Source organism: Saccopteryx bilineata, chromosome 5 (genome assembly GCF_036850765.1).
Source record: "Saccopteryx bilineata isolate mSacBil1 chromosome 5, mSacBil1_pri_phased_curated, whole genome shotgun sequence".
Lineage (NCBI taxonomy): Eukaryota > Metazoa > Chordata > Mammalia > Chiroptera > Emballonuridae > Saccopteryx > Saccopteryx bilineata.
The window spans coordinates 137,239,356-137,311,444 of record NC_089494.1 but is presented as its reverse complement, the minus strand read 5'-3'; the positions used below and the strand labels follow the sequence as shown (position 1 = coordinate 137,311,444).

Here is a 72,089-nt window from a genome sequence, read left to right as displayed (position 1 = left end):
AAATGCAAAAACCATTCATAATTAAAAGTCAGAAACCTATAATAGAAAGAAACTTCCTAAACTTCTAGTCATAATTTTCAAAAAGAAACAAATGTTCTTCATTGAATAATGGATAAATGTACTACATTACATCCATATAATGGAATGTTAATCATAAAAAGGAACAAACTTTTTCAATTGCAACAATTTGTATATATCTCAAAGGCATTATTCTGAGTAAAAGAAACTGGTCTCAGAAGGTCATATAAGTATGATTTCATTCACCATATTCACCCATGCATAAGACGCACCTTTTATTTCCGGAAAAAATGGGGTCTAAACTGGGTGAGTCTCATACAGTGGTTGTAGTTTTTTTTTACTTGCACCTCCCACTTTTCCCTGCATGTTTTTGTGCTTATTGTTGAAGATAGTGATTCGTCATCAGACACAGATGAAGACAAGCTAATGGATGGGAGGTCTGACAGTAATGAGGAGTTGAATGAATTTTATGATGAATAAAACTTGAGTTCAATAACTTTATGTAATATATTGTTTTTTAAATTTTGGGCCTCAAAACTAAGGTGTGTCTTATACATGGGAGCATGTTATACACAGGGAAATATGGTATATGACATTCTCACAAAGACAAAACCAGAAAGAACAGAGCAATATGTGTCGATGATTGGGTTGGTGGACAATGTGAATATAAAGGGATAGCATGAGGGAGTTTGGAGGAGGAGACATAATTGTTTTGTATCTTGATTGTGTTGGTGGCTACACAGACTCATGTGTTAGAATTCAGAGAACTGTACACCAAAAATATTAATTTTATCATAAGATAATTTTTTTTAAGTTTAAGTTTACATTGGAGAAATAGCCACTGGTTCAAAAAAGTTACATATTGTTTTATAGTTGTCTTAGAGATGATGCATCTTATGGTGAAGATTATTCAATGGTCCTCAGAATCCAGTATCTTCTTTTCATTTTGGTAAAGAATTCCATAATTTAGCTGGGCCCATGGCTGCCAAGATGAGTGTTAGATTTTTTTAGACTCCCTGAAGGTCTGTGTATACATATGTTTAACCTCAGGTCAAAGTGCTAAGGTGTGAATTTCTGCATTATTTGGCTAATGGTAAGTTTTTTTTCCCTTGGACTTCATTTCTTCCTTTTCCAATTGGGTGGGAAACAAGAGATTCAACTACATTGGATCTAGAAATGGAAGCTACAGGTCGAGTTGGCAAATTAACCCTAGAGCTTGGGCCTGGATGACCACCTGGAACACAGCTGTCTACCTGCCCTGCATTGCCCATGTATCTTTGAACTATTAAGTGGTGGGGAAATAAACATCTTTTTATTTAAACTACTGTATCATGAGTTCTCTTTATTACAGCAGCTTAACCCCCACTTCTGCTTTTACATTCCTAACATGACCAATGGATTCTTCAAGGGGTAGGTGCTTGTTACGCTTCACTCTTTGACTCAGTTATGACAATTAATAAAATGCTGAGGTGGAAAGAAACTGAGACAACTTACTGCAAGATATTGTTCTTTTGAAGCCAGCCTTGAAGAATAAAAACATAATCTTGTGACAATATACCATTTTAAGAGCCTGAAAATCTGCCTGACCCGTGGTGGCACAATGGACAAAGCATTGACTTGGAATGCTGAGGTCGCCAATTCAAAACCCTGGCTTGCCTGGTTAAGGCACATATGAGAAAAAACAGGTTGATGTGTCCTGTACCTCATTCCCCCCCCTTCTCTCTCTTGTGTGCTCCTCTCTCTAAAATCAGTAAGTAAAATCTTTGTAAAAAAGACCTTGAAAATAAAGAACTGCAATGGTCATCACTTGAAGTTGGTGAGATTAATTTCCCCATCTCTGCCAGCTCTTTGATCTACCCTATATATTTTATTATTTTAATGTCCTTATCCTTTCAGCCTACCCATGTTGTTTGTTTATACTTTTGGTACCCCACTTTCTCTTTCTCTTTTTCTTTTTTAAGATTTTAAAAAATTTATTCATTTTAGAGAGAGAGAGAGAAGGGGGAAGGAGCAGGAAGCATCAACTCCCATTTGTGCCTTGGCCAGGCAAGCCCAGGGTTTTGAACCAGTGACTTCAGAGTTCCAGGTTGACACTTTATCCACTGCACCACCAGAGGTCAGACTCACCTTTTTTCTTTGGCTTTGCTTTGACTCTTCCCTTTTGATATAGTGTTTAGGTGGACTGTCCTTATGGTGATCAACTTCTTCACCTGATCTTGGGAATCTTTTAATTAGAAACGACAAATACTACTTGTGGTGACCAGTCCCATCCTAAAGCTATCCAGGAGTCTAGCAAGAGTTGCCTCATTAGAACAAAAGTTGCTTCTTTCATCCAAGAAATTCCAAAGGACTTAAGAAGATGCTCCTCTAACTCCCGTAACTCAGGAAATTATAAGGGTTTTAAGGGCTCTGTATCAGGACCTAGGGGCAGGCACCAAATATACCTTCCTTATTATGTCACACTCCCAAATCTTTTATTTTACCTGAGGAAACACATCAGAAAGACTAAGTGATTTACCAAAGGTTACAGAGTAAATGTGTAGCAAAGCCAGGAATATAACTCAAGTATCCTTACAGAACAGTAACTTTATCACTATGTGATTTTGACTTCTAGGTATATCCATGCTGGGCTTATCTCTGTTTTAGATTCTCATACTACACTGACTAATAATTTACAACTAACTTTACAATAAAAATCATACTAACCTCTAATACTATATTTTCTATTGATGCTGAAGGAAATGTTTAACTCATGTTCTTTTCTTCAACTAATTTCCAACCCTCTTCATTCAGATTCCTCCTCGGGAACAGAATGAGAAACAGCTAACCTGTTTACCAATCCCCCAGCCCCCTTTGTCCAGTCATCTGGTTGTTTCTTACCATTCCTCAACCCCTTTACCTAGTTAATGATATCCCCATCTCTCCTTTCCACCTTGGTATGGCCATTTAAACTAGCCAATCAGGAAAAAATAAGATTGTACGGTCAATACTCCAGGCAATGGAGCAAGATTCATCATCCTAAGGCCTGCGTTCGGGATAAAAACAGAATTTGCCCTCTGCCTGGGGCCTTGATGGATAGCTTTCAACAGCGGCAGCACTTCCTTCTGCAGAAGTTATTAAAGTTGCCTTGCTGAAGAATTTTGTTTCCACAAGTCTTGCTTAATTTAATTTCTAACAATGCTATCTCTTGTTGGCTTTTAGTAGTTCAAGTGGTTGGCTATTGGCACCATATTCTTCTTATCAGTCACTCCAAGTTTAACTATTCCCTTAATATGTCTTCAAGAAAATCTACTGCTTATCTTAAATTGTGGTACATTTAATCTACCCATCATCAAATATCATCAGGCTGTTCACACAGCACTTGGAACTTAAAGTATCAGCATCAACATGAAATATTTAAGAAGTTCTAGTCAGTCGTGAAAATGAGAAAAATGCAAATATTTGAATAACACAGAACTCATATCCACTTAATCAATGTTCTTCAAAGTTAATTTCTCTTCTTGGTGGTTAAGAGGTGGAACTAGAAAAGAACCAGATTGATGGGGGAACTCAAGAGTAAAAAATGTTAGCTTTAGTCATAGTAGCTTTTCATTATAATTAATAAGCTTATTGGTTAATGCAAGTAAACAGCTTTGTTCCAGGAGCTGGGATACATGAATGGGCTTACATGACTTCATAAGGGTTGCAAGCAACCCACCCTTTGTGACCCAGAAGTTTGCAAGGAAAGCATTTGTGCTCTGGGGATGGAATGCCTGCTGACCATCATGCAAATAAAGAATTACTAGTAGTACTAGAAACATATTTAGAATGCAACTTTTATATGATTAACTTTCCTCTGAGTTCCAAACCCCTTACCTACCATTTTCTTTCCCTTATAAAAAGGTTGGCATGAGATGAGATGTTAAGATGGTTTTTAGGGTACATAACCTATGGTCTTCTCCAATCACTGGCCCTCTGAGTAAAGTATCCATAACTATTAAGTCATTGCCTCTACTTATTTGGCTGAGTGGTGACAGGCATCACGAATATCGTTTTTTCTGGTTTCAAGATTAGTTAGAACTCATCTTCTTACCACTGGGTACTGATAGTTGGGGAAACAAACTTTTCAATGTCCAGCTAAAGTGTGTATGATTACAGTGATGTGGTGAAATAATGAAAATATATCAGGAAAGCTGGATTTAATTCTTATCCCCTGGCCTATGACCTAGGGGAAATCCCTTCAACCCTGTATGACTTCATTTCTTTAATTGTAAATGGGAATAATACTAGGTTCCCAGTTCAATGAAGAAGTGATGAGAATGGCTGCATCAATCAGGGCCTCAGAAAGAGACACAATCTAGCTCAGGTGTCTCAAGAGACTATAATTAAGGGATTATTCATCATGGTCAGGATAGGACAACCAAAAGGGGGGAACTCATAGATTAATTTAGTGGGAAGCCTTTTCTACTCTAGATTTGAAGGAGAAGAGGCAGAAAATAGTGTTAAAAAGCCCAGTGAGAACTGAAGCTATGCCTGACCAGATGGTGGCACAGTGGATAGATTGCCTGGGACACTGGGGACCCAGGTTCAAACCCAAGATCACTGGCTTGAGCATGGACTCGTCTGGCTTGAGCGTGGGCTCACTAGCTTGAGTGTGGGGTCACCAGCTTGAATGTGGGATCATAGATATGACCCTATGGTCACTGGTTTGAACCTAAAGGTCTCTGGCTTGAAGTTCAAGGTTACTGGCTTGAGCCCAAGGTCACTGGCTTGACTAAGGGGTCACTTGCTCTGCTGTAACCCCCTGGTTAAGGCACATATGAGAAAGCAATCAATGAACAAGTAAGGTGCTGCAATTATGCAATTATGAGTTGATGTTTCTCGTCTCTCTCTCTTCCTGTCTGTCTCTCTTGCAAAAAAACAAAAGCAAAAAAGAACTGTGCTATGGTAGGAACACATAGGAGAAACATCTCATATAGACTTGAGAAGTCAAATGCTCCTCGTTGACTATAAATTCTATTAGAAAAGCAACATTATTTGTATGTTGCAGGATTAAAGTTTTTACTATATCATGTAAAACAGCAACTGAACCTCACGGGATATTGTCATCTTGCTGACAGTTAATTGAGCCTACCATAGGCTGTTGAGTCAATCAGACCAGCTCTTTCTGGATGGTGGGGTTTAGTAATAACATCTATAAAGTCTAAGGGCATGCATGAACCCACTGCCACATTTCTTTTGCTGCGAAATAAATTCCTTGGCAGGAAGTGAAATTGTATGGATTGTAATGGGTCTGGTCAAATGAAGAATAACAGCACAATTGCTTTCTTCCCAGTCTGAGCTAAACTGTCCCCAGGGCCCTGACCACAGCACTGTTTGTGTCAAGCTACAAAGCTTTATCAGGTTCTTGACCCTGACCCTTTTTATCTTCAGGGTAAAATTCCCTCTCCAGGGCCCAAAAGGACACACTGTTTACCTTCTCTAGGGACTTCTCACCCATCTCTCCCAAGTTCCCAGGGCTTTATCAAAACAACAACAAAAATATGAAATGTTCTCTCCCTTGATTGTAAACCATAGCTTCTGTGCTTACCAACAGAAGCAAAGAGATATTTGGAAGGGAGGGTGTAGTTTTGACACTTCTACTGGGGGGTGGGTAAGAGGTGGAGAAGAATGCTGTAAAACTCCTACTACCAGTAGCACCTGAACTCCACCCACAAAGGCCTGTTACATTTGGACATAGCAGCCCTATACATGCTATGAGTTACAATGCTCATGCTGCTACCTGTTCAGAGCATGTGAATTCTGTAAGCTGCTTTTCTATTCTTCACCACTTCCAAGTGTTTCTTAATTAAAATCCCTTCCTCTGTACTGGACTTGCTCATAGATCATGTTAAATCTCAGGTCTTAGAAATTCCTTAATGAGATAATCATATCTTTGAATGTGGCCAAGAAGAAGAAGAAGAAGAAGAAGAAGAAGAAGAAGAAGAAGAAGAAGAAGAAGAAGAAGAAGAAGAGGAGGAGGAGGAGGAGGAGGAGGAGGAGGAGGAGGAGGAGGAGGAGGAGGAGGAAGGAGGAGGAGGAGGAGGAGGAGGAGGAGGAGGAGGAGGAGGGGAGGTTATGTCTGAAGTCTAGAATGGAGGACTGTTTTTTTCTAAGGTTTTAAGTATAAGACTATATACATGAAACGGAGCACCTCAGTCAAATCATTGGTTAAGAATGTCATCTTCCTGATTCTTCTGTTTCGGTGTCTTGTTATCTGCCCTGAATGTTAGAGCCACTGCTCTAAAACAGTTCTGAAAAATTTTGCTTCCAAGGCCTACCTTCACATAAAATTCAACATGGTTAAAATGACATGCTTCTTCCCATTTCTGTCATGAGTTGTCATGGCTCTGAGGTTTAAATCATTAGAGAAGTGCTTGATATTTTTCTCTCCTTTTTCTTCTTCTTGTCCTTCAGTGGGGCAATTATTCCTTGTGCCTCTTCATAGTCCCTCCATTTTTCAGCTCCCACTTCCATCACCACATGTAGGTCTTCCAACAGTTTCCTATGAGGTGTCTATGCCTTTACTCCTGCTCTCTCCCTAATTACTGTCCAGATCTAAGACATATAGATATATATAATGATATCCACTACATATCATCTGATACCATCATTTTTACTGAACTCATTCTGCCTGAAAAGTCTCTTGTATTTTCCTAAACTTTACCTTTTTTTTAAGTCCTGCTTCCTCATGAAGCCTTTTATGAGTGTCTTAAACTTCAGTGACCAATTACTCTTGTCTGAATTTCTGAAGCATGTGTTGGCTGTATCAGTGATTTTCAATCTTTTTTTTCCATGGCACAAACACACACTAATTACTAAGGTCAGTGCCCCTGACTAAATACAACCATTTTCATCTCATGGCACAAATAAATTAGTTACTAAGGAAGAAGAGGCCCCTTTTTCTTTAGTAATTAGTTTATGAGTGCGTGAGAAACAAAGGTTCAAAATCACTGGTCTGTATCACCCATTTAGCACAAAAAATACTACTTTGCCTTATCTGTATGTGAATGCTCACTTTCTAGCAGTACCTAGCAATGGTTGTGCATTAAGAGTAACTGAGGTTTTTTTTTTAAATCCTCCCTGATGTTCAATATAGAGATTCAAGAGACATCTCAATCTACAGAAACAACAAATAATTAATTAGATTAATGTTCCCAACTCCTGAGATTTAGTTGAGGTTTTTATATTGCTATTTTCTGAACTGGTCTAGGATAAGGCATTGTACTAGATGCTAGAAGCAGAAAAATGAACAGGATATTAACCAATTCTGTTTTCAAAAAACACACACATTCCTATTGAGGAACAAACAATAAATCATGCAATTATAACACTGTGGAGCACACACCATAATAGATATATAGGACACTATCAGAACACAACAGAGGAACATGTAATGCCAATCTGGGAGGCCAGAGAAGTCATCCCAGAGAAAGGGATCCAAAAGCTAGACCATGAAGGATGAGTAAGAGTTGCCTAAGCAAAAGTGTGTGACTTTGTGCATGGATTGGGAAGAGGGGTTGGAGGACAGAAGAGTGCTTCAGGCAGAAGAAACAACACACTGAAGGTCCTGGACACAAGCAAAACTTGGTTTATTAAAAATATGACAGTTTAATTTGGTCCGAAAATACAGTGCAAGGCATGGGATATCAAGAGATGAGGTTGAAGGGATAATCAGGGCTTAATGATAAAATAAGGACTTGTAAAGGCGGATATCAAGAGATGAGGTTGAAGGGATAATCAGGGCTTAATGATAAAATAAGGACTTGTAAAGGCAGCAAGCAGTATATGGAAGGTGGGATGACTCAATCAGGTTTGCAACTTATGAATACCACTCTTGCCACAGAGAGCTATGAAAGAAGAGAAAAATGGAGGCAGAAAGGCCAGCTGGGCAGCTGATATAATAGGTAATTCTACTAAAAAAGATGATAATGATTACCTCACCATAACAGTGGTAGTAGAGTTGGAAAAAAATAGATAAACTTCAGGGATGCTTACGGAGCAGAAATGTGAAGACTAAATGTTTGGGTATGAAAAGTGAGGGAGAGAAAGTTAAAGGGTAAAATGGGAGAGGATAAAGATCCGCAGTAGCAAACAAAGGAGGATAGATTGCAGAAGCACTCATGAGATAATGGACACTAGTAAATATGATAAGTTTTATTTTAATAACCTAATGGTCACCATTTCCAAAAATGCCACTACTGAAACATATAGCTTAAAAAAAGAAGAAACAGGCGCTGGCCAGTTGGCTCAGCGGTAGAGCGTCGGCCTAGCGTGCGGAGGACCCAGGTTCGATTCCCGGCCAGGGCACACAGGAGAAGCGCCCATTTGCTTCTCCACCCCTCCGCCGCGCTTTCCTCTCTGTCTCTCTCTTCCCCTCCCACAGCCAAGGCTCCATTGGAGCAAAGATGGCCCGGGCGCTGGGGATGGCTCTGTGGCCTCTGCCTCAGGCGCTAGAGTGGCTCTGGTCGCAACATGGCGACGCCCAGGATGGGCAGAGCATCGCCCCCTGGTGGGCAGAGCGTCGCCCCTGGTGGGCGTGCCGGGTGGATCCCAGTCGGGCGCATGCGGGAGTCTGTCTGACTGTCTCTCCCTGTTTCCAGCTTCAGAAAAATGCAAAAAAAAAAAAAAAAAAAAAAAGGAAGAAACAGAGGAAAGAAGTACGAAATACCACCAAACAAAAATAACTGACAGAAAAACAAAAGAGAAGAACCAAACAAGACACAGAATTATCAGAAAACAATATATAAAATGGCTATAGGAAACTCTCAAGTGCCAATAATTACACTAAATGTAAATAGATTGAACTGACCAATAAGGAGACATATAGTAGCATATAGCAGATTGGATCAAAAAGCAAAACCCAACCATATGCTGTCTTCAAGAGACACATCTAAGCTACAAGGACAAAAGTAGATCCAAAGTGAAAGATTGGAAAATGATTCTCCAAGCAAATAATATCCAAAGAAAAGCAGGTGTAGCCATACTCATATCTGGCAATGCTGACTACAAGACAACAAAGTTAACCAGAGACAAAGATGGTCATTTCATAATGAGAAAGGGCACATAATATCAAGAAGACATAAAACTTCTTAATATATGTGCACCAAACCATGAAGCACCAAAATATTTAAGACATCTACTAACAGATCTAAAAATAGAAACTGACAAAAATACAATCCTACTTGGAGATCTCAATATACTATTGATGGTTCTAGATTGCTCATCGAAACAGAAAATCAATAAAGAAATATCAGCCTTAAATGAAACACTAAAACAAATGGACATAAGACACATCTACAGGACATTTCATCCCAGAACCTCAGAGCATATATTTTTCTCCAGTGTACATTCTCAAGAATATATACCATATGTTGGGCAACAAAATTAACATTTACAAATTCAGAAAGATTGAAACTATACCAAGCATATCTTCTGATCATAAGGCTTTGAAATTAGAATTCAACTGCAAAAAAAAAAAAAAAAGTAAATCAACCCACAAAAATGTGGAAACTAACAACATACTTCTAAAAATGACTGGGTCACAGAAGAAATAAAAGCAGAGATAACAAGATATATACAGACAAACAAAAATGACAACATGACATAACAGAACCTCTGAGATGCAGCAAAAGCAGTAATAAGAGGGAAGTTCATATCATTATAGGCTTATATCAAAAAACAGGAGAGAGAGCCCAAGTAAACAACTTAACAACACATCTTAAGAAACTAGAAAAAGAACAAACACAACCCAAAGCCAGCAGAAGAAAGGGCATAATAAAAATCAGAGCAGAAATAAATGAAATAGAGAACAGAAAAACTATAGAAAAAATTAATACAACAAAGAGCTGGTTTTTTTAAAAGATCAACAGAATTGGCAAGCCCCTGGAAAGACTCACTAAGGAAAAAAGATAAAGGACTCATATAAACAAAATCCAAAATAAAAGAAGAGAAATTACCACAGGTATCATAGATATACAAAGAATCATTGTAGAATACTATGAAAAACTATGTATATGTCGCCAAATTCAACAATCTAGAAGAAATGGATGACTTCCTAGATCTATACAACCTTCCTAGACTGAGTCACAAAGAAGCAGAAAGCCTAAATAGACCCATAAGCAAGGAGGACATAGAAACAACTATCAAAAACCTCCCCAAAAATAAAAGTCCAGGGCCAGACAGCTACACTAGTGAATTCTACCAAACATTCAAAGAAGATTAGGTTCCTACCCTTCTCAAAGTCTTCAAAAAAATTAAAGAAGAAGCAATAGTTCCAAACACATTTTATGAGGCCAACATAACCCTCATACCATAACCTGGCAAGGACAATACTGAAAAAGAAAAGTACAGACCAATATCTCCAATGAAAAAATAATACATCACAATCAAATGGAATTCATCCCAGGAGCACAAGGATGGTTCAACATATGTAAAATGATTAACATAACACACAATATCAACAAAACCAAGAACAAAAATCATATAATCCTATCAATAGATGCAGAGAAGGCATTCAGTAAGATACAACATCCTTTTATGTTTAAAACACTCAATGAAATGGGTATAGAAGAAAAATACCTCAATATAATAAAGGCCATATATGACAAACCATCAGCTAACATCATACTAAATGGTGGAAAACTGAAACCTTTTCCTCTAAAATCAGGAACAAGACAAGGCTGCCCACTCTCCACTCCTATTCAACATAGTGCTGGAAGTTCTAAGCAGAGCAATCAGACAAGAGAAAGAAATAAAAGGCATTCATATTAGTAAAGAAGAAGTAAAGGTTTCACTTTTTGCAGATGACATGCATATAGAAAATCCCAAAGTCTCCACAGAAAGACTATTAGAAAAATAAACCAATACAGTAAGGTAGGGGTCGGGAACCTTTTTGGCTGAGAGGGCTATGAACGCCACACACTTTAAAATGAAATTCCGTGAGAGCCATACAACAACCTGTGTATGTTATACATGAGCCAATAAAAATTTGGTGTTGTCCCGGATGACAGCTGTGATTGGATCCAGCGACCCGCAACCATGAACATGAGTGGTAGGAAAGGAATGGATTGTAATACATGAGAATGTTTTATATTTTTAACATTATTACTTTTTTATTAAAGATTTGTCTGTGAGCCAGATACAGCCATCAAAAGAGCCACATCTGCCTGACCAGGTGGTGGCGCAGTGGATAGAGCGTCGGACTGGGATGCGGAAGGACCCAGGTTCGAGACCCCAAGGTCACCAGCTTGAGCATGGGCTCATCTGGTTTGAGCAAAGCTCACCAGCTTGGACCCAAGGTCACTGGCTTGAGTGGGGGGGGGGGTTACTCAGTCTGCTGAAGGCCTGTGGTCATGGCACATATGAGAAAGCAATCAATGAACAACTAGGGTGTCGCAACGAAAAACTGATGATTGATGCTTCTCATCTCTCTCCGTTCCTGTCTGTCTGTCCCTATCTATCCCTCTATCTGACTCTCTCTCTGTCCCTGTAAAAAAAAAAAAAAAAAAAAAAAAAAAGCCACATCTGACTCGCGAGCCATAGGTTCCCGACCCCTGCAGTAAGGTCACAGGATACAAAATTAATATACAGAAGTCTATTGCTTTCATATACACCAAAAATGAACCTTTGGAAAATGAACTAAAGAAATAATCAATTTTGATTTTCTCCCGGACTCGGGACCTCATGCGGGCCGGGGTTTTGAAGGAGAAGCCCCTCTGGTTTGACATCTATAACGCCTTTCCCCCGCTGCGGAAGCCAGTCTTCCGAAGGCCCCGCTTGCGTTATGGCAAAGCCAAACCTCCCATCCAGGACATCTTCTACCCCGAGGATCAGATTAGAGCGAAATTTTATTCAGCCTATGGGTCTGGTCAGAAAGCGTTTAATCTGTTCAATACGAACTTCAAGTCTACCTGTCAACAGTTCGTGGAGAAGTACATGGAGTTACAAAAACTCGGAGAGACAGACGAAGAGAAACTATTTGCAGAAACAGGAAAGGCTTTATTGGCAGAAGGCGTCATTTTAAGACGAGTCGGAGGAGCAAGGACTGAACAGGGTGGCAGTCATGCTTCCCGGAAATCTGAGCCCGTGGCCGGCAGTCCGCACACTGTCCTGGGAGAAAACCAGCCCCAGAAGGAAGTTCCACAGGACCAGCGCGTGGGGGCCCCTGAGGAGCTGTCGAAAGGTCTCTGACCTCCCTGAAGAACTTGTACACCCCGTGTACTGACGTCCCCACTGTATTCGCCGGATGGATGTTGAACTGTATTTAACAGTTGAGCTGTGCAAATGTTTCTGGGTCTCTAAGGCATTATGTTTGCCTTCTTTTAGGTCCAATTTTAAGGTTGTCATGAAGCTCAGTATCATGGTTTGAAAGAAGCAGTTATGTGAACTTTTATGTTAGGACAGTATTAAATAAAGAATTCCCTAGCAGCTTATAGAGTAAATTGACTTTACCATTGTAAATAGCACGGGGAAACCTTTATGAGTATTGTTTGAATGGGACTCGTTCTGAGCAGGCGCGCTTGGATCTCGGCGTTCACACGTGGGCTGGCTAGGCTTGACTTCTCTGGTATGTGTCTTTTCTCTGGATCCGTCAGCCTTTGACTTGCACATATAATATGGTCCTTGGTCTGTGGTTTCTGTATGCAGGTAACCTTTTTACCTCTTGCTCTAGAACTATTGATCTTCAACTTGAGAGGCCAAACTGACTTGCGGTAAGAGTGAGGACCTGTTGTTGAAAATAGCCAAAGGCCAGAACTATAACTTTAATCTCATGGATCGCCTGTGCTGGAGACACTTAGCACAGGCCTGTGCAGAGCAGCTCTGGGGATGAATGCGTAGTTACCTCCGGCTGAAGGCGGGATCCGGATGTCGTCTCTTGCATTGCAAAGCGGGGTGCAGCCAGTTCAGATGACACTCTTCCCAGCGTCCACCTGCCTCCCTGGTGTCAAGAGCGGCTTACACGTCCTAACCAACTGCCCTGCCTTCTTCATTTCCCCGTCTTTTATCAAATAAATCAAATATCCCTCTGAAAAAAAAAAAAAAGAAATAATCAATTTTACAGTTGAAACAACAACAAAAATACCTATGAATAAACATAACAAAGAATGTAAAGGACCTATATACTGAAAACTACAAAGCATTATTAAAGGAAATCAAAAAAGACACAATGAAATGGAAAAATATCACATGTTCTTGGATTGGAAGAATAAATATAGTTAAAATAGCCGTATTACCCAAAGCAATATACAATATACATTTTTTTAAAGAAATGGGACAAAAAACTGCCAGGTTTGTATGGAACTATAAAAACCCCTGAATTGCTAAAGTAATCCTGAGAAAGAAACAAACAAAACAGAGGCCAGAGGCATTATAATACCTGACTTCAAATTACACTACAGAGCCATGATAATCAAAACAGCGTGGTATTGGCAGAAAAATGGACACACAGACCAATGGAACAGAGTTGAGAGACCAGAAATAAAAACACATATATATGGAGCAAATCATCTTTGACAAAGGAGTCAGAAACAACACACAATGGAGAAAAGAAAGCCTCTTTAGTAAATGCCGCTAGAAAAATTGGAAATCCACATGTGAAAGAATGAAACTTTACTACAGTTTGTCCCCTTGCACAAAAATTATTTCAAAATGGATCAAAGACCTAACCATAAGATCTGAAACAATACATTACATACAAGGAAACATTGGTACTAAACTCATGGACCTTGGCCGTCGAGAACGTTTTATGAATTTGACCCCAAGGCAAGGAAAGTAAAGGCAAAAATAAATGAATGGGATTATATCAAACTAAGAAGCTTCTGTGTAGCAAAGGAAACTGACAACAAAACAGACAGCCAACTAAATGGGAGATGATATTTTCAAACAACCATTCAGATAAGGGGTTAATATCCAAAATACATAAAGAACTCACAAAACAGCCCTGGCCGGTTGGCTCAGCGGTAGAGCGTCGGCCTAGTGTGCGGAGGACCCGGGTTCGATTCCCGGCCAGGGCACACAGGAGAAGCGCCCATTTGCTTCTCCACCCCTCCGTCGCGCTTTCCTCTCTGTCTCTCTCGTCCCCTCCCGCAGCCAAGGTTCCATAGGAGCAAAGATGGCCCGGGCGCTGGGGATGGCTCTGTGGCCTCTCCCTCAGGCGCTAGAGTGGCTCTGGTCGCAACATGGCGACGCCCAGGATGGGCAGAGCATCGCCCCCTGGTGGGCAGAGCTTCGCCCCTGGTGGGCGTGCCGGGTGGATCCCGGTCGGGCGCATGCGGGAGTCTTTTCTCCCTGTTTCCAGCTTCAGAAAAATGAAAAGAAAAAAAAAAAAAAAAAAAAAAAAAAAGAACTCACAAAACAAACTATCTAATAAATAAATGGGAATAGGACATGAACAGACACTTCTCCCAAGAAGAAATACAAATGGCCAACAGATATATGAACAGATACTCATCTTCACTAGCTATCAGAGAAATGCAAATCAAAACTACAATGAGATACCACCTCACCCCTGTTAGATTAGCTATTATCAACAAGACAGGTAATAACAAGTGTTGGAGAGGCTGTGGAGAAAAAGGAACCCCCATTCATTGTTGGTGCGAATGTAAATTAGTACACTACTATGGTGGAAAGTATGATGGTTCCTAAAAAAATTAAGACTAGAACATATGACCCAGCAATCCTCTACTGGATATGTATATCCCCAAAACTCGAAAACATTGGTACGTAAAGACACATGCAGCCCCATGTTCATCGCAGCATCATTCACAGGGACCAAACATGGAAATAACCAACATGCCCTATGATAGACGATTGGATAAAGAAGATGTGGTATGTATATACAATGGAATACTATTTAGCCATACGAAATGATGACATAGGATCATATACAACAACATGGATGGACCTTGATAACATTACAGTGAGTGAAATAAGTAAATCAGAAAAAGCTAAAAACTGTATGATTTCACACATCGGTGGGATTCCAAATTGAGACTCACAGATATAGATAGGAGTGCAGTGGTTACCATGGGGAGTGGGGGTTTGCGGGAGGTTATAAAGAGAGACAAATATAAGTTGACCGAGAATGATTTGACTTTGGGTGATGGATATACAACATAATTGACTGTCCAAATGACGTTGAGACCAATGTACTGTTGTTAATCAATGTCATCCTGTTAAATTTAATTTTCTAAAAAAATAAAGAATGTTAAAGGGGGTGTTAATCATTTCTTAACAATGAAATCAAGAGGAAAAAACAGTCTAGAGCAGGGGTCTCAAACTCGCGGCCCACGGGCCGCATGCGGCCAGCCGAACAATTTTGTGTGGCCCGCAGACTAATCCACGAAGTTCAAGAAAAGTGTTGCGTAACATTTGCCTTTTGTAGACCTAAGTGCGGCCCGCCGAACGGCTGTGATCTTGCTCTGTGGCACACATGCTTAGTTGAGTTTGAGACCCCTGGTCTAGAGGGAAAAAATAATGAATTCAGTGTCAGACATGTTTCCCTTGGCATTCTCCACCTGGGCATACCCACATGGAGATGTCTTGGCAGTTGTGTATGTTAGCTTGAACCTCAGGACAGAAATCTCTACCAGAAATGTAACTTTGAGAGTCCAGGAGTAAAGGAAAAATCTAAGATTATAGTGTTGCTGAAGTAGGTCAATGACCTTCCATGCAGCATCAATAAATCCAGGCATGGTGTTTAAATTTAAATTTTTATTTTATAATATTGTGAATAGTACCATGTAACAGATCTCATAGTGTTTGGTTGTACAAATTACTGTATACTCTTACAAATTATTGAGGACTCAAAAGAGCTGATTACGTAGCTATATGTATTAATATTTACTCAATTTAAAACAGAAAAACTTAAACATATGTATTAATTTATTTAAAAAACCTAATACTAGTTAATTTATGAAATAGTTTTTTTAATACAAAGTATTAGTGAGAAAAGTGGTACTATTTTACATTTTTGCAAATCTCTTTAAGGGCTAACTTAATAGAAAATAGTTGGTTTCTTATATTAGGTTCTGCCTTCAATCTGTTTTGCTGTCATGATTTGTGGAAAATTCCATTGTAACCTCAGAGAACAAGCATGAAAAAAGTAAATAACATCTTGATAATTATGAAAATAGTTTCAGCAGGAGTCTGAGGACCTGCGGAGTATAGTTTTATAATTATTGCCCTAGAGTGTAAGAGCATGACAATAGCATGAACCTCAGAAATATGGTCATTATGCTACAGCCTGGACAGACTTGATTGAGGTTTCAAGAACCATTTTATGAGAGGTTGAGGTTGTTTGGATTACATCACCTTCCAAAGTTAGGAATGGACTCTAGAATACTTATTTAATTAATTCCTTCAATAAATATTTACTTAGCACATCTTATACATATGCCAGGAACTACTCTAGGCACAGAGGTTACATAACTAACCAAACAGACAAAAATCCTTGCTTTCATGAAGCTTGCCTGAACTAGTTTCAAAAATCTATTATATGGAAGAGTGGTGCTATGCAGACCAATAATGCAAAGAGGATTTGCAAATTTCTGTAGTATGTACAGGGATGTCCTCATTAAGAAAGTATTGTTTGAGCCAAGACCTGAAGGTGGTGAGGGAGCCATTTAGACTTCTGGTGAAAGAGCTTTTCCAGGTATTAAAAAAAATTTAATTTCTTAATTTATCCTGTTTTATTAATATGTATCCTTTATTCAAATATCTAGCAATAGCTGCAAGTATAAGAAGATAAAATCCAAGAACTAATTTTTATTTAGCGTCTGTCATGTTACCATTTTAATCGTTAATATGTATGCGGTTTGTGAAGAAGACAAACTGTATACTGTACATATAATTCCTGCGGTCGTGGTGTAGCAGTCCTTGTGACGAGTAATAGTTGAAGTTGCACCACCAAAGGTTTTACGCACCTGATCTACCCGAAGTTTACATCTCCCTTTCAAGACGACCTGAAGGATGAAGAGTACTCTTCAATCTAACAGAGGATAAGCCACGTGATGAATAACACCCAATCACATCTTTTATATAGCACTTGAGTTTACTAAGTGCTTTCACAAATTAACTTAATCTTCTTAACAATTCTATTCTGAGGTATTATTGCGTTGACTGTGAGATAAGAAACAGGCTCAGAAGGCCAGGTAATATTAAGTGGTAATACGATGGAGTTGGGACCTAAATTTAAAATAATCTGCCTTCATGCTAAAAAAACAGATGAGTTAAAAAACACACACAGTAAAATAATCTGCTTTTAACCACAAAATTTTTTGTACTGTAAAGCAGCTGCTAAATTTTTAAATAAAGCTTTATAGTCCCTCAACTCAACGCTTTGCCAAGCGCACCACCAAAGGGGGTGCTGGGAAGGAGGTGGAATCACACACGGCTCCCCCCCCCCATCTGCGCTTGCGCAAGAGAGGCAGGTCGGCTGGGACCCTAGTTCTGCGCAGACGCAGGAGTACCTCAAGGCGGAAATAGGGCTTCAGCAACTAAACACCCGCTGTAAAAAGGTGGCGGCCTCGGAGCATTGCGCATGCACAGCCAGCCCTCTCGGGTGAAGGGTTGAGAGCCAGACCCAGGCGGCTGGGCTCGGAGCCGACAAGGGTCAGGATGGACGAGGACGTGCTGACCACCCTAAAGATCCTCATCATCGGCGAGAGTGGTGTGGGCAAGTCTAGGTGAGGAGGGTCTGCGGGCTGTGACGGGGCAGCTGGCTCCTCTCTGCCTGGGTGGCTGCGGTCTCCCGGGCCGCGTCGGGAGGTAACTGGTGGCGGTGACCTCCGCCCGCGACCCCGCGCCCAGTCCTCCGCCAGGCTTGGGTTCTCTGGGTCGCTCCCCTGCTGTTGCACCTATAACGAAACAGTTCCGAGGCCGCTCTCAGCCGGCGTTGTGCAGGGCGTGGCGGCGCCTTTAGGCCGGAGTCTCTCCGGGAGCGGGGCCTCGGCCAGGCCCCTGGGGCTTCACTGCCTGGCACTTCGCGAGTTAAGAGTGGTCACTTGACCACTTCGGGCTTTGTCTCGATATGTAGTGCTCTAAGCTGGAAGTTTCGCGACGCCTTGGGTCACATTCCTGGCATGTTTCGGTGCACCTCGTCGTCGCTTTTTTTTTTTTTTTTTTAATGAGTCAGCTGAGAAAGAACTTTGTTAAAAGAGTTCCCTTTGGTCTGAGACGGTAGAGCTTACGCTCTGCACCACCTTTGAAAATAAAGGGTCATTGTTCCTTCTCATTCTGCCACGCTATACAGAGGTAGAAGAACAAATTACTGTTGTGCCTTTTCTTTCCTGACATTTCTTTTTGGGGGAGAGGATAACATCGACACTTGTTAGAGCTGGGTATAAGGTAAGATGTGAAGCTGGGTGGGTGTTACAAGAGGGTAGTGATTTCATCAGGTCTTAGAACAAAGTTCTCCGGGTGAAGTTATCCTTGCCATCTAATTATGAGTTGGTTATATTCTAGGGTGCCTTTGTCTTTAAACAGTATTCAAATTCCAGGAGCTGTGAGCAGTTTCACATTTTAGCTATACCTCCTGATTAACTTCTCTTTCAAGTCATACTTTTTTAGATACCTAAGGATTTGAAATCTTACTTTGAAATTTTATATACGGTATTTTTGAAATATGACAACACATAGTTTTCCTTATTGAATGTACTCTGTGTATATTTGAGTAAGGGATATTTGTACATAACAAGGAATAAATTAATGAAACACTGTGGGCTAGTCAAATAGTGTGATTTGTTTGTGTGTTGTGTGTGACTCAGAGGACTAAATAAAATAATTTTTATGATTACCATCTATTATGTTTGAGTGTTAAAAAGTTAGTTACGTAATATATTGAACATTGTCTTCATAGGAATTCGATAGCCTTGCAACCTTTCTTTCCTTTTCTTTTTCTTTTTTGAGATGTGACCCTTATTTAAGTTGATTTTGAAGTCAGTAATTGGTGAATGTTATATTATGTGGTTCAACCCAATACATGGTTGGTTGGCACTTCTAAATATATTGGATGGATGATTAGTTAAGCTATGTTTAAATTTTCTGGAAGCTTAACCGGAGGTACGTGCAATGTTTACATAATTGTGGTTCTTCCTCTAGAATAAAATCTATTATGTGTAATTTTTGGTTTCCTTGGTTCCCTTCTCTCATACAAACTGATTTGGATCTAATTAGTCCTCCCCCCAATTTTTCTCAGTACTTCGTGGTGAGTTGTCAACTGCTCTCTGCAGAATTTTTAACACTTTTAACTATCTTTTTCAAGAAAGGATGGCATTTAAGGAGAAAGTTGGCTTGTTTTTCTAGCTAGATAAACGTTATTGTATATGTAGTATGCTATGGAAAACACTTGTCTTTCTGGATGAGAATAAGTGACTCGACTAAAATAGAAGCTTGTGCTTTTAAGACCAGTTAGTACGAAAACATATGTCATGACTGTAGTCTTAAAGAGTTTTAACTGATAGTTCATTTCTATTTCTTTACATATCTAGAGTTAATGGAAGTGAGATATCACTTGTTGAAAAATCATTGCACACAAAAGATATCTTAACTAGTTCAAATAGTGGATTATTTTTCCAGTTTATTTCAGACTCTTGGAGTGTAATGAGCATGTATGTTAGCAGCCAGGAGATCAGGATTGTAAAACTAGTGCTGTCACTTAGTGTGACCTGCCTGTCATACTTGAACACTTGAGGTTTTCATTTCTTCATTTGAAAATGAGGATGGAATAGAAATCTCTCAAACTTTATTTAATGTTAAATGTGTAAGATTCTATGATTCTGTGATTAGCCAGGGTGAAATAAAGAAGTTGCAAAGTGTTTTAGAAACTGGAAGGGATTCTAGAGATCTTCTATTATTATCTAAGTTGCTGTCCCTCCTGTGTACCTTATATCCCCATCCTTTTTGGCTAATTTTATTTGTAAATTAAGAAATACAGATTAGGCCTGACCTGTGGTGGCGCAGTGGATAAAGCGTCGACCTGGAAATGCTGAGGTCGCTGGTTCGAAACTCTGGGCTTGCCTGGTCAGGGCACATATTGGAGTTGATGCTTCCAGCTCCTTCCCCCTTCTCTATGTCTCTCTCTCCTCTTTCTCCCTCTCTGTCTCTCTAAAAATGAATTAAAAAAAAAAAGAAATACAGATTAGTTATAATCACACTGTTTATTATAAATTTGATCTCCTCTTAGTGGAATGGTGGTAGTTACTCTTTCCAGCTCTGCATGAAGAGTATTTTGCTCCTTTAACTTTGAAAATATGAAAACTTAAACTACATACTTTAGAGCAGTGGTTCTTAATCATTTTCAGGTTGTAGATGCATTTCAGAATCTAGTGGAGAAATGGACTCTCTGTATAGAGGAATGCAAGTATAGCATTTTGGATATATTTTGAGCTACCAATGTATTCTTGGCTAAGATCTGCTGACTTTTATTCAGAACCTATATTAAAATTTTTGTTTTACACCATACCAGTTTCCTGACAAAGTATCATGGACGACAAGGTTGTAAGGATTAGCACCCTTGGCCCAATGTCTGGCATTTTGTGTATGTTCTGTAAATAATAGTCAATACTGTTATTATTTAGGACAGTGATTTTCAACCTTTTTTGAGCCGTGGCATATTTTTTACATTTACAAAATCCTGGGGCACACCACCTACCAAAATGACACAAAATGACACTCTAACACAGTACATATTATACATATAGGTAATAATATAGTTTCTAAATGTATTTATACTCAGTGTGAAACCTGGGCCTGTTTCGATGAACACAAAAGGGATATCCTGGCAGGAATGGTAGAAAGACACACACGAAACTCTTCCTTAACAGTTCTCAGTCTCTCTCTGTTTTTAGTTTTTATCTCAGTCAAGCTTGAGAAGCTCAGCTCACGTAGATATGTGGTTGAAAACGGGAGCAATGTCAAAATAGCTTTGTTGGCCAGAATGGGGAACTCCTTGGCAACAGATAACCAAAAACTGTCCAAAGGAAGATCAGCAAACTTTAGCTTTAAAGTTAGATAACATTGTGATGCATTGTATATCACCCTCTGCGGGGGCCTCTTTTAAAAAGAAAAATGTCAAATATCTGTATACACCATCAGGATAGACATAACCAGCTGAGGGTGAGTCTTCATCTAGTGGTGGCAACATTTACCTCCAGTCCTGACCAGGATTAGAAATCGGGACCATGGGGAGGAGGAGCAGCTTCAACTACTCGCTGTGGCCACATAATGACAAGTGCGTGGCAGCCCGAGCGGGGACCTTCCTGGGTGTGGATGAGAGGCGGCCTACTATTGGTTCATTGCTAGTGGTCGGGATGAATCCTAGAAGGTGATTGGTCAGTGAGCGTTCCCTGTGCCTCCACTCTTCCTGTCGCTGATAGCTGATAGCTGGAGGGATTGTGAGGGGAATGTTTATGTTCAGATGGAGGCGGCTGGCAGCAGGCTGGATAAATAGCCTCCGCGGGCCGTATCTGGCACACGGGCTGTAGTTTGGGGACCCATGTTTAATTTCCCCACGGTACACCTGACCATGTCTCACGGCACAGTGGTTGAAAAACACTGATTTAGGTAATACTACCGTTACTGCTCTGTAAGGTTATATTAATTTACGTTTTTGTAATGAAATTTTTTATGGTGACCAGGTACAGCTACATACATGCTTTTATTAATTTAAATTTTAATGTTATAGAGAAGAAAATTTTTGTAAGTAGTCTTTTAGGATTTTAATTACTGCTGTTGCCTAACTCATGTTGAAAGTAAGTAAAAATAGTTACAGGCAAGTGGGTTCAATGTTACGTATAAGAATTTGCAATTTGACTCCTGTTTTTGCTTTGGTGGTGCTGGTTTTATGGTAATCTTTTAAATACAATCAGTGAGACTAGGTTTGGACATTCTTACAAGCCCACTCTGGAGGGGAAAATCTCTGACAGCAATAATTACAATTTATAGAAATATTTTTCTACAGCTCAGACATCTGATACATATTTCCTTGATTCTATTCATGATTTTATTCATGCAAACAGGTCAATAGAACAATCTTGTTCTACCTTAGAGATAATGTGAGGGAAGATTGATTAACTTTATAAATCTAGGGTTTTAATAAAAGCTTAGATTTTATTTTTGAAGAGCTTCTAATTGACACTTCTGCCTTATGTTAAAATAATTCTGGGAGATGTATCTGAGAATATTCTTCTACTTTGATATCTTTTGCTTTCATTTCACCCCTTCCTTCTTAGTTTCTTAACCATTTCCTAGCTTATCCTTTTTTAGTCTCTCACCATAACCATGACAGTGGTCTTCTGTTTATTATCCTACATTTTTATGCGGCAGAACTTTTCAAATGTATGGCAGTTCTTTCTTTAAAAACCTTCAGTAACTTCCTGTTGCCTACTTGGTTTCACACACCCTGCTTATCATTCGCCAGAGTATATGTACTCTGGACATTGTGTGTTCTGTCTGTCCTACGTTTTTTATCTGACTTAGGTAGTAGTCATACTATGTTACAAAATACTAGATGCTCACACTTTTCTACTTTACTTGAGTTCAAAGTGGATTACACATCAGATAAAACATTAATTCATCGCATCCCAAGATACTTCTTTCCCCCGTTTGTCCTATCAGTTAAAGAACAACATGTTACTGTGTCCTGCTCTCTGAAGGACATACCAGTAGTTAACAAACATACACACAGACCTTTCACACTTAGGGGGTTGTGTAGGGGAGCCTGGGGAATATGTTTTCGAGTATACTTTGCTCTTGAGATTTCTTTAATTGCCTTTTTAATAATTTAATTTGTTTATACCTGCACTGAGACAATATTTTGAAAGCAAACCTACAACAGCTATTCTTAGATGCATATAATTCATGTCAAAATATTATAATCATGAACACATTTATCAAATGATTAGAAAAAAAGGTCTAATGTCTAATCTGTCTTTTTAACATCTCTTTTAGCTTGCTCTTGAGGTTCACAGATGATACTTTTGATCCAGAACTTGCAGCAACAATAGGTAAGCCTATGTTTAAAAATTCAGTAGAAATGTCAAACATTTTCTTGCCTTCAGGCTGTTTTATCTAACTCTCCCTACTCTCTCCTCTCTACACCCCATTGCTTTTATGTCTGTTGAAATCTTATTTGTCTTTTGAAGCTTAGCTTTGGTGACATTAAATTTATGAAGCCTTTGTAGATCTTACCAAGCAAAAATAACTTCCTTATCTGTTGTCTCATGGCACTTTGTTAACACTGGATATTATGATTATCTGCAAACACAGTTTCAGTCCTGCACTGTGGATTGTCTTTTATTCAGTAGCATCCAGTTACCTGAATATTTATTGTATGCCAGGCATTGTCCTGAGAGGTGAGGTTATAATCATGAATAATACAAACTTGATTGCTATCATCATGGGCCTAGTAGTGTCACCTTATAGTTGAATGTGTCAATTTTGTATGTTTAGCATTTTCCATAGTATCTGGCATGAATTCTGAACTCAACATAGTTATTAATATTAGTTATTAAAGATTGTTAGGAGCAGTGATACCTAAATGCCTTTTAAAATTGAAATTTAGGCCCTAGCCGGTTGGCTCAGCGGTAGAGCGTCGGCCTGGCGTGCAGGGGACCCGGGTTCGATTCCTGGCCAGGGCACACAGGAGAAGCGCCCATCTGCTTCTCCACCCCCTCCCCCTCCTTCCTCTCTGTCTCTCTCTTCCCCTCCCGCAGCCAAGGCTCCATTGGAGCAAAGATGGCCTGGGCGCTGGGGATGGCTCCTTGGCCTCTGCCCCAGGCGCTAGAGTGGCTCTGGTCGCGGCAGAGCGACGCCCCGGAGGGGCAGCGCATCGCCCCCTGGTGGGCAGAGCATCCGCCCCTGGTGGGCGTGCCGGGTGGATCCCGGTCGGGCGCATGCGGGAGTCTGTCTGACTGCCTCTCCCCGTTTCCAGCTTAAGAAAAATACAAAAAAAAAAAAAAAATTGAAATTGAAATTTAGATTGCCTAACAGTGGTTTGCCACACTAGCTCCTTAGAATATACGAGAAGATAGAGCTAACATTTAACATTTTGATATTATAGGTTTAGGGAGTAGGCATCAATATATAGATACCAAGAGATAGCTTGTCATAGTTGAAAGAACTAGTCAGCAAGATAGCAGTTTGGGTTTTGCCTTGAACTAGTTGTGATTTTGAACAAGCATTTAATTTTATTTTCTTCATCTAAATTTTAAAGTTTTTGTGAGGGAGAATACATTTTTCTTTCAGCTCTAAGATTTCATGATCTGATGAGTAGAGTGTAGTAAGGATGATCCTCGCATTGCTGTTAGGGAAAATGATTTCTCTTAACTGGCTTCATTTGTTGTCACCTATTGTGGATCTGTTTATTTTTATTTAAAATAATTTTATACTTAGAGAAAAGTTGTAGGAATAGTACAAAGAATCCTGTATAAGCTTAGTCAAATTCCCCAAATGTTAGTATTTCTCACATTTGCTTCATCATTTTCTTTCTACATACAAACAATGTTCTTGTCTTTTTCCAAATTGTTTGAGAGTAAATTGATGCCTTTAACTTTTAAATATTTTGTTTTGTATTTCTTAAATGAATATGGATATACTTTTACTGTATACAATCAAATTTCATTAGTTTCTTGTTCAGGATCCAGTCTGAGATCACACATTGAATTTATATCGCTGTCATTTCTCTTTAATCTCCTTTAATCCAAACAGTTCTTCAGTCTTTATTGTTCATGGCTTGACATTTTTTAAAAATAACTTTTCATTTTTTAGTTAGAGTTGACATGCAATATCATATTAATTTTAGGTGTACAACCCAGTGATTAGACATTTATCTAACTTATGATCGATCACCCCACTAAATCTAATACTCATCTGACATTATACATAAGTCTTATAATATTATTGACTATATTCCCTGTGCAATGTTTCTGACTATTCTATAACTACCAATTTGTACTTCTTAATCCCTTTACCTTTTCTACCCATGTCCTCTACTCTTCTCCCATCTGGCAACCTTCAAAATGTTCTCTGTATCTATGAGTCTATTTCTGTTCTGCTTGTTCATTTATTTTTTTTAGATTCCACATATAAGTGAAATCATATGACATCTGTCTTTCTCTGTTTGACTTACTTCACTCAGCATAATACCTTCTAGGTTCATCCATGTTGTTGCAGATGTCAAGATTTCATTCTTGTTTATGGCTGAGTAATATTCCAGTCACTTCTTAACCATTCATCTATTCATGGACACTTAGGTTGCTTCCATAGCTTGTAAATAATGCTGCAATGAACATATGGTTGTATATCTTTTCAATTTAGTGTTTTGGAGTTTTTTGGTTAAATACCCAGAAATGGAATTGCTGGGTTCTTTTTTGTTTCTTGTTATAGCCATTTAAAAAAAAAATTTATTTAGATGGTTAAATATAACAGGGTGGCATTGGTCAGCTAGAGTACATAGATTTTGGGTAAACATCTTCACAGCATTTGAACAGTCGATTATGTTGTGTAGCCATCACCCAAAGTCAGATCATCTTCTGTCGCCTTATATATATTTGTTCCTTTTTATGACCCTTCCTCTCCCCCACCTCCTTCCCCTCACCAAACTCCTCTCTCCCCCAACCCCTCCCTCTCCCCCACCTCCCTCCCCCTGATAACCACTGCACTCCTATTTATGTCCATGAGTCTCAATGTTGTGTCCCACCTATGTATGGAATCCTACAGTTCTTAGTTTTTTCTGATTTACTTATTTCACTCAGTATAATGTTTTCAAGGTCCATCCATGTTGTTGTAAATGATCCTATGTCATCATTTCTTATGGCTGAGTAGTATTCCATAGTGTATATGTGCCACATCTTCTTTATCCAGTCCTCTATTGAAGAGCACTTTGGTTGTTTCTGTGTTTTGACCACTGTGAATAATGCTATGATGAACATGGGGGTGCATGTGTCTTTATGTACCAATGTTTTCAAGTTTGTGGATTTATGTACCCAATATAGGATTGCTGGGTCATATGTTCTAGTCTTAATTTTTTTAGGAACCACCATACTTTCTTCCATAATGGTTGTACTAATTTACTTTCACACCAACAGTGAATGGGGGTTCCTTTTTCTCCACAGCCTCTCCAACACTTGTTATTACCTGTCTTGTTGATAATAGCTAATCTAACAGGTGTAAGGTGGTATCTCATTGTAGTTTTGATTTGCATTTCTCTGATAGCTAGTGAAGATGAGCATCTTTTCATATATCTGTTGACCATTTGTATTTCTTCCTGGGAGAAGTGTCTGTTCATGTCCTCTCCCCATTCTTTTATTGGATGGTTTGCTTGTTTGTTGCGAGTTTTGTGAGTTCTTTATATACTTTGGATATTAACCCCTTATCTGAGCTGTTGTTTGCAAATATCATCTCCCATTTAGTTGGCTGTCTGTTTTGTGTCAGTTTCTTTTGTTGTGCAGAAGCTTCTTAGTTTGATGTAGTCCCATTTATTTATCTTTGCCTTTACTTCTGTTGCCTTTGGGGTCAAATTCATAAAATGTTCTCGACGGCCAAGATCCATGAGTTTAGTACCTATCTTTTCTTCTATGGAATGTATTCTTTCAGGTCTTAGATATAGGTCTTTGATCCATTTTGAATTAATTTTTGTACAAGACAAACTGTAGTCAAGTTTTGTTCTTTTACATGTGGATTTCCAATTTTCCCAGCACCATTTATTGAAGAGGCTTTCTTTTCTCCATTGTGTGTTGTTTCTGGCTCCTTTGTTGAAGGTGATTTGCTCTGTATATATGTGGTTTTATTTCTGGGCTCTTGATTCTGTTCCATTGGTCTGTGTGTGTATTTTTCTGCCAATACCATGCTGTTTTGATTATCATGGCTCTGTTGTATAATTTATTTTTATTTTTTATTTTTTTGTATTTTTCTTAAGTTGGAAATGGGGAGGCAATAAGACAGACTCCCGCATGCATGTACCTGACCGGGATCCACCCGGCACGTCCACCAGGGGGTGATGCTCTGCCCATCTGGGTTGTTGCTCTGTTCCAACCAGAGCCATTCTAGTGCCTGAGGCAGAGGCCACAGAGCCATCCTCAGCACCCGGGCCAACTTTGCTCCAATGGAGCTTTGGCTGTGGGAGGGGAAGAGAGAGACAGAGAGGAAGGAGAGGTGGAGGGGTGGAGAAGCAGATGGGTGCTTCTCCTGTGTGCCCTGGCCAGTAATCGAACCCGGGACTCCTGCACACCGGGCCGATGCTTTACCACTGAGCCAACCGGCCAGGGCCTGTAGTATAATTTGAAGTCAGGTATTGTAATGCCTCCAGCTTTGTTTTCTTTTCTCGCAGGATTACTTTGGCTATTTGGGGTTTTTTAGGGTTCTATACAAGCCTGGTGATTTTTTTGTCCCATTTCTTTAAAAAGTGACATTGGAATTTTTATGGGAATTGCATTAAATTTGTGTATTGCTTTGGGTAATATGGCCATTTTAACTATATTTATTCTTCCAATCCAAGAACATGGGATATTTTTCCATTTCATTGTGTCTTTTTTGATTTCTTTAATAATGCCTTGTAGCTCTCAGTATGTAGGTCTTATACATTCTTTGTTATGTTTATTCCTAGGTGTTTTATTATATTTTTGTTGCAACTGTAAAAGGGATTATTTTTTTGAGTTCATTTTCTGAAGATTCATTCTTGACCTATAAGAAACTAGTAGACTTCTGTATATTAATTTTGTATCCTGTGACCTTACTGTATTGGTTTATTGTTTCTAATAGTCTTTCTGTGGAGTCTTTGGGGTTTTCTATGTACAGGATCATGTCATCTGCAAAAAGTGAAACCTTTACTTCTTCTTTACTAATATGAGTGCCTTTTATTTCTTTCTCTTGTCTGATTGCTCTGTTTAGAACTTATAGCACTATGTTGAATAGGAGTGGAGAGAGTGGGCAGCCTTGTCTTGTTCCTGGTTTTAGAGGAAATGTTTTCAGTTTCTTACCATTTAGTATGATGTTAGCTAATGGTTTGATGTAAATAGCCTTTATTATGTTGAGGTATTTTCCTTCTATACCCATATTATTGAGTGTTTTAAAATAAATATTGTTATATCTTACCGAATACCTTCTTTGCATCTATTGATAGGATTATATGGTTTTTGTTTTTTGTTTTGTTGTTACGGTGTATTAACGTTAATCATTTTACATATGTTGAACCATACTTATGATTCTGGGATGAATTCCACTTGATTGTGACGTGTTATTTTTTAATATTCTCTTTGATTTGTTAGTATTTTGTTTAGGATTATTGCATCTGTATTCATTAGAGATATTGGTCTGTAGTTTTCTTTTTCAGTATTGTCCTTTGCCATGTTTTGTTGTGAGGGTTATATTGGACTTATAAAATGTTTTTGGAAGTATTGCTTCTCCTTCAATTTTTTGCAAGACTTTGAGAAAGATAGGAACCAAATCTTCTTTGAATGTTTGGTAGAATTCACTAGTGTAGCTATCTGGTGCCGGACTTTTATTTTTGGGGAGGTTTTTGATAGTTGTTTCTATTTCCTCCCTGCTTATGGGTCTATTTAGGCTTTCCACTTCTTTGTGATTCAGTCTAGAAAGATTGTATAGTTCTAGGAATTTATCCACTTTTTTTAGATTGTTGGTTTGGTAACATACAGTTTTTCATAGTATTCTACAATGATCCTTTGTTTATCTATGATTCCTGTGGTAATTTCTCTTCTTTTATTTTGGATTTTGTTTATATGAGTCCTTTATCTTTTTTCCTTAGTGAGTCTTTCCAGGGGCTTGTCAGTTTTGCTGATCTTTTAAAAAAAATAGCTCTTTGTTGTATTAATTTTTTCTATAGTTTTTCTGTTCTCTATTTCATTTATTTCTGCTCTGATTTTTATTATGCCCTTTCTTCTGCTGGCTTTGGGTTGTGTTTGTTCTTTTTCTAGTTTCTTAAGATGTGTTGTTAAGTTGTTTACTTGGGCTCTCTCTTGTTTTTTGATATAAGCCTGTAATGATATGAACTTTTATTACTGCTTTTGCTGCATCCAAGATATTGAGATGTCATGTTGTCATTTCTGTTTTTATGTGTGTGTGTGTGTGTGTATATATATATATATATATATATATATATATATTTTTTTTTTTTTTTTTTTTATTTTTATTTTTCTGAAGCTGGAAACGGTGAGAGACAGACAGACTTCCGCATGCGCCCGGCCGGGATCCACCCGGCACACCCACTAGGGGTGACGCTCTGCCCACCAGGGGGCGATGCTCTGCCTCTCCGGGGCGTTGCTCTGCCGCTACCAGAGCCACTCTAGCGCCTGGGGCAGAGGCCAAGGAGCCATCCCTAGCGCCCAGGCCATCTTTTGCTCCAATGGAGCCTTGGCTGCGGGAGGGGAAGAGAGAGACAGAGAGGAAGGGGGGGGGGGTGGAGAAGCAAATGGGCGCTTCTCCTATGTGCCCTGGCCGGGAATTGAACTCGGGTCCCCTGCATGCCAGGCCGATGCTCTACTGCTTAGCCAACCGGCTAGGGCCTTATATTTTTAAGATTTTATATATTCATTTGAGAGAGAGAGAGAGAGGGAGAGAGAGAGAGAGAAGAGAGAGAAGAGAGACACAAGGGGGGAGGAGCAGGAAGCATCAGCTCCCATATGTGTCCAGACTTGGCAAGCCCAGGGTTTTGAACCGGTGACCTCAGCTTTCCAGGTTGACTCTTTATCCACTGCGCCACCTGTATATATCTTTTGATCTCCGCTTTTATTTCTTCTTTGACTCAGTCATTTTTTAGAAGTATGTTGTTTAATTTCCACATTCTTGTGGGTTTTTTCACTTCTTTTTGTAGTTGAATTCTAGTTTCAAAGCCTTATGGTCAGAGAATATGCTTGATATAGTTTCAGTCTTTCTGAATTTGTTGATTTTAGTTTTGTTGTCCAACATGTGGTCTATTCTTGAGAATGTTTTATGTGCACTGGAGAAAAATGTATTCTCTGAGGTTCTGGGATGAAATTTCCTATAGATGTTTTTTTATATAGATTTGTTCTAGTGTTTCATTTAAGGCTGATATTTCCGTATTGATTTTCTGTTTAGATGAATGATCTAGAACCATCAATGGTGAATTGAGACCTCCAAGTGGGATTGTATTTTTGTTGGTTCCTATTTTTAGATCAGTTAGTAGATGTCTGATATATTTTGGTGTTCCCTGGTTTGGTGCATATCTATTAAGAAGTGTTATGTCTTCTTCGTACAGTGTCCCCTTTCTCATTATGAAATGACCATCTTTGTCTCTGGTTAACTTTGTTGTCTTGTAGTCAGCATTGTCAGATATAAGTATGGCTACACCGCTCTTCTTTGGATATTATTTACTTGGTGAATCATTTTCTAACCTTTCACTTTGAATTTATTTTTATCCTTTCAGCTTAGATGTGTCTTTTGAAGGCAGCATACAGTGTGGTTTTGCTTTTTGATCCAATCTGGTACTCTGTACCTCTTTATTGATGAGTTCAGTCCATTTATATTTAGTGTAATTATTGACACTTGAGGATTTCTTATTGCCATTTTATATATATACAGCTTTCTGATGGCTCTGTGTCTTGTTTGGTTCTTCTCTTTTGTTCTTCTGTCAGTTGTTTTTGTTTGGTGGTATTCTATACTTCTTTCCTCTTTCTTTTTTTAAGCTATGCTTTTCAGTGTTGTCATTTTAAGGGGTGGTTACCATTATGTTATTAAAAGAAATTATATTTATTAGGTTCTGTTATCTCATGAGTGCTTCTGTACATCATTCTGCTTTGCTAGTGCTGATCTTTGTCCTTTCCCCTTTTATGTTATTGTTGTCACATATTATCCTTGTTTTTATTGTGGTTTTGTTGGAGCTTTTACTTGTAGTTTTGTTTTGTTTTGCTTTTTGTATTTGGTTGGATAATCCCTTTTAGTATTTCCTGAAGTGGGGGTTTTCTGGTGATAAATTCCCTCAGCTGCTCTATATCTGCAAATGTTTTTATTTCCCTTTATATTTGAAGGATAGTTTTGAAAGATAGCTTTGATGGATATAGTATTCTTGGCTGGTATTTCCTCTCTTTTAGTACTTTAAATGTTAGGGTCTACTCTCTTCTGGCTTGTAGAGTTTCTGCTGAGACATCTGATGATAGCCTAAGGGGTCTTCCTTTTATATGTTACATTCTTCTTTTCCCTAGGTGCCTTGAGGATTTTTTCTTTGTCATTGATTTGTGATAATTTCATTACTATGTGCCTTGGAGTAGGTCTGTTTGGGGTGAGGTAACTTGGTATTCTGTTTGCTTCTTGGAATCCAAGCTCTAACTCTTAGTGCAGGCTTGGGAAGTTCTCATCGATTATTTGTTTGAATATGTTCTCCATTCCCTTTTCCCTCTCCTCTTCTTCTAATATACCCATTATTTTTATATTGATCTTCCTGATGGAGTCAGACAATTCTTGTAGGGCTTTCTCATTATTTTTAATCTAGGTCTCTCTCTTCTTCCTTCTGTAGTACCTCTAGTTGCCTGTCTTCAGTGTCACTGATTCTGTCATTTATCTGGCCTGTTCTATCAGCTAAGCTTGTTAACTCATTTTTCAATTCAGGTATTGAGTTTTTCAGCTCTGGTTCTTTTTTTGTAGTTTCAATTTCCTTATTCATTAAATTGTTTTTTTTTTGAGTTCACTAAATTGCCTTTCAATATTTTTGTATTTCATTGAATATTTTTAGAATTTGAATTTTGAATTGTCATTTAACTTCAAGGTTTCCATATAATTGAGATTTTTTTCTGGAGATATTTTATCATCTATCTGAGCTATGGCTCTGTCTTGTGTATCCATGATATTTGATTTCTTTTTCCTTGGTCACATTTGAGAGTGATATTGCTAATAACACTAACAGATAACAAAAGAATAAAAATAAGAATTGAAAACACAATGAAAAAATGGAAATTTTATAAAGGTAAGTAGAACAACAACTACAGAGAACAAGTAGCAGGAACTGAGGAAAAATGAAAAAAGAGAAAAAGTGAAGTAAAAAACAGAATGCCACAAAATAGTATGATTCCAAAATATATATAATGATTTGTCGAAAAAGGGCGTTCAGATGAGAGGGGAAAGAAGAAAAGAGAGAAAAAAAGTAAAAGAAAGTGTCAAATGAAAACTTCATAAAAAATAAGAATAAAAATATTACAACTATGGATAATGAAGTTCAAGTGGGAAAAAGAGAAAGAAGAAAAATGATAAAAAGAAAAAAATTTGTTTTGAGAGGTAACTTTTTCTTTTTCCAGCAGGTGGCGCTGTTCTACAAGCTTTGCCTCTGTGAGGTTTTTGGGTGGAGTTCTGCTGAGGCGTTGCTGTGGTAATGATGTAGGCAGGGCCGCAGTCACGTTGGTAGGAGGAGCTTGTTGTTAGGGCTTTGCAATTTTGTTGCTTTAGCAGTAGCTGTCTCAGGTTTCTCAGTGCCTTTCCTGACGCCCCAAAAGAGCAGGGAATCAAACCCTGGGCACCTCTGCCTCTCATTGGAGAGAGCAGCTGGAGATTCAGCTGTGGGCGATGTGCTACTGCCATTGTTGGCAGCAAGGGTAGCAATGCAGAACTTGGGAGGCGTTTGGGAGACACAGCCGGGACCTTCCACCAATGCCATTCAAAGTGAGGTCCCGGGCAGGGCAGGAGCTGCGCAAAGGTTCCCTCCTGAGCTGAGCTTCTGGGGCAGGTGGTGCACAGATTGCAGATCAAGCGTGCCTTCATATCATGCAGGCCAAACTCCGTGGGTTGTAGATGGAGTACATCTCAGCGCCCCAGGGTGATCTCCTTGGCTTACTCCTGCGCCCATCTGTGGGGGTGGGGGTGGGGGTAGGGAAATGCAGCGGCCTATGTGCACGCCCAGTTCCTGCAATGGCAGATGGAGCTCAGCGGTGCGGACAGACTGGGAACCCACTGTGCTCCTGCTCTTGGTTGGGCAATCACCTTTATTCAGTTCCTTCTCCTCTGCCCCTCAGTTTCCTCTTCTCCCAGCTCAAACAAAACGCATGCTAAAAGTGCCTCCCTCCCTCTGTCAGATCAGTGAGGAAAGAGAAATTCCACACTCCGGCGTTTTTCCTTCTTGAGTGGATTCTATCTTCGGCTGCCTTCTCACCCAATCATACCTTTTTCTGGTGTGTATATATTTCAAGTTCATCTGAGTTTTTTTTTTCTGCATCTAGGTTTTGAATTTGTTGAAATATCAAGGAGAGAGATTGGGAGTATCTCTCATGCCACCATTTCTCTTAGAGTCTTTGTTTTAAAGCCTCTTTTAAAGTCTGTTACATGCTTTAAAGTCTTAAGTATTCCTTCACAACGTTTTTTGTTTTGTTTCCATTTTCATGAAATATCTTTTTTTTATATCCCTTTCAGTCTGTGTGTGTCTTTAGATAGCATACGTTTGGGTCATGTTTTCTTACTTCTTCAGCCATCATGTGTTTTGATTGGAGCATTTAATCCATTTGCATTTAAAGTAATTGTCAATAGATTATTGCCATTTTATTAATATATTTTATCTTTACTTTTGTTAAAGAAGACCCTTGAACATGTCTTGTAATATTAGTTTGGAAGTGATGAACTCACTTTTAGTTTTTTTTCTGGGAAGCTCTTTATCTGTTCTTTGATTCTGAATGATAGCCTTTTTGGGTAGACTAGTCTTGGTTGTAGGTCCTTGCTTATCACTTTGAATATTTTGTGCTAGTCTCTTCTGGCCTACAAAGTTTCTGTTGAGAACAGCTGACAGTCTTAAGGGAGCTCTCTTGTATGTAACTGCTTTTCTCTTGCTGCTTTTAAGAGTCTCTCTTTGTCTTTAACTTTTGGCATTTTAATTATGATATATCTTGGTGTGGACTATTTGAGTTTATCTTATTTGGGACTCTCGGCTTCCTAGGCTTATAGGTCTATTTCCTTCACCAGGTTAGGGAAGTTTTTATTGTGTTCTTTTATTCTGACTAATTCTTTTTTTATGTTTTATGTCTCTGCGTTGAAGTTCTCACCACATTTATTCTTCTCTAAATTCATTGAGCATCCTTTTTTTTTTTTTTTTTTTTTTAAATTTTAAAAACTACTGAAGTATTCAGTTTAATTTTTTTTTTTTATTTACTTTATTCATTTTTTAGAGAGGAGAGAGACAGAGGAGAGAGAGACAGAGAGAGAAGGGGGGAGGAGCTGGAAGCATCAACTCCCATATGTGCCTTGACCAGGCAAGCCCAGGGTTTCGAACCGGCGACCTCAGCATTTCCAGGTCGACGCTTTATCCACTGCGCCACCACAGGTCAGGCTTGAGCATCCTTATAACTGGCTTTTTGAAATGGAAGTAAGTGTCATGTAGATTGCTTATCTCCATTTTGTTTTGTTCTTTTTCTGGAGTTTTGTTCTGTTCTTTCATTTGGGACATGTTTCTTTGTCTTTTCATTTTGGTATCCTCTCTGTGTTTATTGCTATGTATTAGGTAGAGCTGCTATATGTCCAGGGTTGGTAAAGTAACCATATATGTAGTAGGTCCCATGGGGCGCATTGGTGCAGCCTGTCCTATCACTTAAACCTGGATGCTCCGGGTGTGACCTGTCCTATCCCCACCCTTCCTCCTGTGTGAGCTGTGTATACCCACCTGTGGTAGTTGAGTCTTTATTGCTGTTGGCAACTCAGTGCAAGGGGTTGACCCCCAGGCCAAATGGCTGTGATAATCAGCCGTGACTACATCAGAGGAGCTGCTGTTCAGGGGCCCACCCCACAGAGCAGGACTTACTTCACTAGGGTCTGGTGCCAGATGAGTCTTTCCCTTGAGCATGTCACTCGTGGAGGTGGTTGTGTGGTGCTTTGGAGTGGTCTGAAGTTGTCTATCAGGTGTGCTGGGTATGGGGCCTTGTAGGAGGCCTGGTACACTAAGGTCAGCCATCACCTGTGCTGTGCCTGGGACCACAAGGTGATCTGCAGATGGCTGCTACTCGTGCTGGGCGTGGAGGTGCCAGGAGAGGCCACACTGCAAACAAGAGCTGGCTGCCACTACTGCTGGGCCCAGGGCCACTTAACGAGTGGTATAGAGCATTTCAAGGTCAGATGCTGTTAGTTCGGGGTTTGTGGAGATTTTAGGTGAGTCCACAGCATGAACCGAGACAGCCTTGACATTTTGAAGAGTATACGCAGGTCAGTTATTTTCTAGAATACTCTTTAGTTGCACTTGTCCATTGTGTCCTCACAGTTAGACTCAGGTTATGCATTTTTGGCAGGAATTGCACAAAAATGCCTCTCAGCATGGTGTGTATTTGTTCCATTGTTGGTGATGGAACTTTGGTTACTTATGTGCCAGGTTTTTCTATTGTCAAGTGTCATCCTGGCATTCCAACTATGGTTGTCAGATGGTGATTTCAAAATCATTAGTCTGTGTATATTTTTAATTTAGAATTCTGTGAGGAAGAGGTCTTTGTATTAATAGGAACTCACAATGCCTCTCTACATGTTTTAATAAATTATGTCAGGCATTATGTAGCTTTTGTCTGGCATATAAGCATTTATAAGTTTACTCGTGTGTGAAAGGGAATCATTTAATACCCTAGTAATTCAAAATTCATTTTGATTTGTCTCTGGTATATTATTTGTTCCTTTAAAAAACTAGTTAGGGCCCTGGCCGGTTGGCTCAGTGGTAGAGAGTTGGCCTGGCGTGCAGAAGTCCCGGGTTCGATTCCCGGCCAGGGCACACAGGAGAAGCGCCCATCTGCTTCTCCACCCCTCCCCCTCTCCTTCCTCTCTGTCTCTCTCTTCCCCTCCCGCAGCCAAGGCTCCATTGGAGCTAAGATGGCCCCGGCGCTGGGGATGGCTCTGTGGCCTCTGCCTCAGGTGCTAGAGTGGCTCAGGTCACAACATAGCGATGCCCCAGATGGGCAGAGCATCGCCCCCTGGTGGACAGAGCGTCGCCTCCTGGTGGGCGTGCCAGGTGGATCCCGGTCGGGCGCATGCGGGAGTCTGTCTGACTGTCTCTCCCCGTTTCCAGCTTCAGAAAAATACAAATAAATAAATAAATAAATAAATAAATAAAAAACTAGTTAGTAGTAAAACTTTATTTTGTTCAGAACATCCCTGGTAATTGGTACCAAGGAGTAAAAGAAGAACATCTGGCAGGGAAATAAACTTGCTTAGAGCTAAAATCTTTGTAAGGCAGTGATCTGATATATTATGTAAAGCACTTTGTCTTCATTTAAAATGGAATCCGGGGACTTGCAGAATGACAGATCATATGTTGCCCTTATTACTAAAAAGGCTTTGTTTGCTTTAAAAACAGATACCATACTAAGATCGTAGCATACTTATAAGAATACATAAATTTGTTCCCTAAATGGAACCTGGGTCTGAAAAGTGTTCTTTACATTTAGGCATCAGGTTATTTTCTGCCTTAAGTTATAAGCAGTATACATGTGAGTTTGTAAAATAAACAGTTGAATTCCTGATGGCCTTGTGAAAATTAGTGTTTTGTGGAAAATTAGTGGTTTACTTCATAGTAAAATAGTAAAGAAAGCACACCTTTATCTTCCAGTAACAGGGTGAGATATTTAAATATCTTTCTTGTAGAAAATATTCTTTTAAGATAATTGTTGGATTTAGGGTGTGACAATGGTAATATAAAGTTGGCATTTCTTGTTTTCTGGGAGTTAACTATTAATAACAAAGAGAGGGAAGAACTAAAATGCAAACCCATGTTCCACTAAACAAGACAGCTAAAGCCCCGGGCCGCAGAACAGGTGGAAAGCTTGCCAACAGCAGGGGAGATTAAGCAGGTGGAACATGGGAACATGTAGGGAGATGCCTCAGCTGCAGGGCCCAGTGCTAGTGAGGGATGCTTCATGAAGTCCAAGGCCCACCCTGAGATGCAAAACCCAGAGTCTGTGTTACAAAAACAAAATGGGTTTCTTGAGCTAATGGCAGGAGTTTTCCCTGAATCTGGCTTGATTCTGAGAATTAGAGAAATGAAGCCAAAGAGGCTCACAAATGAGTTACTTTTGGTTTGGATGTGTCTATTTTGAGGTGCCTTTGCAGTGTGAAAAACCACACACTGCCTATCTTCGTTGGCTGGTGAGAAGTAAAAAACAATTATCACGTAAAATCTTAAATCAAGAAAGGATATAGCTGGTTCAGCACTGGAGCCACTTTGACTTTTTGCATGACCCTCCTATAAATAGCTTGTCCAGGAAAATCTCACCTCCTTCAAAGATGAAGAATCAGAAGGAATCCAGCTCTAGGCCACTTCCACCATTCAAGAATCAAAAAGGAAGAAAGGAACGGAAAAGGGACAAATGAAGAATATCCCCCAGGAAAATTGCTGTAAAGAAGATGACAGTTATGACCAAACATTTTGCCATGAATTTTAAAACTTTAATGGAAATACCGTATTTCCCCATGTATAAGACAGACCCTTTTCCAAAAAATTTGGGGTCTAAAACCTGGGTGTGTCTTATACAATGGTTGTGGCATTTCAAATGCCATAGATAGAACTGAGGACAAGGCAGTATATGAAGACAGTGATTCATCATCAGACAAAGATGAGTATGAGCTAATGCATGGGAGTTTTGACAGTAATGAGGAGTTGTATGAACTTTATGATGAATAAAACTTGAGTTCAATAACTATGTTATACATTTTTTTTTCAAATTTCAGGCCCCCAAATTAAAGTGCGTCTTATACATGGGGAGATATGGTATTTACTGCTGACAGCACAAAGCTGTGATATAAGAAGCCAGGGAGGAGATAATATGACTATATGAAAAAATGAAATGTGAGCTTATTGAATGGAAAGAAAAATGAAATAAAACCATAACTGAAATTCAGGTGAAACCAAGAGGGTCAAAAAGGCCAATAGGTACTTGGAAACCCCAATAAAGGACATAGAAGCTAGAAATGGACAAAGTAGGTAAAATTTACCAAAATGAATAAAAATGTTAAAAAGTTTTAAAGAGAAAGTGATAGCTATAGAACTCAGAAAAAGAAGAACCAACATATGCATGTTTGAATCTCAGAAGAAGAAATATAATGAAACACAACGAATATTTAAACATAGAATTCAAGGTAACATTTCTGACAAAAACACACACACTTACACATACACACCACACATGCACACACCACATCACACACACACCATACCACACACACCACACACGCACACAACATTGTAAGAATATTTGACCATGTTCTTTTTGTTTGTTAAACAGTAGTGTTTTGGAGGAAAAGATAACAGACTTATTTTTCTGGTACTTAATAACCTGTGTAGATAAAATTGGTTGAAAATTTTTTTTTGATTTTATTTATTTATTTTATAAATTTTTATTAATGTTAATGTGGTGACATCAATAAATCAGGGTACATATATTCAAAGAAAACATGTCCAGATTATCTTGTCATTCAATTATGTTGCATACCAATCACCCAAAGTCAGATTGTCCTCTGTCACCTTCTATCTAGTTTTCTTTGTGCCCCTCCCCCTTCCCCTTCCCCTTTCCCTCCTTCCCTCCTGCACCCTCCCCCCCGTAACCACCAAACTCTTGTCCATGTCTCTTCATCTCATTTTTATGTCCCACCAATTCACTCCGTATAATATTATCAAGATGACACCATTTTGTTGTAAATGATCCGATGTCATCATTTCTTATGACTGAATAGTATTCCATAGTGTATATGTGCCACATCTTCTTTATCCAGTCTTCTATTGAAGGGCTTTTTGGTTGTTTCCATGTCTTGGCCACTGTGAACAATGCTGCAATGAACATGGGGCTGCGTGTGTCTTTACGTATCAATGTTTCTGAGTTTTGGGGGTATATACCCAATAGAGGGATTGCTGGGTCTAAGGTAATTCTATTTTCAGTTTTTTGAGGAACCACCATACTTTCTTCCATAATGGTTGTACTACTTTACATTCCCACCAACAGTGAATGAGGGTTCCTTTTTCTCCACAGCCTCTCCAGCATTTGCTATTACTTGTCTTGTTGATAATAGCTAATCTAACAGGTGTGAGGTGGTATCTCATTGTAGTTTTGATTTGCATTTCTCTAATAACTAATGAAGATGAGCATCTTTTCATATATCTGTTGGCCATTTGTATTTCTTCCTGGGAGAAGTGTCTATGTCCTCTTCCCATTTTTTTATTGGATTGTTTGTTTCTTGTTTTATGAGTTCTTTGTAAATTTTGGATATTAGACCCTTATCTGAGCTGTTGTTTGAAAATATCATTTCCCATTTAGTTGGCTGTTTTTTTTGTTGTCAGTTTCTCTTGCTGAGCAAAAACTTATTTAGTCTGATGTAGTCCCATTCATTTATCTTTGCCTTCACTTCTCTTGCCTTTGGAGTCGAATTCATAAAATGCTCTTTAAAACCCAGGTCCATGAGTTTAGTACCTATGTCTTCTTCTATGTACTTTATTGTTTCAGGTCTTATATTTAGGTCTTTGATCCATTTTGAATTAATTTTAGTACAAGGGGACAAGCTGTAGTTGAGTTTCGTTCTTTTGCACGTGGCTTTCCAGTTTTCCCAGCACCATTTATTGAAGAGGCTTTCTTTGCTCCATTGTGTGTTGTTGGCCCCTTTATCAAAAATTATTTGACCATATATATGTGGTTTTATTTCTGGACTTTGTATTCTGTTCCATTGGTCTGAGTGTCTATTTTTCTGCCAATACCATGCTGTTTTGATTATCGTGGCCCTATAATATAGTTTGAAGTCAGATATTGTAATGCCCGCAGCTTCATTCTTTTTCCTTAGGATTGCTTTGGCTATTCGGGGATTTTTATAGTTCCATATAAATCTGATGATTTCTTTGTTCCATTTCTTTAAAGAATGTCATAGGAATTTTGATGGGAATTGCATTAAATTTATAAATTGCTTTGGATAATATGGCCATTTTGATTATATTTATTCCTCCTATCCACGAACAAGGAATATTTTTCCATCTCATTGTATCTTTTTCTATTTCCCTTAACAATGCTTTGTAGTTTTCGTTATATCCTTTACATTCTTTGTTATGTTTATTCCTAGGTATTTTTTTTTTGTTGCAATTGTGAAGGGGATTATTCTTCTGAGTTTTCTGATATTTCATTGTTGGCATGTAAAAAGGCTATGGACTTTTGTATGTTAACTTTGTATCCTGTGACCTTACTGGATTTATTGTTTCTAGTAATCTTTTTGTGGATTCTTTGGGGTTTTCGATGTATAGGATCATATCATTTGCAAAAAGTGATACCTTTACTTCTTCTTTTCCGATATGAATGCCTTTTATTTCTTTCTGTTGTCTGATTGCTCTAGCCAGAACTTCTAGCACCATGTTAAATAAGAGTGGAGAGAGTGGACAACCCTGTCTTGTTCCTGATTTAAGGTAGAAAGTTTCAGTTTTATGCCATTTAATATGATGTTGGCTGATGGTTTATCATATATGGCCTTTATAATGTTGAGATATTTTCCTTCTATACCCATTTTGTTGAGTGTCTTAAACATAAAGTTGTGTTGTATTTTATCGAATGCGTTTCTGCATCTATTGATAAGATCATGTGGTTTTTGTTCTTTGTTATGTTGATATGGTGTATTACGTTAACTGTTTTACGTATGTTGAACCATCCTTGAGATTCTGGGATGAATCCCACTTGATCATGATGTATTATTTTTTTATATGTTGTTGTTTTCGATTTGACAGTATTTTGTTTAGTATTTTAGCATCTGTATTCATTAGAGATATTGGTCTGTAGTTTTCTTTTTTTGTGCCATTCTTGCCAGGTTTCGGTATGAGGGTTATGTTGGCCTCATAAAATGTGTTTGGAAATATTGCTTCTTCTATTTTTTGGAAGACTCTGAGTAGAATAGGAGCCAAGTCTTTGAATGTTTGGTAGAATTCACTAGTGTAACCGTCTGGGCCTGGACTTTTATTTTGGGGAGGTTTTTAATAGTTTTTTCTATTTCTTCCCTGTTAATTGGTCTGCTTAGGCTTTCTGCTTCATGACTCAGTCTAGGAAGGTTGTATTGTTTAGGAATTTATCCATTTCTTTTGGATTGTTGAATTTGGTGGCATATAGTTTTTCATAGTATTCTACAATAATTCTTTGTATATCTATGATGTCTGTATTGATTTCTCCTCTTTCATTTTGAATTTTGTTTATATGACTCCTTTCTCCTTTTTCCTTGGTGAGTCTTGCCAAGGGTTTGCCAATTTTGTTGATCTTGTCAAAGAATCAGCTCCTTGTTTTATTAATTTTTTCTATAGTTTTTCTGTTCTCTATTTGATTTATTTCTGCTGTGATTTTTATTATTTCCTTTCTTCGGCTGGTTTTGTGTTGTCTTTGTTCTTCTTTTCCTAGTTCCTTAAGGTGTGAAGTCATGTGGTTCACTTGGGCTTTCTCTTGTTTGTTCATATAGGCCTGAAGTGATATGAACTTCCCTCTTATTACTGCTTTTGCTGCATCCCAGAGATTCTGATATGTCGTATTGTCATTTTCATTTGTCTGTTTCATATATCTTTTGATCTCTGCACTTATTTCTTCTTTGACCCATTCATTTTTTAAAAGTATGTTGTTTAGTTTCCACATTTTTGTGGGGGGTTTTCCCTCTTTTTTGCAGTTGAATTCTAGTTTCAAGGCTTTATGATCAGAAAATATGCTTGGTACTATTTCAAGTTTTCTGAATTTGCTGATGTTATTTTTTGGCCCAACATATGGTCAATTCTTGAGAATGTTCCATGTACACTAGAGAAAAATATATACTCTGTCACTTTGGCATGAAGTGTCCTGTAGATATCTATCATATCCAGGTGCTCTAGTGTTTCGTTTAATGCCAATATATCTTTATTGATTCTCTGTTTGGATGACTGATCTAGAGCCATCAGCGGTGTATTGAGGTCTCCAAGTATGATTGTATTTTTGTCAGTTTTTGTTTTTAGGTCAATAAGTAGCTGTTTTATATATCTTGGTCCTCCTTCGTTTGGTGCATATATATTAAGGATTGTTATGTCTTCTTTTTGTGTGTGTGTGTGTTTTTTTTGTTGTTGTTATGTCTTCTTGATTCAGTGTCCCCTTAATCATTATGAAATGACCATTTTTGTCTCTCAGTACATTTGCTGTCTTGTAGTCAGCATTATTAGATATAAGTTATTGCCACACCTGCTTTTTTTTGGATGTTATTTGCTTGGAGTATTGTTTTCCAGTCTTTAACTTTGAATTTGTTTTTATCCTTGTTGCTTAGAATGTGTTTCTTGTAGGCAGCATATAGTTGGATTCTCTTTTTTAATCCATTCTGCTATTCTGTGTCTTTTTACTGGTGAGTTTAATCCATTTACATTTAGTGTAATTATTGACACTTGTGGGTTCCCTATTGCCATTTTACAAATTTCTTTTTGTTAGTTTTGTATCTTTTTTTTTTTTTTGTATTTTTCTGAAGCTGGAAACAGAGAGAGACAGACTCCCGCATGCGCCCGATCAGGATCCACCCAGCACGCCTTCCAGGGGGCGATGCTCTTCCCACCAGGGGGCGATGCTCTGCCCATCTGGGGTGTCGCTATGTTGTAACCAGAGTCACTCTAGCACCTGAGGCAGAGGCCACAGAGCCATCCCCAGCGCCCGAGCCATCTTAGCTCCAATGGAGCCTTGGCTGCGGGAAGGGAAGAGAGAGACAGGAAGGAGAGGGGGAGGGGTGGAGAAGCAGATGGGCGCTTCTCCTGTGTGCCCTGGCCAGGAATCGAACCCGGGACTTCTGCACGCCAGGCCGACGCTCTACCACTGAACCAGCCGGCCAGGGGCAGTTTTGTATCTTGTTTGATTCTTCTCTTTTGTTTTTGTATCATTTGTTTTTGTTTGTTTGTATTTCATACTTCTTTCCTCTGTTGCTGCCTTTTTTAAGTCATGTGCTTCTGTGGTGGTTTTTTCATGGGTGGTTACCATTAAGTAATGAAAAGGGTACCTACCATATATTCATTGTAGTACCCTATCTTATGAGTGTTTCTGCACTTCATCGTCCTTTGCTACTGTTAATCTCCGTCCTCTGCACCACCCCCCTTTTTTTTATTGTGTTCCTGGCGGAGCTTTTACTTGTGGTTTTGTTTTGTTTTGTTCTTTTAATCTGTTTGGAAAACCCCCTTTAGTAATTCCTGGAGTGGGGGTTTTCTGATGATAAATTCCCTCATCTTTTCTGTATCTGTGAATGTTTTTATTTCTCCTTTGTACTTGAAGGATAGCTTTGATGGGTATAGTATTCATGGCTGAAAGTTCCTCTCTTTCAGGACTTTAAATATTGGGGTCCACTCTCTTCTAGCTTGGAGAGTTTCTGTTGAGAAATCTGATGATAATCTAATGGGCCTTCCTGTATATGTTGTATTCTTCTTTTCCCTGGCTGCCTTGAGAATTTTTTATTTGTTGTTGGTTTGTGCCATTTTCATTATGATGTGCCTTGGAATAGGTTTGTTGTGGTTAAGAAAACTTGGTGTTCTGTTTGCTTCTTGAATTTGAGGCTTTAGTTCTTTCCACAGGCTTGGGAAGTTCTCGTTTATTATTTGTTTGAATATATTCTCCATTCCATTTTCTCTCTCTTCTCCCTCTGATATACCTATTATTATGTTATTCTTTTTGATGGAGGCAGACAATTCCTGTAGGGCTTTCTCATTTTTTAAAATTTTTGAGTCTCTTTCTTCTTCTGTCTGTTGTGCCTGAAGTTGCTTGTCTTCTATGTCACTAATCCTACTTTCAATCTGGCCTTTTCTATTAGCTAAGCTTGTTACCTCAGTTCATGAGTTGAGTTTTTCATCTCTGATGGATTTCTTTTATAGTTTCAATTTCCTTGGTAATATATTCTTTGTGTTTGTTGAGTTTTCTGAGCTTCCTAAATTGCCTTTCTGTGTTTTTTTTGTATATCTCTGAGTATTTTTAAGATTTCAATTTTAAATTCTCTGTCATTGAGCTCCTAGGTTTCCAATATATTAAATATTTTCTCCATAGATTTTTCCATCTATCTGTTTTACTCCTCTAGCTTTTGTATCCATGATATTTGATTTCCTTTTTCTTAATGGCATCTGAGGGTGGTCTTGTTGAATGCACTAATGAGAATTAAAAAAGAATAAAAAGTGGCCTGACCTGTGGTTGCTCAGTGGATAAAGTGTTGACCTGGAAATGCTGAGGTCGCGGTTCGAAACCCTGGACTTGCCTGGTCAAGGCACATATGGGAGTTGATGCTTCCAGCTCCTCCCCCCTTCTCTCTCTCTGTCTCTCTCTCTCCCTCTCTCCTCTCTAAAAAGGAATAAATAAAGTAAACGAAAGAATAAAAAGTAAAAAGAAATGGAAAAAAATTTCGAAAAAAACACACACAAAAATAATTTATTATTTCCCTCCCCTTATCTTTCTTTGCTTCTCCTCCTCTCCCCTCCTCCTTAGGAAAATATCGTGATGAACTGTGAATTATATTATGCTAAATGGAACAAAAACTGCCTATAACAGAGGACCTGAGTTGGGGGGAAGTGTTCAAGAGGCAAAAAAGGAATTGGGGCCCACAAAATGCAAAAAAGGAAAAAATTTGGGTGAAGTATAAAATGATTTGCTTGTAAGTGATGGTCGACTGAGAGATATAATGAGAGGGATAAGAGGGAAACAGAAAAAAGGAAAAAAAAGAAAAATTATTGTATTAAGTGGAGATCCTGGGTTGAGAGGAATGTTAATGAGTTAAAAAGCACCCAAAATGCCACACACAAAGAAAACTTGAGTCCCAAATTAAATAATTTGTTCGTGATTGACGATTGAATGAGAGGAAAAGTAAAAGGAGAAAAGAAGAAACTAATGGAAAGGGAGAAATAAGAAAAACGGGAAAAGGAAAGGAAAGGAAGAAAAAAGAAAAAAAACAAGGAGAGAGAGAGTTAAGGGTTTTGGAGTGTAACCTTCATGGAGAGTAAGGAAGAAGAAAAGAAATAAAATGTAACACTTATGGGTAGTGTAGTTCAAGAAAAAGAGTAAGACGGGCAGAGAATAAAAGGACAAAGGTGGAGGAAATAGAAATAATAATAGTAAAGGCAAGAAGATGAAAGAAACAAAGAAATAGTGGAACAAAGTATAAAGTCTGTGGATTTTTCTTGATTTTGAGAGGTTAACTTCTTCCTTTTTCTTTCCTCTCCCTCTTCCTGGTCGGTGACTGTACCCCATGCTCTGCCCCTGTGGCATGCTTAGGTAGGGATTTGCAGTTGATGAGAGTCTACGGCAATGTCATATATTAGGCTTCAGTCTCATTGGTAGTCAAGGCTTTTTAGCGTTTGCAGGCTCCGACAATGAGAGAGTCTTTTTTCCCGGAACCTCTCTCCTAGTCTCTCCTTCCTGAATTAGCAGCCTGATGATCCAGCTATGAGGCTGCTGCTGCCTCTGCCTGGGGAGTAAGAGGCTCAGAGAGCTGGCAAATCCTCACTCTATCCCCACTCAATGCAGGGCTCTGGCAGTCAGAGCCGCCAGCGTAGTCAGGCGGGGCTGGGAGCCAATTGCTCTCAAGGTGACTTTCTATGAGCCTCCAGGCCTGTTCAGCACGCCTAGCACTCTGTGGGTCTACTCTCCCAGGCTTTCTGCACTTTGTAACCTGTTTTGGCTGGGAAGAAGCTGCCCTAGTCATTGCCCGCAGTACAGGAGGTCTTAATATCTGCCAAGTCCCTCTTTTTATTTATTTTCTTTAGTTATTTATTCATTTTTTCAGAGAGGAGAGGGAGAGACAGAGAGAAAGGGGGGAGGAGCTGGAAGCATCAACTCTCATATGTGCCTTGACCAGGCAAGCCAAGGGTTTTGAACCGGTGACCTCAGCATTTCCAGGTTGACGCTTTATCCACTGCGCCACCACAGGTCAAGTCTCTCTTTTTAGCATATATCCCTGAGTATGAAAGCTCTACCAGTCAGAAGTTGCCCCCACCCCTTTAGCAAGAGACACTAAAAAATATCACGCGTCTTGTCTTGGATCACTGAACTGAGAGAGATCTTGTCAGTTAGAGCTGCGTAGGTCAGTTGGGAGGTGAGCAGACTGTGGGTTAAGCTAATTTCAGCGATTGGATCCCCCGATTTGCTCCAGGAAGGACTGCAAGCTGCCCGCTTGCCCCTCCCCCAACGCTTGATTGTTAGCTTGGATGGCTGGGTGAGGTGCCCCACCCGCCTAGAGAAGCTCGGGCGTAGGGAAGTTCGCTTTGGTGCACTCCCCGCACACAGCTGGCAGCTGCTGCTTGTGGCGCCGGATGTTGCTCACCCCGCAGCGCGGGGGCGGTTTCTCGCGTGGGCTGATTCACCACAGGCACACTCCTTCCTCGGCTTGAACAAACGTCCGCGCCGCAGCCTAGCTTCCTCCACACCTTAGCCACCCCCACTCTCAGTTCCAAGTGAAAGCAGCCTTTGCTCAGGCTAGTGAGGAAGGCAGAGTATTCCTTTGTCCATCTTACTTTCTTCAGGGTTGATTATATATTTAGTCATTTTTTCGCTCGATCCTACCTTCGCCTTCAGTGTGTGAAACTTCCATACGCTCCAAGGATAGATTTTTCTGTCTCTGGTTGATGAACTTGTTGAAATTTTGGGGAGATTTGTCGGTCACTCTCCTCACGGCACCATTTCTCTGACGTTACTCTCTTTATTTTAGAGAGAGAGGGAGAGAAAGGTGGGGGTAAGAGTGGGAAACATCACCTTATAGTAGTTCTCATATCTCCTTTGACTGGGCAAGCCTGGGGTTTTGAACTGGTGATCTCAGCATTCCAGGTTGACTGATGCCTTATCCACTGTGCCACCACAGGCCTGGCAAAATTGGTTAAAATTAAACATGGAGATTAGATCCTTGGAGATATTAAGATATTAGTTGCACTCATGTTATATAATTTGGTTAAATAGGCAAAATTTGCTTCATCTTCAAGTGTTCTTTTTTTAATTTAGGTAATCTTTAAATATAAAAGCGTAACTAATGTGAATATAAAAATTCAAAATAAAAACATGAAATTTCAAAATAAACATGAGAAAATTAAAAGCAGTTCTTTACTTAAGACAGGCTCACAACCTATTTCTTCATCTGTTTTTAAGACATAATTATTAGACTATGTGAAAATGCTTTTTGATGGTTGATATATTTTAACTAAGAAATTTTGGTTGACTTACATCTTTTTTTTTTTTTTTTTGACAGACAGAGCAGAGGGAGGGACAGATAGAGACAGACAGACAGGAAGAGAGATGAGATGCATCAATTCTTCATTGTGGTATCTTAGTGGTTCATTGATTGCATTCTCATATGTGCCTTGATGGGGTGAGGGCGGCCACAGCAAAGCGAGTGACTCCTTGCTCAAGCCAGCGACCTTGAGCTTAAGCCAGCAAGCTTGGGGTTCAAGTCATCAACCTTTGGGCTCAAGCCAGTGACCATGGGGTCATGTCTATGATCCCACGCTCAAGCCAGCGACCCTGTGTTCAGGCCGGATAAGCCTGTGTTCAAGCCAGCGACCTTGGGGTTTTGAACCTGGATCTTTCATGTCCCAGTCCAGTGCTCTATACTCTGTGCCACCACCTGGTCAGGCTGACTTACATCTTTGATTCTTGTCATGCCCTCAATGATCTTTTAAAAAATATATCCATGATTATGCACCCCCCCCCAAAAAAAAAACAAAACACAATGAGAAGGAAGGTTGAAGCAGGGATTTTTAAATCCCTTGATAAGAAGGGGAAATTGACTTAAAGGGATTAAATTTACCTATCTAGACTTTAGTAGTGTTGCTAAGACTAAACCCAGCCTCTTCATATCTAACTCGGTATTCTTTTAATCACATCACAGTAATACAACTCATCAATAAGAAGCATCACACACAGATTTGAACAGAATGTCAAAAATGCTAAATATAGAAGAAACAACAATTAAATATACAGGCTAATTAAATGTGAATAGGGCCTGACCAGGTGGTGGCACAGTGGATAGAGCATCAGACTGGGATGTAGAGGACCAAGGTTCGAGACCTTAAAGTTGCCAGCTTGAGCACAGGATCATCTGGTTTGAGCAAAGCTCACCATCTTGGACCCAAGGTCGCTGGCTTGAGCAAGAGGTTACTCGGTCAAGGCACATATGAGAAAGCAATGAATGAACAACTAAGGTGTTGCAAGAAAAAACTGATGATTGCTGCTTCTCATCTTTCTCCATTCCTGTCTGTCCCTATCTTGACTGTCTCTCTGTCTCTGTAAAGAAAAAAAATGTGAATGGGTCCTATTCTCCTAATAATTCTCATGTCAGGTACAGTTGAAGAGCACTTAAATAAGGAAAGGTTGAAAATAAAGGGATGAGCAAGGCAAGTGCAAATAATCCTAAAGCAGATTTGGTGATATAAAATAGGGTAGAATTTGAAGTTAATGCACTGGACAGAATAAAGTAGTATATTATGTAATGATGGATGAAAGGTCCAATTAACAAAGCAGCTGTAACAGTCATAAACAAGTAGGTACCAAACATAGAAGCCATGTATGTATTTTTATATATATGTATATATGTGTTTGTGTGTGTATATATATATATGCAAAATATGTCTATACATAAGAGGATTTGATTAAAATAGTTATATTAGATTTGTTACATTTCTTTTATAATTAGATCGATCCAAAAGATACAAATAAGGCTATAGGGAAATAGAATAACATAATAAGTCTTTTGAATGAAGAACTTCATTAGTTTAAAAGCCCATGGAATTCTTTTGCAGAATCAGTTTTGGACTTGCCAACATAGTAAATCTTACATTGGAAAGAAGCAGAAATTTTACAATACAAGTTATCTGATAATTTATTCTTTCAGAAAATATTGTTGACCTAGTATGTTTTTGACGTACGAGTTAGTAAGCCATATTTGACAGTATCATTCAGTAAAACTGACTTTTTTGAGGTATACAGATACTGAATTTTAGCATATGTATTATAACAAATGTGTATAGTTCTATTTTTACCCCCACAATTGGAATACCATACAGCTGTATCAATCCCCCAAAATTGTGTAAATACTCAGTAATGAGATTGCAAGATTATATGGTAAATGCATATTTAACTTTGGAAAATAGTTTGCCCATTTTAAAATAAAGTATCATTTTATATATTCCCACTAATATTATATGAAAGTTCCTGTTATTGTACATCTTCACCTTTTATATAGGGGTTGGCAAAAGTAGGTTTACAGTTGTTGGTTTGGAAAATAATACAATAATAAATAAATAACATAAGAATAAACCCTGTGTTTTGCATACTCACAACTATTAAACCTACCCTTGCTCCATCTCCTGTACTTCGTATGATAAGCCTTTTAAATTTTTTTTTTTTTTCTGAAGCTGGAAACGGGGAGAGACAGTCAGACAGACTCCCGCATGCGCCCGACCGGGATCCACCCGGCACGCCCACCAGGGGCGATGCTCTGCCCACCAGGGGGCAATGCTCTGCCCCTCTGGGGCGTCGCTCTGCCGCGACCAGAGCCACTCTAGCGCCTGGGGCAGAGGCCAAGGAGCCATCCCCAGCGCCCGGGCCATCTTTGCTCCAATGGAGCCTTGGCTGCGGGAGGGGAAGAGAGAGACAGAGAAGAAGGAGGGGGTGGGGGTGGAGAAGCAAATGGGCGCTTTTCCTATGTGCCCTGGCCGAGAATCGAACCCGGGTCCCCCGCACGCCAGGCCGACGCTCTACCGCTGAGCCAACCGGCCAGGGCCATAAGCCTTTTAAATTTTAACAATTCTAAGACACTTCTCCCAGGAAGAAATACAAATGGCCAACAGATATATGAAAAGATGCTCATCTTCTTTAGCTATTAGAGAAATGCAAATCAAAACGGCAATGAGATACCACCTCACACCTGTTCGATTAGCTGTTATTAGCAAGTCAGGTAATAGCAAATGTTGGAGAGGCTGTGGAGAAAAAGGAACCCTCATCCACTGTTGGTGGGAATGTAAAGTAGTACAACCATTATGGAAGAAAGTATGGTGGTTCCTCAAAAAACTGAAAATAGAACTACCTTATGACCCAGCAATTCCTCTACTGGGTATATATCCCCAAAACTCAGAAACATTGATACGTAAAGACACATGCAGCCCCATGTTTATTGCAGCATTGTTCACAGTGGCCAGGACATAGAAACAACCAAAAAGCCCATCAATAGATGACTGGATAAAGAAGATGTGGCACATATACACTATGGAATACTACTCAGCCATAAGAAATGATGACATCGGAACATTTACAGCAAAATGGTGGGATCTTGATAACATGATACGAAGCGAAATAAGTAAATCAGAAAAAAACAGGAACTGTATTATTCCATACGTAGGTGGGACATAATAGTGAAACTAAGAGACATTGATAAGAGTGTGGTGGTTACAGGGGGGAGGGGGAATGGGAGAGGGAAAGGGGGAGGGGGAGGGGCACAGAGAGAACAAGATAGAGGGTGACGGAGGACAATCTGACTTTGGGTGGTGGGTATGCAACATAATTGAACGACAAGATAACCTGGACTTGTTATCTTTGAATATATGTATCCTGATTTATTGATGCCACCCCATTAAAAAAATAAAATTATATAAAAAAAAAATTTTAACAATTCTAGTAGGTGTGTATTGATATCTTGTAGTTTAATTTGCATGATCTAATGACTGATAAGGTTGAGCATCTTTTTTTTTTTTTTTTTTTTGTATTTTTCTGAAGCTGGAAACGGGGAGAGACAGTCAGACAGACTCCCGCATGCGCCCGACCAGGATCCACCTGGCACGCCCACCAGGGGCTACGCTCTGCCCACCAGGGGGCGATGCTCTGCCCCTCCGGGGGGTCGCTCTGCCACGACCAGAGCCACTCTAGTGCCTGGGGCAGAGGCCAAGGAGCCAACCCCAGCGCCTGGGCCATCTCTGCTCCAATGGAGCCTTGGCTGTGGGAGGGGAAGAGAGAGACAGAGAGGAAGGAGGGGGAGGGGATGGAGAAGCAAATGGGCGCTTCTCCTGTGTGCCCTGGCCGGGAATCGAACCCGGGTCCCCCGCACGCCAGGCCGATGCTCTACCGCTGAGCCAACCGGCCAGGGCCAGGTTGAGCATCTTTTAAAGTATTTACATACCATACACCCACATATGTTTGTCAAGTGTTCAAATCTTTCGTTCCATTCCTTAATTGGATTTTTTTCTCATTGTTGAATTTTGAGAGTTCTTTATATATTCTATATATAAGATCTTTATTAGATGATTTATTCTTTGCAAATATGTTCCTCCAAGTCTGTGGTTCCTCTTATTTTCTTAACAGTAAAAGTTTTTTATTTTAATGAAATCCAATTTGTCAATCTTTTCTTTAATGGATGATTTCAGTGTTGTATCTTTTGCCTAACAGAAGGTTGCAGTGATTTTTCTCTATGCTTAATTCTAGAGCTTGTATACTTTCATGTTTTATGGTAGGTCTGTGGTTCATTTTGAATTAATTTTAGATCAGTTTGGGGAGAATTGACCTTTTAACAATATTGAGCCTTATGATCCCTGAGCAAGTTCTCTCTCCATTTATTTATGTCTTTTAAATTTCCTCTTGAGTGTTTCCTTTCTTATCTTTTGCATCTTTATTTTAATTCAGCCCTAAATAGTTCATAGATTTTTATATAAAATAGTATTTAAATAAATTTTCAATTTCCCTTTTGTTCATGACTGGTATGTAGAAATAAAGTTGATGCTTTAAAAAAATGTTTATTTTACATCTTCCAATCTTGCTAAACTTGGTTATTAGTGCTAGCTTTGATGATGATGATGTATATGCCATTGGATTTCTACATTCTTCCTTTTCAATCTGGATGCCTTTTATTTCTTTTCTTATACCCCTTGCTAAAAATCTTCAGCACAATGTTGAATAGAAGTGGTAAAAGCTGGTATTATTCTTTTTTGTGATATTAAAGGGAAAAGGTTCAGTCTTTACCATTAAGGACAATGTTAGCTGTGTGTTTTTATTTCCCTTCTGTTCCTAGTGTGCTGAAAGGGTTTATCAGGAATGTGTGTTGATTTTTTTATTGCATTTTTGGCATCTGTTGAAATGATCATATGAACTTTCTTTTTAGTTTAATGTCATAGTAAACTTCACCATCTGAATGGTGGTGGGGGGTGGGGAGTGGAGAGTGGGCATCTGAAATGAGGAGGTCCTAAGGGGCTGACCACTCCCCCCCCCACCATTCAGATGCCAGTTGAAATTCCAGGTTGTCACTTGTGCTTCTGAGTTGCTATACATGGGGGTTCCCCACAAATCGCTCCTTAGATTTCAGATGTCAGTCAAAAGGTCAAGTTGTTACCTGTACTTACGAATGATTGGCTATAAATTGGAGTTTCCCTCGAGTCCCTCCTCAGGTTCAATTAATTTGCTAGAGCATCTCACAGAATTCAGAGAAGCATTCTACTTACTAGGTCACCAGTTTATTATAAAAGGAACAGGCAGATGAAAGGGCTGCATTGGGCAAGGTGTGTGGGAAGGGTGTGGCACTTCCATGCACTGCTGTTCCCGAATTTCTCTGTGTGTTCACCAACTTGGAAGCTCATAGAGCCCCCTGCTTTTGAGTTTTTATGGAGGCTTCATTACATATGCAGGATTGATTAAATCATTGGCCATTGATGATTGATTCAATGGTGAGAATTGGTTCACCTCCAGCCCTTGTCCCTTGTTCCAGAGGTCAGGGGTGGAACTGAAAGTTCATTCCTCTCATCCAAATTTGGTCCTCTGGCATCCAGCCCCCATCCTTAGGTGGAGACTGAAAGCAACTTCATAAACATTTCTGCAAAAAAGCTGTTGGCACTTTTCCAGAGATGGTGTTGAATCTGTAGATTGCTTTGTTTGGGTCACATTGCTGTCCTCACAAGTCTTTTGGGTCATAAACACAGCCTGTGTTTTCACTTCCTTAGGTCTGAATTTCTTTCAGCAGCGCTTGTCAGGTGTCAGTGGATAAGTCAGACCTCCTTGATTAAGTCTATTCCTAAGTATTTTATTCTTTTTTATATTAATAGAAATGGAATGGTTTTTAAAAATATTCCTTTTGGATTGTTCATTGCTAGTGTATAGAAATGCAACTGATTTTTGTGTGTTGATTTTATATTCTGCAACTTTGCTCAGTTTATTAGTTCTTGTAGGTTTTTGTTTTGTTCATGTATGGAATAGAATCAGTAGGATTTTCTACGTATTAAAGAGTATGTTGTTTGTGAATAAGAGCTGATTTTACTTCTTCCTTTCCAATTTGGATGCCTTTTATTTCCTTTCTCTTTCCTAATTGTTCTGGCTAGAACTTCCAGTACTCTGTAGAAGTGGTGAGAGTAGGCATCTTTGTCTTATACTTCATCTGACAGGAAGAGCTTCCGTTTTGGCAGACACTTAGCGGTGCTGGGAGGATGGTGGGCTTGGAGGAGGGCAGGAACTCCTGTGCCTTTCCTACATATCTTGCCTTCCATCTTACTGTTCCTGGGTTGTATCCTTTTATATTAAAATTATAGTCTAAATAAATGGTTTTCCTGAGCTCTGTGAGCTGCTGTAGCAAACTAATCAAATTGAGGGGATCATGGCAATCTAATTAGTAATCAGTTATTCAGAAGCACAGGCAAGAACCTGGATTTGCAGTTGGCATCTTAAATGGCGAATGTAGCAATCTTGTGGGACTGAGCCCTTATTCTATGGAATCTGACTCCTAACTCCAGGTAGAGAGTATCAGAGCTGGGTTGAGTTGTAGCACACACAGTTGGTGTCCCTGGAGAACTGGAGAATTGCCTTTTGTGGGAAAAACCCACACACAGTTGGTCACAGAAAATGTGCAGTGTGGTCCTAGAGGAGAAACACAGGACTGCTTTTTCCTAGACATTCTGTTTCTGTTATGAGCTCCTTATTATCCACATGAGGAGGTTGGTTTAATCAAATCTAGTAAGAAGTTGGCAAAATCAAATTTATCATAAAGACTGCTGCCACCAAAGAAGACACATAGCCACCTGGAAACAGGAGAACTAGGCTTGGTAAAGGAACAGTTTAAGCGAGTGAGAGCTAAAGAGCTCAGTGTCAGCACGTGAGAATCACTGGAGAAGACAAGAGAGGTGAATAGGGACCTTGAGGAGCCGGGATCCAGATGACATGCCCTGTCAGGCTAGCAGTGTCTGTTGACATCGATGGTAGGACTCAAGTGGGCAGTGGTTCCTGATGGTGTTCTCTGTAACTTGGAGACAGTTTCAACATACAAATTACACATGACAGAGACAGTCATTAGGCTGTCCACAAACATGCCAAAACAGGAAATTATAAAAGAGATCGGGGGAAGGGAGGAAAACAAACATTCTGGGAACAGTGAGTTTCTTTTCTTAGGTAAACTAATTAGCTGGTAGGTAGCAAAAAGGCCAGCTTGCCCCTGATCATGCTATCTGGGGTTATTAAGGAAAAAAATAAATTCTTCACTCTCTGAAAAACCTTGGGAATTTAACTGTAGAATATATATTATAGGCTATCTCTCTGTAGTGTCTACCAGTGGCCTTCATTTATACTTGTACCAAGTCAGAACCATTTCCCTCATCTGGATTTTCTTAGGTTTTGTTTTTTAAAGCAATATGAATAAAATGTAAGTAATTTCATATTATTTATGTAGGTGGTGTGGCGCATGTACATATATTTAATTTAGACCTGGTGAATACAAGATTATTTAACATGGGATTTTTTTTCTTTTTCTTTCTTTTTTGGACTGCCAAGCAACTTTATACTTAGGTTTTCCTTGGACTACATAATTGACACTATCTTTTAATGGTTACTAATGGTTGCATATCATTCTAGGCCTGGCTTTATCAATTCCTTGATTACTCTAGCCCAAAACACCAAACTCTTTTTCTTAATCTTTGGTATACAGAAAGACAGAGACCTGGTGTAATGTGCATTGTGAAATGCATTTTTATTTTGGATGTGTAAAATACAAATTTCTAGTGTAATGGAATACTAGAAATCATCCAAAAATTACTAATATATTTCTTAATTGGTGACAGGTATTCTATTAAGCATTTAGTATATGAGGTGCTGTTTATCGTAGTTTGGCTTTTCTGAATTAATTGTGACAAGCTATTATAATAAGATCTTTTGAAAGTTTCTTTCCAAGCTTCTTGAGCTGATGTTTTTTACCTTTGGCCAGTGGGGTAGACTATATATTATTTTTGATACTCTTTAAAGACATGTCGGGACTTACTGTTCACTTAAGCCAGATGGCATTGTCAACTTCTTTTCCTGAAAAGGAAGAGCTTTGGGGGAGTTGCAACAGTAAAACCTCATTTGCCTTTTAATGAAGCTCTTCTCTTGACATAAATTAGTACAATAGGAGGTTTTTACAGAACTGACCACTCCTCTTTCATGTATGAAGATTCTTAGAGGGCTGGGCACAAATGTATTTGTGGGTAAATTCTCTTTGTGAAATTTTGCAGTAGCAAGTTCATAAGGTTGTATAAAAATAATACTGTTTTATAGGATAAAAACAAGCAAAGAATTTACAAGCTAAGGAGTTCTTTTATATTTATACCAGTCATCCAATTGGCCTGTAGTCAGAATCCAAGTTAGGGGTCCGTCAGGTGTGAACAACACTTTTAATAATAGTGTGTAGATGCTTTGGGAGTCCCTGAAAATTGCCTGGATCCACAGTCAGCCATAGTTTTTTTCTACAGTAGCACCATGAATATCACTCTTGGCTTTTAATGTGCATAGTCAATCTGCACCTTAAAATGAATTTTATTTTTTCAATGATATTTTTAGTTTTTCAAGAACACTGATAGGTGAGTGTTTGAATTCTACAAACAACTGGTTTTCAAGTATCCTGACTAAATCCTAAGGTGCTAAGTTTTGTGATACTTTTTCTTTTATCTTCACATCCATAACTCTTAAGAATTTGGGGTATGAATTAGGGCATTTGATAAAGTGGTATTTCTGTTCTCTGGTTTTCTTGGTAATTGATTTAAAAAATATATTTTACTGGGATTCTTACCAAAATTTTCATTTTTTCAAGGTGTTGACTTTAAGGTGAAAACAATTTCAGTGGATGGAAATAAGGCGAAACTTGCAATATGGGTAAGAGTTTAAAAAATGTGTTTGTATAAATATTAAGTTGAACTTTTTAAAGAGGCACATATTAATGTATATAGTGTTCTGGAGGTGAATGAACCATTTGTATTAAATAATTTCGGGGAAATTTGATGTTGACTCAAGGATAAGCAATAAATAGGTGTGTCTTATAATTGGGTAATTAAGCAGAAACTTGTTTTACTTTTTAAAATATATAATCCCTTCATAATATTGAAAAACTGAACAAACTATTTAAAAAAAATCATCCTGCCTGCCAGAGAGAATCATGGTTGATGAATGTATTTCTTTGAAATTTAAAAAAGACAGCTTAGACTGAACTAACATAACACTAAAGACAGTCGTTGGGGAGAAGGGGAATGCAGTCATACTTAGAAAAGAATTTATTTTTTCATGTTTGTTAATATAAATATTTATAAAATTTGAGTTTGCCAACTTTGAGCTTATTTTTTAATGCTGGTGCCCAATTTTTATATACTGGCTTTGTTTTTGTTTCATTTGCCCTTGAACCAAACCATTCTCTTCCACACTGCTCTGCTGACAAGACCTGTTCATGTTAATGCTGAATGGGTAGCTGTATTTAAAAAAAAATTTATGGACTTTATTGGGGTGGCACGATTAATCAAATTACATGGGTTTCTAGTGTACAGTTCTATAATATGCCATCTGCATATTGTATTGTCTGTTCACCTCCCAAAGTCACGTCTCCTTCCATCACCATTTATCCCTTTTACCCTCTTGTACCTTCCCTCACCCCTCTGGTAACTGCCATATTATTGTCTGTGAGTTTTTCTTTCTTTCTTTCATCAAGCCTCCAACCCCCTCTAACAGCTGTCAGTCTGTTCTCTATATCTGTGAGTCAGTTTTATTTGTTAGTTTATTTTATCCGCTAGACTCCACATACAAGCAAAATCATGTGGTACTTGTCTTTCTCTTGACTGACTTATTTCACTTAGCATAATAATCTCCAAGTCCATCCATGCTGTTGCAAAAGGTAAGGTTTACTTCTTTTTTATTTAGAACAAGTGTTTCACCTTTCTTCAGATAAATTCCCAGAAGTGGACTGCTGGGTCATAAGGCAGTTCCATTTTTTGTTTTTTGAGGTAACTCCATACTGTTTACAATGGTGGCTACACCAGTTGCTTTCCCACCAACAGTACACAAGGGTTCCCGTTTCTTTACATCCGTGCCAGCACTTGTTGTTTGATTTATTGACGATAGCCATTCTGACAGGTGTGAGTTATTATCCCATTATGGCTCTAATTTGCATTTCTGATGATTAGTGACATTGAGTATCCTTTCATATGTCTATCGATCATCCGTATGCCTTCTTTGTAGAAGTGTCTATTCAGGCCGTTTGCTCATTTCTATTTATTTTTATTTATCTTTAATTTTTTTATTGAATTTACTGGGGTGATGTTGACTAATAAAATTATAAAAGTTTCAAAGGTACAATCTATAACACATCTTCTGTATATTGCACTGTGTGTTCACCACCCCAGGACAAGTTTCTCTCCATCACCATCTATCGCCCTTCTCCCTTCCAACTCCCCCCCAGCCCGTTTGCCCATTTTTAAATTGGATTGTTTAGTGTTGAGTTATATGTTTTTTATAGATTTTGGATATTCATGTCTTATCAAATGTGTCATTGGCAGATACGTTCTCCTATTCATTGGGTTGTCTTTTCACTTTGATGGATTCCTTTGCTGTGCAAAAACTTTTTAGTTTGATGTAGTTTCAGTTGTTTATTTTTTTCTTTAGTTCCCCTTGCCTTGGAGAAGAAAAAATAGGATTTTTATGGTTTCAAGTTTTATATTTAAGTTTTTAAATCTATTTTTACTTTATTTTTGTGTATGGTGTAAGAAGTGGGTCTGGTTTTCATTTTTTTTCCCTGTATCTGTCCAGTTTTCCTAGCACCACTTATTGAATAGACCTGTCCTTACTCTATTGTATCTTTTTGCCTCCTTTGTCAAATATTAATTGGCCATTTTAGGTGCTTGATATGATTTCATTCTTCTTAAATTTATTGAGACTTGTTTTGTGTCCTAACATGTGGTCTGTCCTAGAAAATGTTCCATGCCCACTTAAAAAGATTTTATATTCTGCTGCTTTAGGGTAGAGTGCTCTGAAGATAACAATTAAACCCATCTGATTTAGTATGTCATTTAAGGCTGCCATTTTCTTGAAAGATCTATCCATTGTTGTCAATGGGATGTTAAAAATACCCTACTGTGATTGTATTAGTGTGATTCCTTCCCTTATGTGTTCATCAATTTGTTTTACGTATTTAGGTGCTTCCATGTTAGGTGCTTAAATGTTTACAAGGGTTATATCCTTTTTTTTGGATTGCTCAGTTTATCATTATGTAGTGTCCTTTTTTCTTTTTAAAGCTTTTGTTTTAAAGTCTATTTTCTTCTATATAAGTATTGCTACTCCAGCTATCTTTTTCCTTTCTATTTGCATGAAATATCTTTTCTTCCATCCCTTGACTTTGTCTGTGTGTATCTTTCGTTTGAGGTGGGTTTCTTGTAGATGGCATATATAGGTTCTTGTTTTCTTATTCAGCTACCCTGTGTCTTTTGATTAGAATATTTAAGCCATTGACATTTATAGCCAAGTGGTTATTTATAGCTATATATTTATTGCCATTTTATTCTTTATAATTATGTTCCTCTGTTTTCTTTTTTCTTTTTTTAATTCTTCTTAAAGAAGACCCTTGAACCTTTCTTGTAATACTGGTTTGGTGGTAATGAACTCCTTTAGCTTTTTCTTGCCTGTGAAGCTCTTTATTTCTCCTTCAATTTTAAATGATAGCTTTACTGGGTAAAGTAGTCTTATTTGTATGTTTTTTGCTTTTCATCACTTTGAATAATTTATGTTAATTTCTTCTGGCTTGAAATATTTATGTTTTAAAATTTGCTGATTGTCTTATGGGAGCTCCCTTGAAAAGGTAACTAGCTGTCCTTCACTTGCTGCTTTTAGTTCTCTTTGTCTTTAACCTTTGCCATTTAACATGGTATGTTTTAGTGTGGGCCTTTTTTGGGTTGCTTTTGTTTGGGACTCTGCACTTCCTGGACTTGTGTGTCTTTTTTTTTTTTCCTTTATCATGTTAGGGAGGTTTTCAGCCACTATTTTTTTAATTGGTTTTCTGTCCCTTGCTCTTTCTCTTCTTTGGTTCCTCTATGATGTGAATGTTATTACACTTCAAAAGGTCTCTTAAACTATCCTCATTTTGAATAGGTAGCTTTAACACTCAGAAACACCCAAGATGCTTAGTGTCTTTGCCTGCCTGCCTGTCTCCCTCGCTTCTGTATACCTTCCTGTTTGTCTTTCTCTCTATCTAAATACTATTGCTAACATATTAAAAATGTATATTATATATATGTTATAAAAGAGTACTATATTAGCCTGACCAGGCGGTGGCACAGTAGATAGAGCGTCAGACTGGGATGCTGAGGACCCAGGTTCAAGACCCTGAGGTCACCAGCTTGAGTGCGGGCTCATCTGGTTTGAGCAAAAAACTCACCAGCTTGGACCCAAGGTCACTGGCTCGAGCAAGGGGTTACTCAGTATGCTGAAGGCCCGTGGTCAAGGCACATATGAGAAAGCAATCAATGAACAACTAAGGTGTCTCAATGCACAACGAAAAACTAATGATTGATGCTTCTCATCTCTCTCCGTTCCTGTCTGTCTGTCCCTGTCTATCCCTCTCTCTGACTCTCTCTCTGTCTCTTTAAAAAAACACAAATAAATAAATAAAATAAAATAAAATTTACTAAAAAAGTACTATTTTATATATCTCATTTATCTACTATGATAATATATAAATTATTTTTATAGCATAAGGTAAATAATATTAGAAGTGGTCAGCAATCCTCAAACTGAGACATACTTCAACATGGTGGTTAAATATTAAGAGCTGTCTAGATGTCAGTTACAGATTGAAACAAGTATTCATGCATTGTATGATCTCATTTATTTTCCTGGGATTCTTTGAACGGCACACTATTCCTAAGAAACTTTTTATCCCAAATAAAAAGTAACTATGTAAGTATGTCTAATGTTTTCCTGTTATTTTTTTCAAACATACAATATTTTACATGGTTTTTTAAGTTGGGTCCTGATTTTTTATATTCTTGAAAGATTGATTTGTCACCTTTCTCTGCCCCTGCTACTGCTCAGCGCCTGGCCTCTGTGCTCTAACCAATCGAACCATGGCTGTGGGAGGGGAAGGGGAGGAAGGGAGGGGGTGGAGAGAGAGAGGGGTGTAGAAGCAGATGGTTGCTTCTTCTATGTGCCCTGGTTAGGAATCAAACCCAGGACATCTACATGCTGGCTGACACTCCACCACTGAGCAAACCAGCCAGGTTTTCTTTGGAAACCAGCCAATGGAATCTTTATATATTAAAAACATTAGTTTTTGCCAAAATACTAATTTTTTCCACTGTCAGTTGTCTTTAAATTTTATTTAAGATGAATATATATGTTAATGGTTTTTTAAGATGAATATATATGTTAATGGTGTAATACTCTGCATATACTACAAGTTTTTTTTTTTTTTTTTTTTTAACTAGTCTTGTTTACCTTCAAATCTTATTCAGGATAAGAGTGTATGGCTGGGGAATAGGTGGAGGCAGGGGTCAGGGGAGAAGTGTTCTTGCCATACCATGGTTTTAGAATTTATGTAGTCAGATCAGTTATTTTCTCATGGCATTTGGGTGTCATGTCATATTTAGGAAGACCCTCTCAGAATTATATGGGCCTGGCCAGCTTGCTCAGTGGGTAGAACGTTAGCCCCACATATAGATGTCTCGGGTTTGATTTCCAGTCAGGGCACATGGGAGAAGCTACTATCTGCTTCCTCCCTCTCCTCCTTCTCTCCCTCTTCCTCTCCCGCAGCCAGTTGCTAAATTACTTTGAGCCTTGTCCTGGGCTCCGAGGATAACTCATTGGTCTAAGCATGTCAGCCTCAGGCGCTAAAAAATAGCTTGGTTGATTTTAGCATTGGCCCCGTCAGGGGTTGCTGGATACCCAGTCGGAGAGCATGCGAGAGTCTGTCTTACTATCTCCCCTCCTCTCACTTAAAAAAGAAAAGAAATATCATATATGAACCTATAGTTTCTTCTAATTTTTTTTTGGTTTTATTTATATAAAACCTCTCCCACTTGGAAGCTCCTTCTAGAATAAATCAAATAGAATAATCAATCATAGCCCTGCCCTCACTGCCTCCTGAAAGTGCTGCCATAGGTATTTACTCTTAAGGTTGTTTTTCTCTATATTTTCTTTCACTTCCATTCCCACATTCTGTTATTTAGCCTTTCTAGATCCTTTCTATTTCTTTATACATCTCTATCTTTAATAATCTCTTTCCATTGGAAAATAAAACTGCAGGATAAAGATAATAAGCTCTATTGCTTCTATCTTACAAAGACTTTACGCTTACTGCATGTTCCTGTTTTGAAAACAAACACAAGCGCCTGATCAGGTGGTGGCGCAGTGGATATAGCGTCGGACTAGGATGTGGAGGACCCAGGTTCAAAACCCCGAGGTCGCCAGCTTTGAGCGCGGGCTCATCTGGTTCGAGCAAGGGCTCACCAGCTTGAGCCCAAAGTCACTGGCTTGAGCAAGGGGTCACTCTCTCTGCTGCAGCCCCCCAGTCAAGGCACATATGAAAAAGCAATCAACGAACAACTAAGGTGCTGCAACAAAGAATTGATGCTTCTCATCTCTTTTCCTGTCTGTTCCTATCTTTCCCCTCTCTCTGTCACAAAAAAAAAGAAAAAGAAAACAAACACAAGCAAAAATCTTTCTGACTACTTAAGCATATAAATTTTATAGTTGTTATAAATCCTGACCCAATACTGCAAAACAGGGTTTTTTGCCAAAATTATCATATCTCCATAAACATTTTTATAGGTGAACAAAAAAAAAGTCAAGATTTAAACACCTGACCTAATTAAATATTTACATTTAAAGTGTCAGACTCATGTGCAATTTTTTTTTTTTTTAATGTATTTTTCTGAAGCTGGAAACGGGGAGAGACAGTCAGACAGACTCCCACATGCGCCCGACCGGGATCCACCCGGTACGCCCACCAGGGGCGATGCTCTGCCCCTCCAGGGCGTCACTGCCGCGACCAGAGCCACTCTAGCACCTGGGGCAGAGGCCAAGGAGCCATCCCCAGCGCCCGGGCCATGTTTGCTCCAATGGAGCCTTGGCTGCGGGAGGGGAAGAGAGAGACAGAGAGGAAGGAGGGGGGGGGGGTGGAGAAGCAAATGGGCGCTTCTCCTGTGTGCCCTGGCCGGGAATCGAACCCGGGTCCCCCGCACGCCAGGCCGACGCTCTACCACTGAGCCAACCGGCCAGGGCCTCATGTTCAATATTTTAACACTAAAACATTTTTTGCTGTAGTTTTTACTGTAAAACACTGGGCTTTATGCAAATTTTAACAGGGATTACAGTTGATTTTCATGTCATGTTTCATCAAGGCAGTTACTGAAGTTGATCTCAATGAAGATGAAAGTAAACAAAATTTATATTCACATGGCTTTATGCTACTTCTGGAAATTAATTGATTAAAATGTGGATATTTTTACTATGCAAATAGAATGACATTTTTCTTGTTATAACAAAAAGGCTTGGGATAGAAATATTTCGTGCTTGGTCCTTGGCCTGATCTATATCATATTGTCAAATTATAAAATGCTTTAGGTAGTAAATTCACTCACTATATGTATCTTTTAATTTATATTACTGTTTTGAGTAAACATGCAAATTGAATAATTTTTAATATCAGAGGCAGGTTTTATAAGAAACTGAGGCAAAAAGAATTTTTATAAAGAGAAATCTTTTTATCTCATAAATTCGTCTCTGTAGAAAGTTTAATTTTGTTACTTTTTCACTGTACCATGGTGATGTGGGTAGGCAGTTTCTGTGGTAGTGACACTGGTAGCCAGGGACGTTCTGCATCTGTGGAAGGTGGCCCATCTGTGGAGGAGCAGTGGATGTGCAGAGTGGGTTACGTGGAAGTTATTTTCTTGTTTCTCTTCTGGGCTATGAATTACTTCAAACACTCTGTACCTTATTTTTATTTCCTTAAATCTTTCTCTACTTTGGCCAGGCAAAGAAACTAGGTATTGCTGGAGCCCATCCCTGCTAGTTGAAAATGTCTCTAGAATCTTATAAACCTCTTAGAGGTTATTAACACTTTATATGTAAAGGAACTGCTGTTTGCTCCATAGCTAGACTCACATTTACAACCAGGAGACTGGTAGCTAAGCTGACATTTGGTATATGTCTTTTCTGTTTTCAGGGTACTCTACATTAGCAGAGTGCAAACATTTTCTTTTTTCTTATTTCATTTTTCAATTACCGTTTACTACATTCATGATTATTTTGAATTAGTTTCAATTCAGGTGTACAGTATAGTGGTTAGACAATCATAAAGTTCACAAAGTATTCCCCCAATATTTTTAGTACACACTTGGCATCATACATAGTTATTATACAGTGTGAATATTATACAGGTTATATTCCCTATGCTGTATTTTACATCCCTGTGACTGTTTTGTGACTACCAATTCATAGTTCTTAATCCTTTCAACTTTTTCATCCATCCCCCAACCCCTGTGCCCTCTAGTGCAAACTTTTTCTTAAGAGGCTGAATAGTAAATATTTAGTCCAACCTTAAGGCAAGGCTGTATGGCAGTCCATAAGTGAAAGGGCCTGGCTGTGGTCTAATAACACTTTAGTAAAACTTTATGTAATAAAACAGGTGGTGGGCTAAGGCATTAAATTGCCATCTACTGCTTTGCATAAACTTAGGTACCTTGAAGCTGCAGTCCAAAGATGGTAGAAAAAGGCAGGAGGAACCATCCTGAAAGTAGAGACTTGTTAGTTTTCTTACATTTTTTCCCCAACAGAAGTTGAGCGCTATCTTGTGGCAATACTTTTTCCCGGCGCTGGGGTTAAACTGGTGACTAAGTAGATGAGGCTCCTTCCTTGTGAAATCCTCATTTTCCACTAGTGTACATCTTTTATGTTTATTATTCCTGGCATGAGTCAGAAAGAAGGAGTGGTTTGGTTTTATGCATTTTCCTAAAAGAAGATACATAGAAAACATTTTTAAAAGTCCAACCTAAAAGTTACTAGCCTAAAATAAGACACCCCTATAATGCTCTTCAAATCGTTGGTTTTCAACCTTTATTCTATGTTAGAATCACCTGGGAAGACCTTAAGAACTTTCCTCATTCCCTAGACCAGTTAACTCAGAATATTTGTGGGTTGGACCCAGGCATCCAGGTTTTTTGTTTCCTAGGAAACTTAATTGTGCAGCTAGAATTGAGAACCATGGCTTTCAATAAAGTGTGTTTCATGTGTGATGAAAATCTTAAATCCAAAATGGTAGAACACCTTTACTTATTTGCATTTTTTAGAGACAAGTCAGCATTTAATTTTATTTAATGTAACATTTTTCATGAAGAAAATACATCTTATTTAAATTTAAAATTTTAAATGAGCTTTTAATAATGCTGTTTACTTTCTACTCTTAAATTAGTACTTATGTTGAATGTCTGTTGTTTATACTTTGTTTTCTTTAATGGTAATTGATTGTCACTTTTAGGATACTGCTGGTCAAGAGAGGTTCAGAACATTAACTCCCAGCTATTATAGAGGTGCACAGGGTGTTATATTAGGTAAGTTTTTACTTTAATATGCTTTTTTAAAAATAGTGTTGTTTATTACTAGAATTTTTTATTTTGCTTATTCTGTAAAGGTCAGTAAGTTTTTGTTTTGTTTTTCTTTAGGGCTGCTTTATGTAACTTGATGTTGTATTAACTTCATTTAATATTAATGAATATTGACTTTTTTAAAATTTATTTTCAACCTTTTGTCCAGTAATTAAAAAATAAAGATCATACTTATTTGATTTAAGAGCACATGTTAATAAAGAAATAATTGAGGATAAATCCACATATAGCTGGTCTTAGAGTATCAGAAACTGATCTTCTGTTAGCTGCATTTTATTAGTCCCAGATGATAGCAGAAAACACTTAACACTATTTATTCATAATCACACAAAATTTAAAAACCAAATTTGGATTCTCAGGTGTAACTTGTTGAAAAGTGCTTGTCCTTTTTTTTTGGTCTTATATTTTTTAATATGTTAATATATGCAAATCTGTTTTATGTAAAATACTTGGCTCTATCAAATAATGATATCAAGACATTCTTTTGGTAATTCCTCCAAGTAGATGCAGGTAAATTAGATCTTTGTGCACTTGAGACATCTTTGTGCACTGAGATTTCATTATTGACTTCAGTTTTGAGGCCTGTTGGGAAAACAGCTGTGTTAGGCTTGCTTGCTTGCACTTTGCGTGATTAGTTTGTGAGCCCATGGCAGAGTCATATGTGTATAACCTATATAAGGCTATGGGTGCTTTCCCATGGCGCGGATCACTTGCTCGCCACTGTGAGGGGTCATTTGACAGATCGCTTGCCCGCTGCCACAAGGAAAGGTTTTCCCCTGCCTGTTTGCTCGCCCACCATTGTGAGATTCTAATAAACAGGAATGGCCCACCACTTTCCAGCTCTGTTCTGCAGTTCCTCTACCGGCTGTCCAGATCCAGTGTGAATCTGCCTGGTCTTGGCCACTGACATTACAATTCAAAATATAAACAAGTTGGGTTTAGATGGTAAAAATGGACTGAAAAAACCCACAGGAGTCAGAACAATTAAACTGTATATTTAGCGTGCATTAGAGCCACAATGTGGACAGCAAATGTTGTGGGTATCGCATTGCTCTTTCATTGTAATGCAGGAGGGGCTTTTGAAATCTTTGTTTCCTGCACAGGTTGACTGGACGGTGGGTAGGCAAGCAGCTGATATGTCCTGCTAGAGGCTTAGCCTAGGCCTTATTCTCCACCTCTCCTTTCTTGGGTTCTTGTTACTGGTTCTAATCAGCAGGGCAGCCTTGATAGCATCTTCAGCCAGCACAGAGCAGTGCAGTTTCACAGGGATAAGGCACAGTTCCTTGGAGATATCTGTGTTTTCGATGGTCAAGGCTTCCTCCCTGTCTTCCCTTTCAGCGATTCAGTGGTGGCTAACAAGCCGGAAGCAATTGCAGAACCACAGCTGAATGTTTTAAACCTGGCATCCATGATCTTCCCCATTTCATCCACTGGAATCTGTAATTTCATGCATCTCCACATGCTGGAGCCCCCACAGATCCAGTTCCGACATTTTTAGGTGTCTTGTTGAGAGACCCCACATTTCTGGGATTTTTTTATAATGATCAACAACCTTCCTGTGAAAGAGCTGGCCCAGAGCTGAGCACTGCCTGGCTGGGCTCCGGAGCAGAAGTGCCTGCACAGCCCACCTCAAATGGCCGCCGCTGTCTTGCAAGCTTGCTGAAAAGTACTTTTTTTAAAAAAAATAATTCATTTTAGAGAGGAGAGGGAGAGTGTGAGAGAGAGAAAGGATGGAGGAGCAGGAAGCATCAACTCCCATATGTACCTTGACCAGACAAGTGCAGGGTTTTGAACCAGCGACTTCAGCAGAAAAGTGCTTGTTCTTAATATGGTTTAAGGTGAATATCGATCAGTTGTAGGGAGAATTCTTTCATATTGTGACTTGTGAGGCTTTGGTTTTATTTCTATTAATTTGACAGTGAGTCTTATTTTGGTTTTAGCATCTCCTAAGTTTAGGAAATACTGTAAATTAATAAGGCTCTATGATAATGTGGAACAGTGTGAAAGTGATCACAGAGGAAGGTAATCAGGATTCCATTTGCTAATTTTACATAGTTTTTCAGATTATGATCTTTGTAAGAAACAAATTAACAGGGTCATAGATGTTTAAGTTCATGTAAAATTCTTGGTATTTTTGCCACAGATTTGAACCTGAGCACTTGGACACACTTTCTTTTGTTGTAAGGAAGAGGGCCCAGCAGTTTTTTTGCTGAAATTAATTTTCAGTTATCACACAAGTTATCATTTCATTCCTCTTATAGTGTGTGTTAATAAAATTGAAATGTGTGTGCATGCTTGTATTTTTTTCTTGTACTTGTTTCTTCCATTTGATTGGTAAACATCAATGACTTAAAAAAATAGACTTGCCTATCTATATAGTAATGTTAGCTCCTATTTACATATCAGAAATATATCATTGCTTCTTATTTTTAAATGCTTAATTATAAATGACTCTTTTTACTTTAGTTTATGATGTCACAAGAAGAGACACCTTTGTTAAACTGGATAATTGGTTAAATGAATTGGAAACATACTGCACAAGAAATGACATAGTAAACATGCTAGTTGGAAATAAAATTGATAAGGTAAGAAGTTAGATACTTGGCTCTTTGGCTCTGTATTTTGGTAGTTTTTCTTATTATTATTGTCTTTTTTTCTTTTTTTCCTGAGAGAGACAGGAACATCGAGCTGCTCCTGTATGTTCCCTGATGGGGGAATCAAACCAGCAACCTCCGTGCCAGGATGACGCTCCAACCAACTAAGCTATTTGGCCAGGGCTTAATTTTTATTGATTTTTTTGTTTTTGTTTTTGTTTTTTTAGAGAGAGAGCAGAAGAAAGAGAGAGGGGAATGGAAAGGGAAGCATTCATTTGTTGTTTCACTCAGTCGTGCATTCTTTGGTTGCTTCCTGTGTGTACCCTGACCAGGGATCAAACCTTGTCTTTTCCTGATGACGATCTTAACTGACTGAGCTGACCAGCCAGGACCTTGGTAGTTTTAATCTTTGCATCTGTCTTTTAGGAAAATCGTGAAGTTGACAGAAACGAAGGCCTGAAATTTGCACGAAAGCATTCCATGTTATTTATAGGTAGGTGTGTGAATATTTATGTTTTCATTATTAAGGAGGAATTTAAAAATGAAATCTCTGCTAAATTTTTCTCTATGAATTATAAATGATATGTATTTAGTTCATAGGTGTACTGTAAACTAACTATAAAATCAGAGACATCAGTTGTTATTCCACTTATTTATGCATTCATTGGTTGAGGCTTATATATGCTCTAACTGGAGATTGAACCCACACACAACCTTGAAGTATCGGGACAATGCTCTAACTAACTGAACTACCCAGTCAGGGCTATTTTTCCTTCTGTAAGAAAAAATAGCAACACATTATATGAAGTCCTACAGAACACAGGCAAATCATCCCTCTCAGTATGTAGTGCCTTTCAGTAAAGCCAGGCTCCAGTACTAAAGCTGTGCCTTGTTGGTCCGTGTGCTTTCAACAGTGATACCACCTGGGAGCTTGCTAGAAATGTTTCATCTCAGGAGGTCCCCAGATTTGCTGAATTAGAATCTGCATTTCAATAAAATCTTTTTGTGACTTGTATATGCACATTAATATTTGAGGAGCATGGTAGAGCAGGGGTTAGCAAACATGTGGCCCCATCATTTGTATTGGACCACAGCCACGCCCAGTACCTACGTACTGTCTGTGGCTGCTTTTGGGTTCCTGGCAGAGTTCAGTTACAACAGAAACTGCGTGGCCTACAAAGCCTAAAATATTTACTCTCTGGCCTAAATTTTACAAAAAAGTTTGCTGATTTCTCATTTAGAAAAGTCAACTGCCCGTGTCAGAAAAACCTGGGGAGCTTCTGAACCTTATAGGTCCTGGGCTTTGTCACAGGTCTGAAGGAGGGCTTAGAAAGTAGTATATGAAAAACACTGTAGTTAATTCTAATGGGAAGCCAGTTTTAGGAATGGCCAAGTTAGCTGTTAGAATTGACTAGGAATGAAGAAATGGATATGGAAGAACATCATATAGGTAGAAGCAGGTGGTATAAGTGGAAGGCATAGTGAGTTTCAGAAAAGAAAGGAACTGAGTATTACCTCTGCTGTGTACTTGCTAGGTGTCCTTCATTTCAATATCTGTTCATCTATTCAATAAATATTGTTTGAACACTGAGGATTTAATAGTGAATAGAACAAACAAACTCCCTGCCCTCAGGGTGCTAATGTTGTAGTATGGGAAACAGCTAAATAAGTAAGTAATGCTGTGAAGGGAGTGGAACAGTAAGAGGAAAGGGAGGGCGACAGGCTGGGGACTGACTGGGGAAGGTTCTTCAAGGCAGTGCCATTTGAGCAAGAATCACTCAGATGAAGACTTTTAGAGGGAGATCAGCTTAGGCTAGAGAATAGCAAATATTTCCTGAGGTCGGAACCAGTTTAATGTAGTTAAAAAAGAAGAAAGCTTGTAGGCTGGAGCAGTGTGTTTTTGGGGAAGGGAGGGTGGTGATAATTGGAGATGAGATTTAAAAAGGTCATGGTGGACCTCTCTCTTACAGTAGCCTGGATGAATGATGCCAGTGGCTGTGGCTGCAGTAGCAATGGTGGTGATAGAAAGTTGACAGATCTGTGAGGTGCTTTGAAGGTAGAGCTGACAGGCAGTGAGAGTTGGGGGAATTCACGAACATTGAACCTATGGGAAGAAATTATTAATTTGGCTCTTTACATATTGTTGGCCAATATTTATGCCATAATAGTTTCCCAGAAGAACAGGAGGATGACCAGAAAGGAATATGCTAAGACATTTTCTCTTGAATTTCAGAGGCAAGTGCAAAAACCTGTGATGGCGTGCAGTGTGCCTTTGAGGAACTTGTTGAAAAGATCATTCAGACGCCTGGACTGTGGGAAAGTGAGAACCAGAATAAAGGAGTCAAACTGTCACACGGGGAGGAAGGCCATGGAAGAGGAACCTGTGGAGGTTATTGTTCTGTGTTATAAACTCTGGGAAATGCCATCTCTTGCATATTTGATCAGATAGTAACATCTTTCTGTATATAAACTCTTTAACTGCTATTTTAGGGACCTTGCAGTTTGCACATATTTGTTTTGTATCATGGCAGTAAATATTTGCAAGAAATTCCACGCAGTGGCTTTTCCAGGTAAAACGTTATGGTAAGCATGCACAGTTTGCAATCTACAGTTTTTTTCTGTAACATAAAATTGGTGTACCTTTATGAGTACATTTGATTTTATGTTTTACATTTATCATGTGATTTTAAAATCCACCCATTTAATATGCATTTTTTGCTTAAATACGCCTATCAATTACTGAATTAATTGATATGTAGAACTCCTAGAACCACAGGGGAGATGACAGGTGTCATCAACCTGGTGAATTTCTTCAGGAATAACAAAGAGCATGATTCCACAGCTTTCTAGGATTTTTGCTGACAGGTTCTCTTTTAATACTAAGCAAAATTCCTTTTACAGGATGCAGTCCAGGCCAATTTATAATTAAATCTCTGTTCTGATGATACTTCTAAAATAGCATTGGTATGTTAAAGAAGTTTGGTCTTACCTTTTAATTTACTTCAATGAGTAGCTCAGTTGCTTAACTGGAGTTTTAATTGTGTGATATGTACATTATGTACATTGAACTTACTACTCTCTGTGCAGCGTTTTTAGATATATGGTGTTTAGCAGAATGGCAATAAGGTTTTCCCCCATTTTGGTTTTGGAAGGACACGAATAGTGTGTTTATGTATTCATGTTATTACTTACACTTTTAAACCAACACTTTTTTTCTATAAATGTTGGTGGTGTTTGCCCAGGTGCATCTATTGTAGCTTGTGTCATGTTTATGAATATCTGTATCTTATGACTTCCATAAATGGCTTGTTATATTAAAGAACCTATGTCTGTGTTTTCAGGGTTGGGGAAAAAAACACTAAATGACAATTTAAGAAAGACTTATTGCTTCCAGATCTTGATGTGTGTGGAAAAATACTGTTGCAATGAAAATCTTGTTAATTTATTGTAACAAGTAGTCAATATTTTATCAAAATCAACTTGTACAGACTAATAAATTTTTCCTGCAGTGTTTGATTTTCTAACCTTTAGCTATTGTACATTGTATATTTTCTTTACTCATGTAATTTAATTCATTGACTTCTGCTATGTAAGCCCCCAAATAAGTAATTTATCTCTTTAGGCTGGTCACTATAATACCCTTCAGTAAGATTCTGATGTTAATTTCTGGGCAGTTCTTGGGATGTAGTTGCAAAGGATAAGCATTTTTATGAGTCATATTTGAAGTAGATATGATAATGGATTTACTTTAATTTGGGTTCCTTCTGAAATGTTCACCTTCACCTTCATATAAGCAAGCAAATCTTAGATTATACTTGGTTCACACTTGTTAGATCTTATTACATATGATTAAAGGTTTCACATAGTATGTTTTTTACCAGGTATAAAACATTTACTGCTTGAATGTTGGAAAACAGTAACCAACACATGTATTTAGGATCTGGTTTAAAACTGTGGGTTTGTATGTTCATGTAGTGTCTTTCTGTTTATTGCCTTTTGCTCCTTGGGCTATATAATAACCTTTCTGTACAGTGATTGTTCCCTTGATTTGGTCAGAATTTGGACCCTTATGAGTAACTTAACTTTTAAAAGCTAATTTTGTTTGATTTATATTGTAACCTTTTATAGTTTTTGAATAAATATAGCTTGCTTTCCCTAGATGCATTTGTGTAGGAAGTAGTAGACATTTCTGGTATTCTCATCGGCCGAGGCCCTCTGAATAGAGTGTTGCTCAAGTTCTGTGGCTTTCACTTTATATTCTTGCTGCAAGCTTACTGTTTCAGATTGGAAGTTTTCCAGGTGATGTATTTATAATATCTAAATTAGTCACTGAAAGGGTTTTGTTAATTTTTCTTTTGTAATCATTTGAAGTAGTTTTAAAGTGATTTTTGCAGACGGTGCAAATTAGGATATAGTGTTTGTGTTCTAGGAATACTGACATGGACCTAAGAAAATAAATAATAGTTAGCATTTATTCAAGTTTCCTTGGTGTGGGGTGCTGTTCTAAGTGCTGGATTATCTCCTGAAACCTCACAGCAACCTGAAGAGATTGGTTGGTACTCCTATTATGCCCATTTTAAAGATGGGGACAGTGAAACACGGGTATGTTAGGTAGCTCCCAGTGATCACAGAGCTACCTAATGGTGGGTTGGATTGCATCAGTGCACCTCACTGCTGAG

The 72,089-nt window shown here is 38.7% G+C and overlaps 1 protein-coding gene, 1 non-coding gene and 2 pseudogenes across 3 annotated transcripts; 3 read left to right on the top strand and 1 right to left on the bottom strand.

Moving 5' to 3' along the window:
* The first annotated feature begins 11,703 nt into the window (after nucleotides 1-11,703).
* On the top strand, nucleotides 11,704-13,061 carry LOC136337867 (small ribosomal subunit protein mS23 pseudogene; annotated as a pseudogene).
* A 914-nt stretch (nucleotides 13,062-13,975) lies between these two features.
* Nucleotides 13,976-14,051, top strand: TRNAT-AGU (transfer RNA threonine (anticodon AGU)). The gene has a single exon. It is a non-coding gene; the product is annotated as a tRNA-Thr (tRNA).
* Nucleotides 14,052-17,510: 3,459 nt separating this feature from the next.
* Nucleotides 17,511-71,570, top strand: RAB18 (RAB18, member RAS oncogene family). Of its 2 annotated transcripts, XM_066279241.1 has the most exons (7): nucleotides 17,513-17,723; nucleotides 22,987-23,042; nucleotides 55,993-56,054; nucleotides 64,690-64,762; nucleotides 67,283-67,401; nucleotides 67,837-67,903; nucleotides 69,644-71,570. In XM_066279241.1, the coding sequence occupies exons 1-7, from the start codon at nucleotides 17,656-17,658 to the stop codon at nucleotides 69,817-69,819; spliced, it is 621 nt and encodes a 206-aa protein (XP_066135338.1). In that variant the 5' UTR covers nucleotides 17,513-17,655; the 3' UTR covers nucleotides 69,820-71,570. The 2 variants fall into 2 exon arrangements, with proteins under 2 accessions (XP_066135340.1, XP_066135338.1); XM_066279243.1 differs by lacking the exon at nucleotides 67,837-67,903 and having other exon boundaries at nucleotides 17,511-17,723.
* Nucleotides 65,974-67,158, bottom strand: LOC136337964 (iron-sulfur cluster assembly enzyme ISCU pseudogene; annotated as a pseudogene).
* Nucleotides 71,571-72,089: the final 519 nt, after the last annotated feature.

Bases quoted from the DNA above. Each gene is read 5' to 3' on its own strand.
- RAB18 (XM_066279241.1), top strand. From the start codon at position 17,656: ATGGACGAGGACGTGCTGACCACCCTAAAGATCCTCATCATCGGCGAG. The intron at 23,043-55,992 runs GTAAGCCTATGT...CATTTTTTCAAG, and splicing joins AGAACTTGCAGCAACAATAG to GTGTTGACTTTAAGGTGAAA. The intron at 67,904-69,643 runs GTAGGTGTGTGA...CTTGAATTTCAG, and splicing joins GCATTCCATGTTATTTATAG to AGGCAAGTGCAAAAACCTGT.